The sequence below is a fragment of the Entelurus aequoreus genome, linkage group LG04, assembly GCF_033978785.1.
Source record: "Entelurus aequoreus isolate RoL-2023_Sb linkage group LG04, RoL_Eaeq_v1.1, whole genome shotgun sequence".
In the NCBI taxonomy this organism is placed as follows: Eukaryota; Metazoa; Chordata; class Actinopteri; order Syngnathiformes; family Syngnathidae; genus Entelurus; species Entelurus aequoreus.
The window spans coordinates 79,555,483-79,621,510 of NC_084734.1; the positions used below are offsets into that span (position 1 = coordinate 79,555,483).

Below are 66,028 nucleotides of genomic sequence, written 5' to 3' on the forward strand. Positions count from 1 at the left end.
TTTGATTCTACAGATTTTCTAGATTTGCCAGAATATTTTTTTTTAATTTTAATGATAATAGGTTTGAAGAAATATTTCACAAATATTCTTCGTCGAAAAAACAGAAGCTAAAATGAAGAATTAAATTAAAATGTATTTATTATTCTTTACAATAAAAAAAAAAATGTTACTTGAACATTGATTTAAATTGTCAGGAAAGAAGACGAAGGAAATTAAAAGGTAAATAGGTATATGTGTTTAAAAATCCTAAAATCATTTTTAAGGTTGGATTTTTTCTCTAAAATTGTCTTTCTGAAAGTTATAAGAAGCAAAGTAAAAAAATTAATGAATTTATTTAAACAAGTGAAGACCAAGTCTTTAAAATATTTTCTTGGATTTTCAAATTCTATTTGAGTTTTGTCTCTCTTAGAATTAAAAATGTCGGGCAAAGTGAGACCAGATTGCTAGTCAATAAATAAAATTTTAAAAAATAGAGGCAGCTCACTGGTAAGTGCTGCTATTTGAGCTATTTTTAGAACAGGCCAGCGGGCTACTCATCTGGTCCTTACGGGCTACCTGGTGCCCGCGGGCACTGCGTTGGTGACCCCTGCTCTAGAGCCTCTGTGTCAAGTTCAAGGCTCACGGGCCAGATCCTGCCCATGAATGAATTATCTATGGCCCCCGGGATTGATCGATTGATTGAAACTTTTATTAGTAGATTGCACAGTAAAGTACATATTCCGTACAATTGACCACTAAATGGTAACACCCGAATAACTTTTTCAACTTGTTTAAGTCGGGGTCCACGTTAATCAATTCATGGTGATGATATTTGATTAGTATTAAATCCGGCCCGTAGGCCACTGTTTTGCACGCACCAACACTCCATCAGTGTTGGCGCTAGGAATTTTCAAAATGGGGTCCCAGGTACCCATCAACTCATAACAATGGGGTCCCATAGTAAATTTGTGGGGTCCCAATTTTTTGTAACCGTTTTGAAAACAAATGATAAATGTATGCATTATCCTGTTATATCTCACATTCTATATTGTGTTTTTGGAAAAAGGTTGTCATAAACGTTACTTAATTCATAAAAAATAAAAAAATACAAAAGAAAACCATTTTTAATGCATATGTAAATGTATTCTATTATAAACATTCATTCACTTTTTCCTTTCCTTCATGGATCTAAACTTTACTGCTGCCGGTATTTTTTTCTATATTTTTATTGTAATAATTTCAGAATGTTTTTGTTCCATTTTTGGCCAAAGTGAGACAAAGAAAATAATCTGAAGTTGTTTTTATTTTTTTGTTTTAATGCCATGATTTTTATAGTCCGGCCCGCGTGTGCACAGATTTTCCTCCACGCGGCCCCTGAGCTAAAATGAGTTTGACACCCCTGCTCTAGAGCCACGGGTTTCTGTGTTGAAATCGCCATGTAAAATTGCAAATGCTAAAAGTAGCATGTCTATGGCAAATCCAATTTAAATTAGCATCAAGCTAGCGCATTTTGGAAGGGTGGAGCCTTACTTTGCCTTCCATCGTTTTCTGCCAAGCAAACTTGCTTTGTTGGTGTTGGAAATTGCAACATTACTTAGAGCAGAGGTGTCCAAAGTGCGGCCCGTGGGCCATTTGTGGCCCGCAGGTCATTTTTTAACGGCCCCACGGCACATTGTAAAAATACGATTGAAAACAATTAAAAACATGATAAGTGGTATAAAAGAGCAAACAGGTGAAATGTAACAAGAAAATGTCGCAATGTATACTCTAATAACACAAAGCTGCCATGCAGGCTGTTTCATTCTTCAATATCATTATGAATTATTGACCTATTCAAGGCTCCAATTACGTCACATCTGAGATATTTTGGGGGAAAATGTTGCATATTTTGTGTTTGCCATATAAAAAACTGAGCTGTTTTTTATAAAGAAGGGCCTAAAACGAACAAACGAAAAACATAAACAACAATAAAACGTATAATTGACGGATAGATCTGAAGTTGATCTCGAGATTATTGTGTTAAAAGTAAACAGTAAAAAAAAAAATAGAATGTATTTCTTAACACTATAATTATTTGGATACCCAAAAATTTTAGTTTGATTTGTTTTTAAGTGTCATTGCTCAAAAAATAATAGTGAATTAAAATCAATGTTGTTATGAGTTATTGACCTTTTTAGAGCTCCAATTATTATATAATCTCAAATATTCCACTTAAAAATGTTATTGTGTGAAAATATTGCATATTTTGTATTTTTTCCATTAAAAAACTGGGTTTTCTTTGACAACAAGAGCATACAACTTAAATCTTTAAAACCGTTATATTGACAGATAGACCTAATGTTGATCTAGAGATTTAAAACTTGAATAATAATAAAAATAATAATACTGAATAATGACACATTTTTAATATTTTTTTGACCAAAACCCTTTGGGGTCCCCAGGATCAAGCCTGAGTGGAGGCTTAAATGTATATTTTGTATACATATATTGTATTGGTTTTTAAAATAAAAAATATCAAAATGGCCTCCGCTTACTTTGATTTTTCAGAATGCGGCCCTCAGTGGAAAAAGTTTGGACACCCCTGACTTAGAGGGAGTTTGGCTGAGTTTCCCCTGAGTGCTGCTTGAGTGCTTGTTTCCTTGAGCCAGTGATTAGTCTGCAACCGGACGTGACGTCATGTGCAACAAAGGTATGGAAATAGGGCACCGTTGGAATCTACACCGTGAATTGATACCCTGTAGTACCGAGAAAATGTTGTGCCTATAAACGTACAGAATTTGGTATCCATCCTTAATGTGAGCCACGGCAGTACAAGTAGTCCAATAATTACATTTATAAAAGTATGTTTCACTACCATCAAACTCTTATGAGGGGTTCAGCTGTAACTATCAAATGTATCAACCTTGGACAGAAAGACCCTTTGATGTCACAAATGGTCACTTTAAATAATTTGGCAACTCTAATAGGACCAGACAGATGTCCAACTGTCCAAACTTCAGTTTCGACAACCCTAGAAATAGATTTATGTCCAGAGACCTGCCACAGAAGATGTTGGTGCCCAGATTCAGGCCTCAAGGCCGCCATCATTTACTGCTCAAGTCCCGAAGTCTCTGTGCAAGACAAGAAGTCTGTTTAGTCTTCCCATCCTCCCTCGGCACATCGGACCACCACACAACATCCACGTTCGATGCTGCTGTTAAAAGTGCATGCTAAATAACATCCAACAGACACTCAGGTTTTGTATCATCCATGTGCTCCTAAATACCAACCAAAGACCAATAATGATTAAAAGCATGGAACGTGACTGACAGCAGCTTTATCGATATCAATGTTTTTGTTTCTTAACTTTGAGCCCTCAGAATGGTAAATAGGCCTATCTGCTTTCCACCTCAAAGACCACATTGAGATGGAGAGCAAATGTCTTATAGTATTTTACCAAGTACCTAGTAGGGCTCCGCAGATGATCTAAAGCCTCTGATATCACTTCATCTCATCTTGTCATCGGGTTGCTGTCACATGTCGTTGGGAGCACTCCACATTTCCTAAAGCCTCAGCAACAGCTGGGGGACAAAAACAAAAACTAAATGATATTCAGGATGCAGACAACCGGTGTTACATCTTTGACAATGACCTGAAGACGCACGATGGAATCAGTATAGAGCAGGGGGTCGGCAACCCTCAGCTCTAGAGGGGGCGGCATAGCTTGGTTGGTAGAGTGGCGGTTCCAGCAACTTGAGGGTTCCAGGTTCGATCCCCGCTTCCGCCATTCTAGTCACTGCTGTTGTGTCCTTGGGCAAGACACTTTACCCACTCCGATATTGGGTTTCACTATGTAAAAGTGCATTGAGTCACTAGAGAAAAGCGCTATATAAATATAATTCACTTCACTAGATCCACATGTGGCTCTTTACCGCCGTCCTAGTGGCTCCCTGGGGCTTTTTAAAAAATGTATGATAATGGAAAAAGATGGTGGAAAAAACCAATTGTTAGAAATCCCAATGTTTATATTAAACATGCTTCACTGATGAGAGTTTTTGGCGAGCACTGTTTTGTCCTAATAACTTTGGCGGTCCTTGAACTCACCATAGTTTGTTTACATGTACAACTTTCTCTGATGCAGCCACAGAAAGACGTGTTTTATGCCACTCCTTCTTTGTCCCATTTTGTCCACCAAATTTTTTATGCTGTGTGTGGATGCACAAAGGTGAGCTTTGTTGATGTAATTGACTTGTCGGAGTACTAATCAGGCATTTTTGATCACTGCATGACTGCAAACTAATCGATGTTAACATGCTTAGTTTAGTTAACCAGTTCAAACGTTAAAGGCCTACTGAAATTATTTGTTTTTACTTAAACGGGAATAGCAGATCCATTCTATGTGTCATACTTGATCATTTCGCGATATTGCCATATTTTTGCTGAAAGGATTTAGTAGAGAAAATCGACGATAAAGTTTGCAACTTTTGCCCGCTGATAAAAAAAAGCCTTGCCTGTACCGGAAGTAGCGTGACGTCACAGGAGCTAGTATTCCTCACAATTCCTCGTTGTTTACAATGGAGCGAGAGAGATTCGGAGCGACAAAGCGACGATTACCCCATTAATTTGAGCGAGGATGAAAGATTCGTGGATGAGGAACGTTAGAGTGAATGACTAGAGAGGCAGTGATGGACGTATCTTTTTTCGCTCTGACCGTAACTTAGGTACAAGCTGGCTCATTGGATTCCACACTCTCCTTTTTCTATTGTGGATCACGGATTTGTATTTTAAACCACCTCGGATACTATATCCTCTTGAAAATGAGAGTCGAGCACGCGAAATGGACATTTAAAGTGACTTTTATCTCCACGACAATACATCGGTGACACACTTAGCTACTGAGCTAACGTGATAACATCGGGCTCAAATGAAGATAGAAACAAAAGAAATAAACCCCTGACTGGAAGGATAGACAGAAGATCAACAATACTATTAAACCATGTACATGTAACTACACGGTTAAAAATTCTCAGCCTGGTAAGGCTTAACAATGCTGTTGCTAACGACGCTAAGGCTAATTTAGCAACTTAGCAACCGGACCTCACAGAACTATGATAAAAACATTAGCGCTCCACCTACGCCAGCCAGCCCTCATCTTCCCATCAACAGCCGTGCTCACCTGCATTCCAGCGATCGACGGCGCGACGAAAGACTTCATCCGTGGGTTTGGCAGCAAGCATCGGCTAGGCGTCTGCTAAGTAAGTAGTCCTTGTTGTGTTGCTGTAAGTATTGTACTTAGCCGCTAATACACTGATTGATCCCACCTACAACGTCCTTCTTTGCAGCCTCCATTGTTCATTAAACAAATTGCAAAAGATTCACCAACACAGATGTCCAGAATACTGTGGAATTTTGTCGAAGAAAACAAGAGGTTTTTGTATCGGGTCGATGGGGTCCAACCACTTATGTGGATTTTGTGACGTCACGCGCATAAATCATATCCAAAGGAGTTTTTCAACCGGAAGTGTGGCGGGAATTTTAAAATTGCACTTTATAAGTTAACCCGGCCGTATTGGCATGTGTTGCAATGTTAAGATTTCATCATTGATATATAAACTATCAGACTGCGTGGTCGGTAGTAGTGGCTTTCAGTAGGCCTTTAAGTATCTTGTCTTTGTAGTCTATTCAATTGAATACAGGTTAAAAAGGATTTGCAAATCACTGTATTCTGTTTTTATTTACATTTAATAACATGTTCGTGTATTTGTTTTCATTCATGATTAATTAATGCTTCAATCAAGGAATAATTAAATATGTATATCAGCTCTCTCACATGGTTTGACATACAAACGACAGCACCTTCCACATTCTTCTACATTTTCTGCAGAAACCACAGCTGCGTCCTGTAAATAGAGGTTTCATACACTGTCATAGTGCACTACATAAACGCAGTCACTCTGGACTGGATTACCATGAAAGGATATCATGTTCAGTGTTTAGAAGGCCATCACCACTTCATTGAGGACAGTAATGGAATGAAACCAGCTACACTTAACACCGCTATGTGGGTTAATCTGCTGGTGAATGAGAGACGGGAAAGGAGCTCCGCCAGTTGGACAAAGCATTTACCTTGACACCTGACTTTTTGGTTCAAACCTCTTCAAAGGCTCCTTTTCTGCCAGGCAGAGCCGAGCTTCTGCAGCTGGGCTGTGATGCCGCCATCCGTCCGAGAGCTAGTTTTATTCCTAAAAAAAAAAAAAAAAAAACTGGGGAAAGAAAACAACAGTGCAAGAGAGGTCGCACTGCTGAGAAAGACATTGCACTTGCGCAAATATGTTTTAGATGAGTGCTGGAATAAAAGCAAGCAACGTGTACAATCTTCACCTGCACACCGCCAAGGAGGAAATATTTAATATTTGGCAATGGTTTCTTCCATTTTACAAATTCAATTTGCTGAATGGCAGTTCTGAGAGTTCTTGCTGTCATTTGCTCACAAAGAAACTGCAAAAAAGTTACACTGTAAAGTCTTAACTAATGTCTAAAGTTAGCAACATTCAGAAGTATATACAAACCCTGTTTCCATATGAGTTGGGAAATTGTGTTAGATGTAAATATAAACGGAATACAATGATTTGCAAATCATTTTCAACCCATATTCAGTTGAATATGCTACAAAGACAACATATTTGATGTTCAAACTGATAAACTTTTTTTTTTGCAAATAGTCATTAACTTTAGAATTTGATGCCAGCAACACGTGACAAAGAATTTGGGAAATGTGGCAATAAATACTGATAAAGTTGAGGAATGCTAATCAAACACTTATTTGGAACATCCCACAGGTGAACAAGCAAATTGGGAACAGGTGGGTGCCATGATTGGGTATAAAAACAGCTTCCCAAAAAATGCTCAGTCTTTCACAAGAAAGGATGGGGCGAGGTACACCCCTTTGTCCACAACTGCGTGAGCAAATAGTCAAACCGTTTAAGAACAACATTTCTCAAAGTGCAATTGCAAGAAATTTAGGGATTTCAACATCTACGGTCCATAATATCATCAAAAGGTTCAGAGAATCTGGAGAAATCACTCCACGTAAGCGGCATGGCCGGAAACCAACATTGAATGACCGTGACCTTCGATCCCTCAGACGGTACTGTATTGAAAACCGATATCAATCTCTAAAGGATATCACCACATGGGCTCAGGAACACAGAAAACCACTGTCACTAAATACAGTTGGTCGCTACATCTGTAAGTGCAAGTTAAAGCTCTATTATGCAAAGCGAAAGCCATTTATCAACAACACCCAGAAACGCCGCTGGCTTCTCTGGGCCCAAGATCATCTAAGATGGACTCATGCAAAGTGGACAAGTGTTCTGTGGTCTGACGAGTCCACATTTCAAATTGTTTTTGGAAATATTCAACATTGTGTCATCCGGACCAAAGGGGAAGCGAACCATCCAGACTGTTATCGACGCAAAGTTCAAAAGCCAGCATGTGTGATGGTATGGGGGTGCATTAGGGCCCAAGACATGGGTAACTTACACATCTGTGGAGGCACCATTAATGCTGAAAGGTACATACAGGTTTTGGAACAACATATGCTGCCATCTAAGCGCCGTCTTTTTCATGGACGCCCCTGCTTATTTCAGCAAGACAATGCCAAGCCACATTCAGCACACGTTACAACAGCATGGCTTCGTAAAAAAAAGAGTGCGGGTACTTTCCTGGCCCGCCTGCAGTCCAGACCTGTCTCCCATCGAAAATGTGTGGCGCATTATGAAGCTTAAAATACCACAACGGAGACCCCAGGACTGTTGAACAACTTAAGTTGTACATCAAGCAAGAATAGGAAAGAATTCCACCTGAGAAGCTTCAAAAATGTGTCTCCTCAGTTCCCAAACATTTACTGAGTGTTGTTAAAAGGAAAGGCCATGTAACACAGTGGTGAACATGCCCTTTCCCAACTACTTTGGCACGTGTTGCAGCCATGAAATTCTAAGTTAATTATTATTTGCAAAAAAAAATAAAGTTTATGAGTTTGAACATCAAATATCTTGTCTTTGTAGTGCATTCAATTGAATATGGGTTGAAAAGGATTTGCAAATCATTGTATTCCATTTATATTTTCATCTAACACAATTTCCTAACTCATATGGAAACAGGGTTTGTAGTTATGGGCATAACTATTAAACACTGAGGTGTCCAAAGTGTGGCCCGGGGGCCATTAGCGGCCTGCAGCTCGTTTTTTTACTGGTCCACTACACATACAAAAGAAAAACCACCAGTTTTAGAACATTACCCAAAAAAAAAAAAAAAAAAAATTCGGCAGAAATTGAGTGCTAATGCTGAAATGTGCAAGCCGCCAAAATGTGCAAGTGGAACTTAAATACTAACGATAGCATGCTAACAGTTAGATTGCGTCAAATACCAAGTCATATGACTATGAAGCGTGTAATGTGAAGCATGGAAATCTAGCTAAAAAGGTTAGTGTGGAAGCCTCTTTTTCTTCCGGGTTCTTCGGACCACCAGTCAGTTACCGACATGACAGCAGCGTGCATGGATTGATACAAAGATTTATTTTTCAATAAATGTCTTTTGTCTGGCTTTTCAGCCATCGGGTTGTGTCAGTCTTCTCCTTCTCGCTCGAGCACATGAATGGTTTCTCCCAGTGTCGTCTGTCTTGTTCTCGTTTCTCACTCTTATTCGTGCCCGTGTGTCACCAACCGCCATCACCAACAACAACCACCCTTTCTCCTTCCCGACTGCTGCCTTTAACAGAGCGACAGGTGATCAGACAAACACTCACAGCTGTGTCATCTACGCACCTGCCGCTGATCTCGAAACCGATCCTAGCACACCCCGCTTCGCCGCAGGCCCGCAGGCCACGCCCCCCCACAGTTAGCATTTATCAAGTACAAAGTTATAAGAGTCTGAGGTGTTCGGCTGCAAAATTGGCTAAAAAACCGTTAGCATGCTAATGTTAGTCATGCTGCCAATCAGTGGGTGCGATACTGAACAGCGTGGTCTGATTGTTTTGGTCTTGCTTAGTGGCCAGGACTACTGTAATATCAGTATTTTTAGTTCATTTTGCCATTTTTGTGCGGGAAAATGCCTAATATATGGCAAAATTACATATAATATGCAAAGCCGTGATAGGGATTTTGTGTTCGGATAGTTTAGCAGATATTGAGTGACCCATATTGTATTGGTTTTAGTATCTTTAATGTACAAAATGTATCAAAGTTTTATTTATGTGGCTAAAACATTTTGATAGCTTTTTAAACGCCGTGTGTAATGTTCTATATTTTCAATGGAAGATATACAATTTCGGTGTTGTTTACTTGAGTCATATTGCAGTCTACACGTATCTCGTATGTGTGACTGCCATCTACAGGTCACACTTATCATTTCACCACGTACCACATAAAATAGCTTCGAGGTCGGTAAGCACAACCAAAATGATTCCGTACATAAGGCGCACCGGGTTGTAAGGCGCACTGTCGAGTTTTGAGAAAAAGAAAAGATTTTAAGTGCGCCTTATAGTCCGAAAAATACGGTACATTATTTCATGAAACTACTATAGTTGTTTGTATCAAATCAAATCAAATCAACTTTATTTATAAAGCACATTTAAAATTGACCACAGGGGTAGCCAAAGTGCTGTACAATGGGCAGGTTAAAAATAATACGAGAACCGAGCAAACACAACACAACACAAACAGAACACGATAAAAAATAAATAAATACAATACAAAAAACATAAAAACAGGTTCACAGCAGGTGTATTATGGGGCGCCATTGCAGGATGGGTATCACTCAGTGTTAAAAGCCATGGAATAAAAGTATGTTTTTAAGAGAGATTTAAAAACAGGAAGAGAGGAGGCTTGTCTAACACTCAGAGGTAGGTCGTTCCAGAGCTTGGGAGCAGCAGCAGCGAAAGCTCTGTCACCTCTAAGCATCCGCCTTGTGTCCGGGACCGTCAGTATTAGCTGATCGGCTGATCTTAGGGATCGGGTGGGGCAGTAAGGCTGAAGGAGGTCGGAGAGATATGTTGGCGCGAGGTTGTTTAGACATTTAAAAACAAATAAAAGGAGTTTAAAATTGATTCTGTAACGCACAGGGAGCCAGTGAAGGGACGCTAATATAGGGGTGATGTGCTCACGTCTGCGGGTCTGTGTTAGCAGACGAGCAGCAGAGTTCTGCACGAGCTGCAGGCGGGCGAGGGAGGCCTGGCTAATGCCTACATACATGGCATTGCAGTAGTCTAAACGAGTCGAGATAAAGGCGTGGATTAATTTCTCGAGATCGTGTCCTAATAAAAGCGGTTTCACTTTCGCTATTTGGCGTAATTGATAAAAGCTTTTTTGTACAACGCTGCTGATTTGTTTTTCGAATTTAAAATCTGAGTCGAACTTTACCCCCAGGTTTGTGACACAGTCGCTGAGATACGGGGTCAGAGTGCCGAGGTCAACGTTGAGGGAGGGGGAGCGACTTGGACCGAACAACATAACTTCTGTTTTGTCTTCATTTAGGCTCAGGAAGTTAGCTGAAAGCCAGGCTTTGATGTCGTGCAGGCAGTCAATAAGACGTTGAACCATACAATGTAGTACACAACATTGTATGGTTTTTCAAAATGATATTTCCAACATAAAAGTTTGTTTTTCTTTTTAAAAGGTATGTTACATGATAAAATTTAGTTTTTTTTGGGAGGGCCAAGGACAGTTTGAATTGATTGCAATAAATTTCTATGGGCGGGGCTGATTTGAGTCTTCGGTTTAGGAACGCAACGTGCTCCTAAGTCGAGGGTACCACTGTAAAATTGACCAAAGATTGTACAGTTTATTTCACGGATCATTACTCAGGCCATGGGAAAGGGCTTTTTGATTATTGCCATTTGTTATTATGGGATGTCTGGGACAAAGGTAGGAGAAAGCGAATTTCTACTTTGGTGCTCAAACTGCAAACGACTGGGAAGCTTTGTCGTCCACGAGGTACAGTCTACACTAATGTACCCCACAGGACTAATTACTGGACTCCAAAGTGAGTGTGTGTTCATAATTTCCCAGGGCCACAAAAGCTGCAACAATCAAGTGTTAAGGACACGAAAGCAGTACATTTGAGAGTACCATTGTACCCAAGCTATTGTACTACTAAATATAGCACGATGATGTATTTTCTTATACATTTTGCAGAGTACTGTATTTTCCGGACCATAGGGCGCACCGGATTATAAGGTGCACTGCCAATGAATGGTCTATTTTTGATCTTTTTTTCATATATAAAGTGCACCGGATTATAAGGCGTATTAAAGGAGTCATATATTTTATTATTATTTTTTCTAAATTGAAAACACTTTCTTGTGGTCTACATAACATGGATGCGCCGTTTTGTGGATGGTCTTATTTACGTGGCTCACCTTCTGCAGCGTCTTCTCCCCGTCATCTTTGTTGTAGTGGTGTAGCGTGCAAAGGCGCGAGTGGAAGAAGTGTCAAAAGATGGAGCTAACTGTTTTAATGACATTCAGACTTTACTTAAATCAATAACGAAGCAGCATCTCCTCATCCGGAAACAACGAGGCCAGAAATGTGTCCCGTGAAAAACCGTCCGACCGGAACTCTCTAATAACTAAAGTTCCTTGGGTGAATAATGTAAACTCACTACACCGGTATGTTTTAGCACTTTCATGACGGGTTTACTGACACTTTTAAGAACTTTACACTACTTTATAATGGAAATGGCAACAGTGGAGGATGAATGTCCCATAACAACAAAATAGAGAAAAAGAAGAAGCTTATCGACTACGTCTCCACGGACTACAAAGGCGGAGGCGCGCAATTTTTCAGGATTTATGCAGATCCCAAATACAGATCAGCAAGTACCGGAACGTAAGAAAAGTTTCTTTTGCATAATATTCCGAAACAAAACGGCATTTAATATGTCTTACCTCATATACCCTATCCAAGCTGGCGCCCTAGGCAAGATTTTAGGTGGCGCCCCCCCCACATCGGCAGTGAAGTGTATATAGTCACAAGAAACCGAATAGCTTTGTCTTTGACCTTTTTTTTTACTTAAAGAAAGCAAATTAACAATCAGAATAGTTAACAACATAAAAAAAAATATGGATAAATAAATGAATACAAAAAATAAAAAATGAATATATGAAATACAATATTTTTTACATACATAAACACAAAATAAAACGTGTCAACAAGTTGCACAAAATAAATTAAAAATACAATATAAATAAGGCACTGCACAAAACAAGATATCAAACCAGTATGACTTTAACAACTATATTACAAAAAAAGGGGATCCTACAGTTCTCTATTTGTGCTTTTTAATATTGCATTAACTAGAATGACTTACAAATTACTGTACACCAGGGAGTACTGTAATTACTTAACGTTACATTATTATTTTCCATAACAATTTAGCCCCCTCCACAATATTGACCCGACGTTAAAAAATAACTAGCTATTTATCGATTAGCAATTGCAGAATCATGTAACATTAGCTTAAAGCCAGGTTACTATCACTTTCTGTAACAGACAAATAATTTCATGTAGGCTAACGTTACCTACCTGCTACCTCTATCTTTTTCTCGTTTCTCCTCTTCTTTTCTCTTTTTTCTTCCCTGGGAACCTGACAGTTTTGGCCGTTTTGACATCTTGTGTTGATTTTTTTGTGGTGACGTCCAAAAAGAGTCATGGTACGGGAAGGGAGGGGGCGCACCTGTGGTCATTTTTGCAATGCAGTCAGCTGAGGGGGGGGCGTAATGTTGTAACAAATAATATTTCTATTAAATAGGCTTTACTTTGCATTTTAATTAACGTGGGATTATTTTATGTATTTAGAAATAATAGTACCAACTTTTTTTTTTTTTTTTTTTTCCCTCCAACATTTGTGGCACTGGCGTGGCGCCCCCTGATGGACGGCGCCCTTAGCATTTGCCTATACGGCCTATGCCACGGGCCGGCCCTGCTCATACACACACCATAATAATACTCGTATGTTTAATGCGCCGACAATCCATCAAACGGTGTGGCTTCATAGCTTACCAAAGTCGCACTAAAACATTTTGATAAATTTTTGAGCGCCTTGTGTAATGTTCTATATTTTCAATTGAACATATAAAATGGTGCTGTTTACTTGAGTCATATTGCCATCAGCAGTCTACATGTATCTCTTATGTTTGACTGCCATCTACTGGTCACACTTATCATTACACCATGTACCAAATAAAATTGCTTCGAGGTCGGTAAGCAAAACCAGAATTTTTCCGTACATTAGGCGCACCAGGTTATAAGGTGCACTGTCGAGTTTTGAGGGGAAACAAAGGATTTTAAGTGTGCCTTATAGTCCGGAAAATAGGATAGGTGTCTGAGTGCATATATAATGTGTGTCTCGAGCTGAAAGACATCAGTGGAACATAAAATACAGTCATTATCCCGAAGGACTGTCATCTCGCTTCACCCCTGCAGAGATAAGTCGAGCTTGGTAGCGGACTGCTAATATGATTGAGCCTTTCTCACAACTCAGACTTGAATCTGTTGCTGGGTAAAGTAGTCAGACGCACAAAGATAGAGTAATGTTCCTCCAGCGACGAAAAGTCCCTGGAGAGGAAGAGCCGAGACGACCACCGAAAGGCAACGGTCCAATGAGAACGCAGCAGAGGGCGAGTACACGAGGTGAGGTGATACTGCATGTACGCGCTCATTAGAGTTGGATCACGACCAAAAGCAACACAACCAGCTCTCTGTTTTGAAGACGGATGCTTGCAGAGAAACCACACTTTGTTCAAAGAGACGGGGGCTTGTTAGTCAAGTTTTTGTGCGCTGAGAAACAATAAAGTTATCCCAAAAAAAAATGTGGATAACAACATTTTATTTAGTTGCTTGTGTACACTTGCGCGTTTGGGTCTTTGGACCCATCAACCAGGTTCAAAATTACAAAACAGAGTGGCTTATATAATAAAATTTGTCATATGGCCCCATTCCTGAGTGGATCTCGCGTGAGAGGAAGGGACTGGGTCAATCATTTTTGCAATGCAGTCAGCTGAAAATGATGGAAAGCGCTACTCTATATAGCAACTGACGCTGTGGTCAAAGCTGTATTTTCCACAAAACACGTGTGAAGATAATCCATCAATCAAAGATTATTTATATAGCCCTAAATCACGAGTGTCTCAAATCAAATCAAATCAAATCAACTTTATTTATAAAGTAAATGATAAATGGGTTATACTTGTATAGCGCTTTTCTACCTTCAAGGTACTCAAAGCGCTTTGACAGTATTTCCACATTCACCCATTCACACGCTGATGGAGGGAGCTGCCATGCAAGGCGCTACCAGCACCCATCAGGAGCAAGGGTGAAGTGTCTTGCCCAAGGACACAACGAACGTGACTAGGATGGTAGAAGGTGGGGATTGAACCCCAGTAACCAGCAACCCCCCGATTGCTGGCACAGCCACTCTACCAACTTCGCCACGCCGTCCCGTACCACATTTAAAATTTACCACAGGGGTAGCCAAAGTGCTGTACTATGGGCAGGTCAAAAGATAATACGAGAACCGAGCAAACACAACACAACACAAACAGAACACGATAAAAAATAAATAAATAAAACATAAAAACATAAAAACAGGTTCACAGCAGGTGTATTATGGGGCGCCATTGCAGGATGGATATCACTCAGTGTTAAAAGCCATGGAATAAAAGTATGTTTTTAAGAGAGATTTAAAAACAGGAAGAGAGGAGGCTTGTCTAACACTAAGAGGTAGGTCGTTCCAGAGCTTGGGAGCAGCAGCGGCGAAAGCTCTGTCACCTCTAAGCTTCAGCATTGTGTCAGGGACTGTCAGTAGCAGCTGATCGGCTGATCTTAGGGATCGGGTGGGGCAGTAAGGCTGAAGGAGGTCGGAGAGATATGTTGGCGCGAGGTTCTTTTAGACATTTAAAAACAACAACGGGCTGCACAAGCCGCAACAAAATCCTTGGCTTAGATCCCACATCAGGGCAAGATGGGGCACCTCAATAGAAGCATTTAAGTCCCATCTTAAAACTCATTTGTATACTCTAGCCTTTAAATAGACCCCCTGTTAGACCAGTTGATCTGCCGTTTCTTTTCTTTTCTGCTCTGCCCCCCTCTCCCTTGTGGAAGGGGGGGCACAGGTCCGGTGGCCATGGATGAAGTGCTGGCTGTCCAGAGTCGGGACCCGGGGTGGACCGCTCGCCTGTGCATCAGTTGGGGACATCTCTGCGCTGCTGACCCGTCTCCGCTCGGGATGGTCTCCTGCTGGCCCCACTATGGACTGGACTCTCACTATTATGTTAGATCCACTATGGACTGGACTCTCACTATTATGTTAGATCCACTATAGACTGGACTCTCACTATTATGTTAGATCCACTATGGACTTGACTCTCACTATTATGTTAGATCCATTATGGACTGGACTTTCACAATATTATGCTAGACCCACTCGACGTCCATTGCATCCGGTCTCCTCTAGAGGGGGGGGGGGGGGGTGTCATACGACTCCCCTTCCTACTGTAAGTAAAATGTTTGTCCTGAGACATGACATTATAATTTACCTAAAATGGCACACTTTTCCATCCATGACATGGACAATATTTATTTTGTATTTTTTTAACGCAGGCAACAACAGGGAACCACTATCATGTCGTAGCAAGACACTAAGCAGCGCTGCATTGTGAAAACATGGCATTTGTCTCCTTTGAATTATTTGTAACCACATTGGGACATGTCTTAGTGAAGGTTTATTCATCAAAAAAACATTACATAAAGGCTCTCTATTTGACTCTCAAGAGCGGTTATGCTTTCTCACACAAAATGAAGGTATCCCAGAACGGGTGCTGTTTGTACTCAGCTGAAACCCTCTGAAAAATAACAAGGGATACCCTTTTGACCCGAGTGGCTTCACCCCATACCGGCATGGTGAGTTATTAAAGTTGGACTTTTTTAATTCTTACTATTTTACTCATATTGTCTTGGCCTAATACAATTAAATCCATCCATCCATTGTATTATAAAAAATTACTATTTTTGTTTATAATGCACTTTACAGTTTCAACAAATCTCAAAGTACATCAATGGGTGCATACTATTAAAAACAAGTTTAAAGTATAAAAGCAGGAAAGTGAGCCGTACAATATTAAAAACCAACTGAAAGCTGCTTAGTTGAAAAGGAAGCTTTTGACATGTTTTTTGAAGGATTCAACTATCTGTGGGGTTGTCAGGTTCAAACACTGATGACATCTATTAATCAGACAAGAATCAAGGAATCATGCAGAGACAGAGTTCAATTTAGCTCATGAGGAGAAGGCATGGAGCTGCACACTTAGTCACAGTCTCGCCCTACGCTCTAAGGTTCAGCTCCTGCGTCCCTCTATTTATTCAGGAGTTCCACAGTCAACAACACTAAGGCCGCCTCTAAAAGGAGTGGTCACATATATTATGCAAAGCAGGTCCAGGACGCACAATACGTGACGGAATGTGCAGGGGGCCTTGTGATTTCGCCTTGTCCCCGCTTCGTCTGCGTGATGTCATCTTATCTTCGTTGAGGTCCGTGAAGTCTCTGCTTCGTCTGCGTGCTGTCGTCTTATCTTCGTTGAGGTCGTTGAAGTCCTTGGCTGTTAGCGGGCTAAAACAAAGATAACATCTACGACTGAGGCCACCCCTCAGACAAGAAGTTTTGTCCTTGCATAGATTAGAAAAGTTTAACTTGAGTACAATAGCTAATAACTAAAGCAACGGACTTTAAGCATACTAAAGTTAGTGTGATAATATATACATAATTATTCTAACAGGGGTTTTGATGTGGTCTGGGAGAATGTTCCAGAGGCGGATGAACAGAAGTGCAAAGCTTGATTCTGAGTGTGAGGAGGCAGTCTGATTTGCTGGACCGGAGGTGTCCGGAACTGGTTTGGGGGGGTTAAAAGTTATTTCAGATAAGATGAGGCGTTGCCATGGATGCACTGTTGGGTAAGAAGGGAGATTTTATATTGGATTCTGTAATTGTATGGGGAGCCAGTGAAGGTCTTATTCTACAGCGGAAGACAGAGTACACCCTAGACAAATTGCCACCTCATCGCAGGACCCAACATAGACTGACAGACCATTTAGTGTTGCCAATCAACCTATGCCCAGGTGCATGTCTTCGGAGGTGGGAGGAAGCCGGAGAACCCACGCAGTCATGGGGAGAACATGCCAAACTCTGCAAAGAAAAGACCCCGACCCCGGGAATCGAACCCTGGACCTTCTCGCTGTGAGGATGAGCGTGTGATAAACAAAATTACAGAATGAAAAGGACCTATAACGTCCATGCAGATGGACAAAATTTCACTAACAAATTATTTGTGTCTATTTTTTGCTCCTAAAAATTAAACTGGCAGTCATTTCCCATAATATGAATTAGTTTGTGAGTAATCCGGTAGATAACTAACTGTACTTCTAAAGCCTCCTTTTCATAGCCAGACTCTTGGTGTGATGTCATCTACAGAGCTGGAGTCCATATTCCCGCACAGACAGTGTGAATGAAAACATTTAAAACTCTTATTTGCATCACTTAATTGAGTCCATGATTACTTCAAAACTGATATGGTTAAAATTATGAGCAAAAATAAACACAAAATTAAAGCTGCAAGCAGTGATGGACGGGACAGACTGAGGGCTCATAAAATCCAAACCGGAGCAGTAAATACAACTCTTTCATCAACTTTTAATCAGAATTGATTGATTTTGATTGATTGAGACTTTTCTTAGTAGGTTGCACAGTGAAGTACATATTCCGTACAATTGACCACTAAATGGTAACACCCGAATAAGTTTTTCAACTTGTTTAAGTCGGGGTCCACTTAAATTGATTCATGATACAGATATATACTATCATATATACTATCATCATAATACAGTCATCACACAAGATAATCACATTGAATTATTTACATTATTTACAATCAGGGGTGTGGAGGGGGGGGGGGGGGGTATGGACATCAAGTAGTGGACATAGAGAGAGAGAGAGAGAGAGAGAGAGAGAGAGAGAGAGAGAGAGAGAGAGAGAGAGAGAGAGAGAGAGAGAGAGAGAGATCAGAAGGCATAAAAAAAAGAAAAAGTATCTGCATTTGATTGTTTACATTTGATTATTAGCAATCCGGGGAGGGTGTTAGTTTAGGGTTGTAGCTGCCTGGAGGTGAACTTTTATTGCGGTTTTGAAGGAGGATAGAGATGCCCTTTCTTTTATACCTGTTGGGAGCGCATTCCACATTGATGTGGCATAGAAAGAGAATGAGTTAAGACCTTTGTTAGTTCGGAATCTGGGTTTAACGTGGTTAGTGGAGCTCCCCCTGGTGTTGTGGTTATGGCGGTCATTTACGTTAAGGAAGTAGTTTGACATGTACTTCGGTATCAGGGAGGTGTAGCGGATTTTATAGACTAGGCTCAGTGCAAGTTGTTTAACTCTGTCCTCCACCTTGAGCCAGCCCACTTTAGAGAAGTGGGTAGGAGTGAGGTGGGATCTGGGGTGGAGGTCTAGAAGTAACCTGACTAGCTTGTTCTGAGATGTTTGGAGTTTAGATTTGAGGGTTTTGGAGGTGCTAGGGTACCAGGAGGTGCATGCATAATCGAAAAAGGGTTGAACGAGAGTTCCCGCCAGAATCCTCAAGGTGCTTTTGTTGACCAGAGAGGAAATTCTGTAGAGAAATCTCGTTCGTTCGAAGAGTTCAATCTCTCTCCTGTGCTAATTTGAAGCCGACACTACAAACAAGCTCAGAGGAGATAATGTTTGAAAAAAAGTGACTGTTTTTACACAACTTTTGTTTTGAAGGGGGAATTGCACACTTCCTGTTGATTTTTGCTGAGGGTTGTCAGTGTATGAAATCTAGGTCTAAGTGAGACCTACATAGAGGTTTTTGTTTCATGTCTCTCCGACATTCCTACTGGGAGTTAGAGGCAGTTTTGTCTGTGTTTTCTTCCTAGGGGGCGCTAGAGCGCAATTTTAAGTTTTGGGGTTTGTTTTTTTGATTAGATCGCAATTTTCGTCAGTCCTGATGTGTGTGTCCAATTTGGTGAGTTTTGGAGCATGTTAAGGGGGTCAAATTACAGCTCAAAGAGGCGGCGGTATAATAATAAAACGCTAGAAATTCAATAGGGTCCTCTGTCCCAAAGGGACTCGATTCCTAATAATCGTCACGACCAGAATTCCCTGGTATTACATCTCCTCTTTCATAGACACCATAGCCTGTGTTTCCTCATACATCTCGAGGAAAACATCAGTAGAAAAGGACACAAAATAGAATACTAGAGTTTTACCCTCTTTTTTCTCTCGTCTCTGAGTGCCGGGTCTGATCCATCCTATGTTTTTCCGCAGGTTATAGCTTTGTTTTGCTCCTGATTTTTCAGGATTACATTTGGTTCGAGTGTTTTAAGTTGTTTGCATCCAAACTCCGAGCAAAATCCTTCCGCTTCAAAGTCAGGGTCATTAAAACGATCGTTGAAAATTACACTCCTCTCGCTTGGTCAGTATGCAGGTAGGAAGAAGGATTTATTTTCCATGAATCAGTCCATTATGCAAAAATGCAAGAAAACGCAAGCAAACACAAGAAAAGTGTGCCGATTGCAGGCAAAGCTAAGGAAAAAACTAAGCATAGAATCAGGAATCAAAGAGTATACCAACGTAACTTGTTCCATTGCGCAAACAAGACAGCCAGACTGAGTGTGGCGAAAAGCAGGAATAAATAGCTCTCTGATTAGTGCCCTGGAGCAGGTGAGCGTCCCGAACACTAATGAGAGGCAGGTGAAAGTAATCAGCACCCATGGCAACCAAGAAAACACAAACCCAGGGTTCTGAAACAGAACGAAGGGAGTCTTTAAACAAAACATGATCCGGGCAACTGCTCATGACATGGAGAGGTCCATACTTTGCTCATAGTGAAATCATTTGGAAATGTATGCCGACTGACCCCTTCTTTAGTTATGTTGCTACAACCTGCAACATAATTCCTTCAAATTCTGCACAAAATGAATTGTGAACCAGAATGCTACCAAAACAGTCAATATTAAAATTCCTCCAGTCTTTTGTAGGAGAGCAGGCTGATGCAGGCCCGCCCACATTTTGGAACTAAAAGTGTGACATCCAAAATGTGCTAAAACGTGTTTAAAAACAAGTCTAACAAGTCTTTTGGGGTAAATTATAGCTGCAGACATATTTTTGGGGTCCAGAACTATGCTACATTGTGAGCATTGGACTGACCCTTTCAAGAATAAAATAGTTACCGTATTTTCCGGACCATAGGGCGCACAGGATTGTAAGGCGCACTGCTTATGAATGGTCTATTTACGATCTTTTTTATTATGTAAGGCCGATTATAGGGCGCATTAAAGGAGTCATATTATTATTATTTGTTTTCTAAATGTAAAACACTTCCTTGTGGTCTACATAACATGTAATGGTGGTTCTTTGTTCAAAATGTTGCATTGATTATGTTTTACAGATCATCTTCAAGCCGCTTTCTGACAGTCGCTTCCGGGTGCGCCGTTTTGTGGGCGATCTTATTTACGAGGCTCACCTTCGGCAGCGTCTTCTCCCCGTCATCTTTGTTGCAGCGGTGTAGCGTGCAAGGACGGGAGTGGAAGAAGTGTCAAAAGATGGCGCTAACTGTTTTAATGACATTCAGACTTTACTTCAATCAATAACCGAGCAGCATCTCCTAATCCGAAAACAACAACAACGTGTCCCGTAAAAAAAAACGTTTAACCAGAACTCTCTAATAACTAAAGTTCCTTGGGTGAATAATGTAAACTCACTACACCGGTATGTTTTAGCGCTCTCATGGCGAGTTTACTGACAGATATAAGTAAGAACTTTACACTACTTTGTATTAGAAACGGCAACAGCGGTGGATGAATGTCCCATAACAAGAAGATAAAGAAAAAGAAGCTTATCGACTACGTCGTCGGCATGGACTACAAAGGCGGAGGCCCGCAATTTTTCAGGACTTATGCAGATCCCAAATACAGATCAGCAGGTACCAGAAGGTAAGGAAAGTTGCTTTTGCATAATATTGCGAAACAAAACGCCAGATAACATGTCTTACCTTATGCCTGGTTCACACCAACGGCGCTTGCCGCGCTTTAAAGCGGCGAGCAAAGCGCCGTCATTTTTGTCAATTTTTCCACGAATATCCCGATCTCCGAAGCAATGTTATGCTTTGATACGCTCTGATACTCTCTGATACGCTCTTATACGAATTAGTTGCCGCTTTGTTACCGTTCCTCACGATTTGATCCCGCTTTGATATGCTTTAAATCACGTTTTGATACGTTTTATTACGCTTTATTGAACTTTATTATGCTTTGATGCGATCATGGCGCTTTAAATCAGGCTCTGACACGATTATCAAGCTCTGTTGTGCATTGTTACAACAAAAATAAGAAAAAAATGAGGAAAAACTCAGTATACTGTTTTCCACACATTTTTTATATTCATATATTTTTTCGATTTCTCTTTTTTTTCCGTTATATTATGTTTTATATCTTAATTTCTTTTATTTATTTGTCATCTTAATAAATATCTATCTTTCATTTCTTATACTAGTTGACAATAAAAAAAAGGCATTTCTTTTATTTTTTATATTCATTTATTTTTTCCATTTCTATTTTTTTTCCGTTATATTATGTTTTATATCTTCATTTCTTTTATTTCTTTGTCATCTTAATAAATATCTATCTTTCATTTCTTATGCTAGTTGACAATAATAAAAGGCATTTCTTTTAAACGTAACATATTCTCTTTATTATTAACATTTTCATACAGAAAAATGATAGACAGTAATGTCAAACTGCAACATCAAACAGCAGAAGTACAGAAACAATGATCATCGTATAAAAAAGGCAATGATGCAAAAGAGAATGGATTTGTAATCCTGTGTTGGTTTTACATCAAGTTTCAATGTCACTAGTCAATATCACAGTCACTTCCTATTGCGCTTTGAACCAAGATCTGTTAAGCTTTCCTACGCTTTGAGTCAAGCTTTGCTGAGCTTTGTCAGGCTTTGTCACACTTTGATACGCTCTCAGCGCTTTATTCCATTCTTGACAGAGCGCAGAATTTTTTTAAACCGTTTAAAAAATGTTGGCGAACTTCACTACAAGCTTTCCCACGATCCATTGGGACCCTCACGCTTTCATCAGGCTTTGTTACGCTTTAACGCCGCTTTGCACGCCGCTTTAAAAGCACCTGGGTCGGACTCTTGAACTCTTGAACTCTTGGGGCCGGCCTCGGCCCATAAAGACAATCCAACATCTCACCCAAGTTAATTGGGCATACATGCACGCACATACCCCTCCCCAAATCAACGCCTTCACCACTGCTTTATTCCTCCGGGGTTGTGGGGGCTGAGCAGCGCTCAACAGCAGCTGCTGGCCTCCAAGGTCCTGTTGGATGACTCTGTTGCGAGTTGTTGTGATTAAATGTACCTTGTTTATGTGTGCCATGCTATGTGAGGTTTTTTTCCTCGGACTCAGTCTGGACCATTCCTGAGGGTCCAGCCTCAGACTGATATTTTTTTTTACTTCCCCCCTTCCCCAATGTCACCTTTTTTCCCACCTTTTTAAGGAGCGCCTAAGTGAGGCTGATCCGTTGGCGGTCCCGTCTTGTCTCCCTGTAACGTATGTCTGCTCTTAGCGGGATTGTGCCGAAAATGTAATTTCAGTTCTTATGTGTCTTGTACATGTAAGAATGGACAATAAAGCTGATTGATTGATTGATTGATTGATTAAAGCGCCGTCAAAGCGCCGTTGGTGTAAACCTAGCATTAATCACAAGCCATAAAAATACTCGTATGTTGAAGCGCAGTACAATCCATCATAGCTTACCAAAGTCCTACTAAAACATTTTGATAGATTTTTGAGCGCCGTGTGTAATGTTCTATATTTTCAATGGAACATGTAAAATGTTGGTGTTGTTTACTTGAGACATATTGCAGTCTACACGTATCTCGTATGTGTGACTGCCATCTACTGGTCACACTTTACCAAATAAAATAGCTTCGAGGTCAGTAAGCACATCCAAAATTATTCCGTACATTAGGCGCACCGGGTTGTAAGGCACACTGTCGAGTTTTGAGGGGAAAAAAAGATTTTAAAAGCCTACTGAAAGCCACTACTACCGACCACGCAGTCTGATAGTTTATATATCAATGATAAAATCTTAACATTGAAACACATGCCAATACGGCCGGGTTAACTTATAAAGTGCAATTTTAAAATTCCCGCCACACTTCCGGTTGAAAAACTCCTTTGGATATGATTTATGCGCGTGACGTCACAAAATCCACGGAAGTGGTTGGACCCCATCGACCCGATACAAAAACCTCTTGTTTTCTTCGACAAAATTCCACAGTATTCTGGACATCTGTGTTGGTGAATCTTTTGCAATTTGTTTAATGAACAATGGAGGCTGCAAAGAAGGACGTTGTAGGTGGGATCGATCGGTGTATTAGCGGCTAAGTACAATACTTACAGGACTACTTACTTAGCAGACGCCTAGCCGATGCTTGCCGCCAAACCCACGGATGAAGTCCTTCGTCGCGCCGTCGATCGCTGGAACGCAGGTGAGCACGGCTGTTGATGGGAAGATGAGGGCTGGCTGGCGTAGGTGGAGCGCTAATGTTTTTATCATAGTTCTGTGAGGTCCGGTTGCTAAGTTGCTAAATTAGCCTTAGCGTCGTTAGCAACAGCATTGTTAAGCCTTACCAGGCTGACAATTTTTAACCGTGTAGTTACATGTACATGGTTTAATAGTATTGTTGATCTTCTGTCTATCCTTCCAGTCAGGGTATTTCTTTTGTTTCTATCTTCATTTGAGAACGATGCTAGCACGTTAGCTCAGTAGCTAAGTGTGTCACCGATGTATTGTCGTGGAGATAAAAGTCACTTTAAATGTCCATTTCGCGTACTCGACTCTCATTTTCAAGAGGATATAGTATCCGAGGTGGTTTAAAATACAAATCCATGATCCACAATAGAAAAAGGAGAGTGTGGAATCCAATGAGCCAGCTTGTACCTAAGTTACGGTCAGAGCGAAAAAAGATACGTCCATCACTGCCTCTCTAGTCATTCACTGTAACGTTCCTCATCTACGAATCTTTCATCCTCGCTCAAATTAATGGGGTAATCGTCGCTTTCTCGGTCCGAATCTCTCTCGCTCCATTGTAAACAACGGGGAATTGTGAGGAATACTAGCTCCTGTGACGTCACGCTACTTCCGCTACAGGCAAGGCTTTTTTTTTTTATCAGCGAGCAAAAGTTGCGACCTTTATCGTCGATTTTCTCTACTAAATCCTTTCAGCAAAAATATGGCAATATCGCGAAATGATCAAGTATGACACATAGAATGGATCTGCCATTCCCGTTTAAATTAAAAAAAATTCATTTCAGTAGGCCTTTAAGTGTGCCTTATAGTCCGGAAAATACGGTAACAGTCGTTGCCTTTTTACTGTTAAGAGTCGCCAATGCAATACAATGAAGATATAGCATTATGTTTACACCGGATACTTTTCTTGAGGCAGCACTACATTGTAACTGTCCAAACGTAATGCAATTCTATATTTTCAATGGAACATGTAAAATGTTGGTGTTGTTTACTTGAGACATATTGCAGTCTACACGTATCTCTTATGTGTGACTGCCATCTACTGGTCACACTTTACCAAATAAAATAGCTTCGAGTGTGTTTGTGTTGTACACTGTGACTCAGGCCATGCAATTTGAATTTGGGTTCCATTAAAAGAAAACCAAACAGATGTTTAGTGCAGATTCATGGAAATCAGTGGTGGAACTAGAGCGTAATTTAACTAACCAACTAACGGATGAAAACAATACCGCTCGCCTCCACACCATCACGCTGGGCGAAAGTAATGAATTTAGCATGAGACGAGGGGGAAAAAAAATCCTCAAAAAAGAGGTAGTACGACATGATGTAACAGCCCGGGTAGAGGAGAACAAACCTTGTAAAACATGGCTGTCTCTCAGAGGATTTCAGAGCTGGTAGCACCAAAATAAATTATCTAATGGGGGGCTGTGCTGTGAGAGAGTAAGTAGATTAATTTGGAGGGGAAATCTAAAGCTCTGTGACAAAATGACATATCCACAATTTGAAAATTATAGATTCCATTAAACGTGCTCACGTGGGGTCTAAATTAAAACAGGTTTAGGAAAAGATATAATACACTGACTGATAGTAGCCAACATGTTTATAGAGTGCATGTTGAAAGATGCAAAGGATAACATGAGGGGGGAAGCTGCCACCTAGTGGTGGGGATGAAACCAAGTTCAGGCTTTTGGCATTTTTAATTCTGGTTGTTTTTTTTCCCCCACACATCCATTTTTATCAAAACATTTGCTCGTAGGTCACGATGCTGCATAGGAGCCCTCGTGGAAAAATGCTTTGGCTCTCGCCTAAACTCTCAGAGGATTATTTCTGGCATAACAATGCAAAGCAATAAAAATTAAAAAAACATTCTAAAATAGAATTTTTAAAAAATCTGTTCGAATAACTACTCGGCAGCAATGCTGGGTAGAATCTCAAGAGGCATTTTCCTTCCTGAGGGAGTAGTCGGATCAGTCATGCACATTTTACCTACTGTGAGAGCAAATACGCATGTGATTGGAGTGTGTATTGTGTGTTATAAATACACACACACTACTTGAGGTGCACCTACAGGTCAAATTATATTAATTACAAGAGGTGGATTGGAAATATAACAATGTTAATTTTTTTGTAGTGCTCTTGTACTATTGAAGTCCATTAAATGCAGTGGCGGGCCGTGCGTTTCCCACCTAGGCCTTCAGTGATGTCCGACTTCAATGATTACCTCTCAAAATACCATAATTGATGTCACCACATGACCATTGCTGGAGAAATACTACACAGGAACACATTTACGCACTACTGAGGATTGAACCACCTCAACAGTGTACAAAACGGGTTATTTTCTGGCGCAATTAAAAATCAATAAACCCGCATCAGCAATTAAAACATGTCTTATGTGGTAGTGTCAAAATTAAAATGGCAAAAAAAAAAACATATTAAACGTGGAAAAAATAAAGAAATCAAATATTTGAACTCACAATTTGTACACTGCAAAAACTGAAATCAAAGTAAGATTAAATATCTCAAATAAGGGTGATATTTGCTTATTTTCTGTCTGATAAGATCATTCTTCTCACTAAGCAGATTTTATGTTAGAGTGTTTTACTTGTTTTAAGTGTTTTAGTCCTAAATGATCGCAGTAAGATATTACAGCTTGTTGCTGAGATTTGATGACCTATATTGAGTAAAACATGCTTGGAACTAGAATATCAAGTGTTGCAAAGCTGTGTCATCAACACTCACAAGTATAAAACTACTTTTTTAAAGTAATACTTTTTTATTTCAAGCATGAAAAATAAATAATCATGACTGACACAATTGTGTCTCATAATTAAAACAGATGACAGCCAAATGGACTTTGCTGTTTCATTTTCAATGAAACAATAGAAAATATGTACTCATATAGTAGTACAGTTGGCACAGTACAGTAAACTGACAGTTAATATTTAAACATTTAACATGTGATATTTCTAACAATTTTGAACAGAGATAGTTCATGCACATTCAGATAAATTCCTCAAAATTACAATTTAAAAAATTTTGGCGGGGGGCGGAGCTGCATCACTTGGCACGATGATGTCATGTTGTCGATGGAAAAACGCATTTTTTAAACCATACGATTTGCCTGAGCGGCTAGGAGACCCAGAGAGGAACAAGCCGCTGCCTTGTTGCCTTTCCACTAGTTTTTAGTATAAGTTTGCTGGTTTCAAGAAATGTCATGCCGAGCGCATATCATTATGTCAAGATAATGGCACTAGCATTTACTTCATTTAAGAATATTTTTCAACATATTGAGCAAAAAGGTCTCTTTTCTTTTTTTTACCAAGAAAAGTGCACTTTTTATTAGTGAGAATATACTTATTTTAAGTAGGGATGTCCGATAATGGCTTTTTGCCGATATCCGATATTCCGATATTGTCCAACTCTTTAATTACCGATACCGATATCAACCGATATATGCAGTCGTGGAATTAACACATTATTATGCCTAATTTGGACAACCAGGTATGGTGAAGATAAGGTACTTTTTAAAAAAATTAGTAAAATAAGATAAATAAATTAAAAACATTTTCTTGAATAAAAAAGAAAGTACAACAATATAAAAACAGTTACATAGAAACTAGTAATGAATGAAAATGAGTAAAATTAACTGTTAAAGGTTAGTACTATTAGTGGAGCAGCAGCACGCACAATCATGTGTGCTTACGGACTGTATCCCTTGCAGACTGTATTGATATATATTGATATATAATGTAGGAACCAGAATATTAATAACAGAAAGAAACAACCCTTTTGTGTGAATGAGTGTGAATGGGGGAGGGAGGTTTTTTGGGTTGGTGCACTAATTGTAAGTGTATCTTGTGTTTTTTATGTTGATTTAATAAAAATAAAAAAAATAAAAAAATTTAAAAAACTATACCGATACCGATAATAAAAAAAACGATACCGATAATTTCCGATATTACATTTTAACGCATATATCGGCCGATAATATCGGCAGGCCGATATTATCGGACATCTCTAATTTTAAGGTATTTTTGGGTTCATTGAAGTTAGCTAATTTGACTTGTTTTGGAAAGTCTTGACAAGCCAATTTTTCTTGTTCTATTGGCAGATAATTTTGCTTAGTTCAAGTAAAATACCCCTCATTTTTGTTATTTTTTCTTGTTTTTGAACACTGACTTTTTGCAGTGTAGAACCCATTTGACACCGTATAAGCCAGTGGTACCGCTCGTAGTCGGCTGATTCGAGTGGAAATGGCGAGCATTTCCCCATTTCATCGCCGGTATCGTCTCACAAGATGTAGTTTCTCTTTAAATATCCTTCATGAAAATGGCCTTGCAAATATATATCAACGTTTTGTTCTCCTTCTTTGTGGGTCAACACTTCCGGCTTCCTGCTAAGTTGCAACTTGTGATTGGATACTCACTTTGGAGTGACAAGTGAGTATCCAATCACAGTCTCGTTAGCATCAGACTTCCTAGATAGGCTACCGTTAACAACTTGTGATCTGATTGGCTATCGCAACTGTCCCGGTGAGTATCCAATCACAGGACGCGTAAATGTCTTCTAGAAGGCCTTACTGACAACAACTCGTGATCTGATCGCAATTGTCTATCAACTGTATGTGCACGTTCACTGACAGTGCAAAGACGCCTGCAAATGTTGATTCTGAAAGGGACAAGCGGTAAAAAATGGATGGACGGATGGATAAGACGAGGTGGCGACTTGTCCAGGGGTGTACTCCGCCTTCCGCCCGAGTGCAGCTGAGATAGGCTCCAGCACCCCCACGACCCCGAAAGGGACAAACGGTAAAAAATGGATGGACGGATGGATAAGATGAGGTGGCGACTTGTCCAGGGTGTACCCGGCCTTCCGCCCGAGTGCAGCTGAGGTAGGCTCCAGCGCCGCCCTGCCACCCCGAGAGGGACAAGCGGTAGGAAATGGATGGATGGATGGATAAGATGAGGTGGCGACTTGTCCAGGGTGTACCCGGCCTTCCGCCCGAGTGCAGCTGAGGTAGGCTCCAGCACCGCCCTGCCACAAGCGGTAGGAAATGGGGTGGCGACTTGTCCAGGGTGTACGCCGCCTTCCACCCGAGTGCAGCTGGGATAGGCTCCAGCACTCCCCACGATCCCAAAAGGGACAAACGGTAAAAAATGGATAGATGGATGGATACGATGAGGTGGCGACTTGTCCAGGGTGTACCCGGCCTTCCGCCCGAGTGCAGCTGAGGTAGGCTCCAGCACCGCCCAAATGCATGGATAGGATGAGGTGGCGACTTGTCCAGGGTGTACCCTGCCTTCCGCCCGAGTGCAGCTGAGATAGGCTACAGTACCGCCCTGCCACCCCGAGAAGGACAAGCGGTAGGAAACGGATGGACGGATGGATAAGATGAGGTGGTGACTTGTCCAGGGTGTACACCGCCTTCCGCCCGAGTGCAGCTGGGATAGGCTCCAGCACCGCCCTGCCACCCCGAGAGGGACAAGCGGTAGAAAATGGATGGATGGACTTGCTCAAGGACACAACGGACATGACGAGGTTGGTAGAAGGTGGGGATCGAACCAGGAACCCTCAGGTTGCTGGCACGGCCACTCTCCCAACTGCGCCACGCCGTCCCCATAAACTACTAAATTATTAGAAAAAAAACATAAGATGAGGTGGCAACTTGTCCAGGGTGTACACGGCCTTCCGCCCGAGTGCAGCTGGAATAGGCTCAAGCATTCCCCGCGACCCCAAAAGGGACAAGCGGTAGAAAATGGATGGACGGATGGATAAGATGAGGTGGCGACTTGTCCAGGGTGTACCCGGCCTTCCGCCCGAGTGCAGCTGAGATAGGCTCCAGCACCGCCCTGCCACCCCGAGAGGGACAAGCGGTAGGAAATGGATGGACAGATGGATAAGATGAGGTGGCGACTTGTCCAGGGTGTACCCGGCCTTCCGCCCAAGTGCAGCTGGGATAAGCTCCAGCACCCCTCGCGATCCCGAAAGGGACAAGCGGTAGGAAATGGATGGACGGATGGATAAGATGAGGTGGCGACTTGTCCAGGGTGTACCCCGCCTTCCACCCTAGTGCAGCTGGCATAGGCTCCAGCACCCCCCACGATCCCAAAAGGGACAAGCGGCAAAAAAATGGATGGATGGATGGATAAGATGAGGTGGCTACTTGTCCAGGGTGTACCCCGCCTTCCACCCTAGTGCAGCTGGCATAGGCTCCAGCACCCCCACGACCCCGAAAGGGACAAACGGTAAAAAATGGATGGACGGATGGATAAGATGAGGTGGCGACTTGTCCAGGGTGTACCCGGCTGTCCACCCGAGTGCAGCTGGGATAGGCTCCAGCACCGCCCTGCCACCCCGAGAGGGACGAGCGGTAGAAAACTGGATGGACAGATGGATAAGATGTGGTGGTGACTTGTCCAGGGATGTACACGGCTTTCCACTCGAGTGCAGCTGGGATAGGCTCCAGCATACCCATGCCACCCCGAGAGGGACAAGCAGTAGAAAATGGATGGACGGATGGATAAGATGAGGTGGCGACTTGTCCAGGGTGTACCCGGCCTTCCGCCCGAGTGCAGCTGAGATAGGCTCCAGCACCGCCCTGCCACCCCGAGAGGGACAAGCGGTAGAAAATGGATGGACGGATGGATAAGATGAGGTGGCGACTTGTCCAGGGTGTACCCGGCCTTCCGCCCGAGTGCAGCTGAGATAGGCTCCAGCACCGCCCTGCCACCCCGAGAGGGACAAGCGGTAGGAAATGGATGGACAGATGGATAAGATGAGGTGGCGACTTGTCCAGGGTGTACCCCGTTTTCCGCCCAAGTGCAGCTGGGATAGGCTCCAGCACCCCTCGCGATCCCGAAAGGGACAAGCGGTAGGAAATGGATGGACGGATGGATAAGATGAGGTGGCGACTTGTCCAGGGTGTACCCCGCCTTCCACCCTAGTGCAGCTGGGATAGGCTCCAGCACCCCCCACGATCCCAAAAGGGACAAGCGGCAAAAAAATGGATGGATGGATAAGATGAGGTGGCTACTTGTCCAGGGTGTACCCGGCCTTTTGCCCGAGTTCAGCTGGGATAGGCTCCAGAACCCCCACGACCCCGAAAGGGGAAAGCGGTAAAAAATTGATGGACGGATGGATACGATGTTGTGGCGACTTGTCCAGGGAGTACCCCGTTTTCCACCCACGTGTAGCTGGGATAGGCTCCAGCACCCCTCGGCGCAACCCCGAAAGGGACAAGCGGTAGAAAATGGATGGATGGATGGATAAGATGAGGTGGCGACTTGTCCAGGGTGTACCCCGCCTTACGCCCGAGTGCAGCTGGGATAGGCTCCAGCACCGCCCTGCCACCCCGAGAGGGACAAGCGGTAGGAAATGGATGGACTTGTCCAGGGTGTCCCCGCCTTCCGCCCGAGTGCAGCTGGGATAGGCTCCAGTACCCCCCGCGACCCCAAAAGGGACAAGCGGTAAAAAATGGATGGACGGATGGATAAGATGTTGTGGCGACTTGTCCAGGGAGTACCCCGCCTTCCGCCCGAGTGCAGTTGGGATAGGCTCCAGCACCCCTCGGCGCAACCCCGAAAGGGACAAGCGGTAGAAAATGGATGTATGGATGTATAAGATGAGGTGGCGACTTGTCCAGGGTGTACCCCGCCTTACGCCCGAGTGCAGCTGGGATAGGCTCCAGCACCCCCACCCCGCAACCCTGAAAAGGACAAGCAGTAAAAAATGGATGGACGGATGGATAAGAGGAGATGGCGACTTGTCCAGGGTGTACCCCGCCTTCCGCCCGAGTGCATCTGGGATAGGCTCCAGCACCGCCCTGCCACCCCGAGAGGGACAAGCGGTAGGAAATGGATGGACTTGTCCAGGGTGTCCCCGCCTTCCGCCCGAGTGCAGCTGGGATAGGCTCCAGCACCCCCCGCGACCCCAAAAGGGACAAGCGGTAAAAAATGGATGGATGGATGGATAAGATGAGGTGGCGACTTATACTTGGTCTTCAACCCGAGTTCAGCTGGGATAGGCTCCAGCACCCCACCCCCACCCCGCAACCCCGAAAGGGACAAGCGGTAGGAAATGGATGGATGATTAAAATGAATTTTAAAAATGATCTCTTTGGCAGTTGATGACTCTGCTTCTTGATCCCCAAGATCTTAAAACCAGTCAAGGCTGTTCACTTGAATTAGTTATGAACTTTCATGAGTGAAGTTTAATTTATTAAAAAAAAAAAAAAAAAGTAAACAAGAACAAAAAAAATAAAAAAATAAAAAAATAATACTACATTAAAATAAAAAAAAATAAAAAATAAAAAACATTGCAAGTGAGGGGTTTTTTTTTCTTGTATAATTTTTTGTATTTGCATATGCGCTCCAAGTGTGTGCGCATGTTCTTGTGCGCAAACCAAACGACGCAACACGTCTGCGATTAAAACTTGAGCGGGCTTCATTATTCCCCGCCTTTGGAGCGCGCTGAAAGGCGACATTGTTGCTTTAAGATTGTTCTAGCAATCGCCGATGGCTCTGTCCATTGTCGGGGCGAGTTGGATTGATACCGCGGGGGCCGACAGGGTGCATATCATCAGCCGTGCAGCTGCAGAGCAGCACAGAAGCTGCACGTCCTTCGACGCAGACATGGGTGAGCTCGCAATTCACTTCTTTTGTTCTTAGTTGCTCCTTTTTTTAATCCTGTTTTCATGGAGCAAGTTTATTGTCTCACTTTACTTGTGTGTTTATACTATTTTTTCCCCCCCAACATAGACAACCTAAATTCCAATATATTGGCTGCAGTCAGGATGTTGGGGTGTAATTGGTTAATTGGAACAAGGTGCTGGTTGTCAAGTCTGTTCACCACTATTGGGGCCCTAACTACAGGTCACAATATTAGGTACGCCTGCACAGCCTTATCAACCAGTGGTTCTCAAACTGTTTCCACCAAGTTACATCTCAAACACTTGGCTCTCCAAGTAGTTTACTTTATTATTTATTCAGTCAGTGGTCAACAAAATAAACAAACAGTTGTACATTCGTAAATTGACAATTTTACAGACCGACTGAAGTTGAGCACTTATTTTGCCTAACCCGGGCTCTTTAGTGCCGCCCTAGTGGCTCCCTGGAGCATTTAAAAAAAAAAAAAAAAAAAGATTCCATCCATCCATTTTCTACCGCTTGTCCCTTTCGGGGTCGCAGGGGATGCTGGAGCCTATCTCAGCTGCATTCAGGCGGAAGGCGGGGTACACCCTGGACAAGTCGCCACCTCATCACAGGGCCAACACAGATAGACAGACAACATTCACACTCACATTTACACACTAGGGCCAATTTAGTGTTGCCAATCAACCTATCCACAGGTGCAGGTCTTTGGAAAAATATTTAAAAAATTATTAAAAATGGAAAAAATAGGGGGGAAAATCATTTTGTTTTAGTATGTTTTTTGTTTGAGGACAAACATGTCACAAACCTTCCCAATTGTTAGAAAGCCCACTGTTTAATACAGGGGTCGGCAACCCAAAATGTTGAAAGAGCCATATTGGACCAAAAATACAAAACCAAATCTGTCTGGAGCCGCAAAAAATTAAAAGCCATATTACATACAGATAGTGTACGTGTCATGAGATATAAATTGAATTAAGAGGACTTAAAGGAAACTAAATGACCTCAAATATACCTACTAATGAGGCATAATGATGCAATATGTACATATAGCTAGCCTAAATAGCATGTTAGCATCGGTTAGCTTGCAGTCATGCAGTGACCAAATATGTCTGATTAGCACTCCACACAAGTCAATAACATCAACAAAACTCACCTTTCATGCACAACCTTAAAAGTTTGGTGGACAAAATGAGACAGAAAAAGAAGTGGCATAAAACACGTCCTAGAAAGTCGGAGAAAGTTATACATGTAAACAAATTACGGTGAGTTCAAGGACCGCCAAAATTAGTAGGACAAAACGGCTCTCGCCAAATACTCGAATCAGTGAAGCATGTTTAATATAAACAGTGTGCTTTATAACAATTAGGGAGGTTTGTGTCATGTTTGTCCTCCTACAGAAACCATATTAAAACAAAAAATGTATTTTTTTCCCCTCGTCTTTTTCCATTTTTCATACATTTTTGAAAAAGCTCCAGAGAGCCACTAGGGCGGCGCTAAAGAGCTGCATGCGGCTCTAGAGCCGCGGGTTGCCGACCCCTGGTTTAATATGTTTGTGTGTATTCTTCACTGAATATCGTTTTGTCCTACCAATTTTGGCAGTTCTTGAACTCGCCCCAGTGTAAACAGTGTGTTTACATGTAAAATCGTCCACTCCTTTGTCTCATTTTGTCCACCACACGTTTTATGCTGTGCGTGAATGCACACAGGTGCACTTTGTTGATGTTATTGACTTGTTGGAGTGCAAGCTAATCAATGCTAACATGCTATTTAGGCTAGCTGTATGTACATATTGCATCATTATGCCTCATTTGTAGGTATATTTGAGCTCTTTTAATATCCTTTACTTTTATCCTCTTTGTGTATAATTTATATTTGCATGTCTCATGACACATTACCTGTATGTAACTGCATTTCAGATAGTTGTTTGTGTGCCATGTTGTTCCAGACCACAGCAAACATTACCTAGTTTGCCAAAGGTTGTAATAAATCTATTAAAAGAAGACAGCCTGCCGTTTACTTTAACTTGGACACACACATCTATACCTTTGGCCATTCTGAGTAGCCTCTGATTTACTAATGGTTTCTAATGTTGTAAAAATGTGTAGAATAATGATTACATTTCAACATTTCTGTCAACGAAGATTTGCTTCAGCCTGCGACACAGTCATTTTGATAGTAGGCTATTATAGCTAATATAGACACGTCATGTGTTGTCTTCATTATAACACTTATATATGGCTTTTAATTTTTTGCGGCTCCAGACGGATTTTTTTTTTGTATTTTTGGCCCAATATGGCTCTTTCAACGTTTTGGGTTTGATTTTGATTTGATTTTTATTAAGGATCCCCATTAGCTGGTAGCCACAACAACCCACTAGTCTTCCTGGGGTCCACAAACTCAATACGATTACAAGTAAAAGCATATAATTATAACTACAAAATACAGAAACAAATAAAAATCATCAACAAGCAAACAATTTACAGTCTCAGAATATTAATGACCATATAAATATAACGACACAATAAAAAAACTAACAAAAATCATCAACAAGCAAACTAATTTACAGACCCTTTTAAAAACCTGTTTACTTTGAATTTGAGGCAGGTTATTCCAGAGCGATACAGATCTAAAAATAAAAGATTTCCGCAATGCATTCTTCCTCGGACGAGGGAGTACAAAATGACCCTCACTAGACGCTCTGGTATTATGATTATGTATAGTGCTACTGTAAACTATTTGGGCAATAAGAAAAGGAGTTAATTTATTACCGATTACTAATTTGAACAATATTAGAGTATTAGCTGACAACCTGTTCTGCACTGTTAGCCAGGAAAAGGGTTGCCGACCCCTGGCCTAACCCTATAAACAATCTCAAATACAAGATCTAGTAAAAACCAGGAGACATCGGGCTCTGATCTTGAGCCTCATAGAAATGTGAAATGTCCTTTACACAACATATTATAAATACACTTTGTACACAACATAAACACTGTTCAAATATATACGCAGTAAAGGCATTGACAAACAGTTGTGAAATATCTCTGTACACGTGCTGGTACCACCATGATGACCAACATTGAACTACAGTAGCATAGTAGGCCTAAATATTCATTAAAAACAAGGCAGAGGTTTTATTTAACAAGTATACTCAATATTTTGGCCAATGTAAAAGTGTACACAGTTTGAACAGTAACACTGTATTTGAATATTTAATTAAGTGATTATTTGGCGTACCACTTGATGGAGCCCGTACCACTAAGGCAAACCTGGGCAAATTAATGCCCGGGGGCCACATGCGGCCCGTTGAGCTTTTCAATCTGGCCCGCCGGACATTCCCCCAAATTTTTTTTAGATTTTTAAGATGGAAACTGTAGCTGCCATTATGATGTGCAGTGATGTTTTCAAATGACTGTAAGTCTTCAACTATACAAAGTATTTCAATGGTTGGAATCTGCGCTTGTGGATGATATACCAGTTACTATGGTAATATAATTAATCACTATGGTCATATAATTAGTTACTATGGTTTTCTAATTAGTTACTATGGTAATCTACGTCACAGCAGCTCAGACGAGGCACCAAGCAGTGTGGGCGGGAAGCGTTTCCACAGACGCAGAAGGAGATTTTTCACAACAAAGTTCTAAAGCTTAGTGATATATAGAATAGAATAGAATAGAAAGTACTTTATTGATCCCTGGGGGAATTTCAGCAAATATCAGATGTATCAGATTGTAGGTGGGTTTATTTTGTACCCTTCGCGTTCATATTTCACTGTTTGTTGCATTTTTGTTGCGTTTCACTTGATTGTAAAATATGTCGATCGAAAGGGGGTGTGACATTCATATTGTGTCAATATTCAGTGTTTTATCGTTCATAGAAAATGTCGTTTTTTAAGGTGGTCTGTCATAACGTTTTTAGCATTCAATCAGACATTATTGTGAGGTTTTGTATTTAGTGTTCCTAAAAATAGATATACCGGCCCCCAGACACATTTTTTTCTCTAAATGTGGCCCCCGAGTCAAAATAATTGCCCAGGCCTGCACTCAGGGTACATTTAAAAATCACTGTTATAGACATTGTTAAAGGGGACTTACAATGAATTTAGGGTAAAAAAAAAATAAAAAAATGTTGCTATATTGTGGTTATTTTTCGCATTATTTTACATACAAGGAAACAAACCAAAAACGGTATAAACCTTGATTTACATAAAATGCATGGCTGGGTTTGTCTGTACTGTATGGTGACAGCATGAATGTCAACAGTAAGTATTTTGACAAGCTCATATATAAATGTTGCTAACAAACTACAAATGCACTTGTTTCATGAGCTATTTTGGACATTTTCTGAAAATGTCATCAAACCCTGTCCGTTACTTATGTTGCCGACTATCGGATTACGCCACCGGTTGCATTTTTTACGAAGCAGCAAATTTGTAAGGCCACCGGCTGTGTCGTGGCGTCACGGCAAAGTGGACATTTTATTTGGACATTAAGTAACGCGCTCGGCTATGAGAAAACACAAGAAATTCAATGTTTTCATATTATCTAACACGTAGTGTGACATAAATGCTGATCATAAAAGCATCTTTTTTTTATGCAGAGTCTGAATGGATCGACGAGTGTGCAGGTGTGCCTTATATTGTGACCAAGTGACTATATATAAAAACCTTTTTCACCGAGTACCACCTCAGAAAAAAATTGGCTCTCCAAGTACCACCATAAAGACCAATATTAAATTATAGTAGCGTTGTAGGCCTAAGTGTTCATTAAAAACAATGCAGAGGTTTTATTTAACAAGTATATTTAATATTTTTGGACAGTTACACTGTGTTTAGTAGATGTAGGAAAATAAAACACTGTACTTTAATCATGTGATTCTTTGGCGTACCACTAGATGGAGCCCGTGTGGTACTAGTTTTTTTTTTACAAACATTGGTGCACATTTTAAAAAGATAGATTCTGATACTTTTGGAGAGGGTGAGGCGTGGTTTTATTTGCTATCTACATGGAAGGCCTCCACAATTGAACATCTTGCACAAGGACTCAAAAAACGAGTTTTTAAAGTGACTGTGGAGCAAGTTTTCCACAACATTTACACCAAAGTATATTTAATACGTATTAACTGGAGCACAAGTTTTAAATGTATATAACTCAAAACCAGTGGAGTTGGCATGTTGTGTAATTCATAAATAAAAACAGAATACAATGATTTGCAAATCCTTTTCAACTTATATTCAATTGAATAGACTGCAAAGACAAGATATTTAATGTTCCAACTGAGAAACTTAATTTTTTTTTTTTTTCGCAAATAATCATTAACTTAGAATTTAACGGCAGCAACACATTGCAAAAAAGTTGGCACATGGGCATTTTTACCACTGTGTTACATGGCCTTTCCTTTTAACAACACTCAGTAAACGTTTGGGAACTGAGAGACACATTTTTGAACCTTTTCAGGTGGAATTTTTTCCCATTCTTGCTTGATGTACAGCTTAAGTTGTACGGGTTCTCCATTGTCGCCTAGAACAATCCGGATGGTTCTTTTCCTCTTTGTTCCGGAGGACACTATGTGCACCGTTTCCAAAAACAATTTCAAATGTGGACTCGTCAAACCACAGAACACTTTTACACTTTGCATCAGTCCATCTTAGATGAGCTCGGGCCCAGCGAAGCCGGCGGCGTTTCTGGGTGTTGTTGATAAATGGCTTTCGCTCTGCATAGTGGAGTTTTAACTTGCACTTACAGATGTAGGGACCAACTGTAGTTACTGACAGTGTTCCTGAGCCCATGTGGTGTTATCCTTTACACACTGATGTCACTTTTTGATGCAGTACCGCCTGAGGGATCGAATGTCAGGGGCATTCAATGTTACGTGCAGTGATTTCTCCAGATTCTCTGAACCTTTTGATGATATTACAGACCTTAGATGGTGAAATACCTAAATTCCTTGCAATAGCTCGTTGACAAATGTTGTTCTTAAACTGTTCGACAATTTGCTCACGCATTTGTTCACAAAGTGGTGACCCTCGCCCCATCCTTGTTTGTGAATGACTGAACATTTCATGGAAGCTGCTTTCATACCCAATCATGGCACCCACCTGTTCCCAATTAGCCTGTTCATCTGTGGGATTTTCCAAATAAGTGTTTGATGAGCATTCCTCATTATTCGCAGTGTTTTTTGCCACTTGAAACATGTTGCAGGCATCAAATTCCAAATGAGCTAATATTTGCAAAAAATAACAAAGTTAGCTCTGTAAAAATCTCATCAGATATGATTGAAATTAGTGTTTCAATAAACTTTGTTCTCTCGGTTCCAGACAAAATTGTGGATCTGCATGAAATTATGATCTAACTTTGTTTTTCACTCTTTGATTTTGGAGGAGAAAAGTTGCAAAAACCACAACATGGAAGTCTACCTTTTCACTCTAGTGCAGTGGTTCTTAACCTGGGTTCGATCGAACCCTAGGGGTTCGGTGAGTCGGCCTCAGGGGTTCGGCGGAGGTCAAGACACACCCGACTCATCGTGTAAATAAAAACTTCTCCCTATCGGCGTATTACGGATACGGCAACAGCAGAAGTCAGACTGATTTGCAGGTGTGTAATTTGTTGTGAGTTTAGACACTGTTTTGGTTTTGTTCTTTGAACAAGGTGATGTTCATGCACGGTTCATTTTGTGCACCAGTAAAAAAACATGGTAACACTTTAGTATGGGGAACATATTCACCATTAATTAGTTGCTGATTAACATGCAAATTAGTAACATATTGGCTCTTAACTAGTCATTATTATGTATTTATTAATGCATTATTTGGCATGGCCTTATTATAACCCTAACCCTTTAACCCTAACCAAATAACTCTAAATTAAGTCTTTGTTACTTAGAATATGTTCCCCATACTAAAGTGTTACCAAAAACATATAACTTTGTCTTGAATTTGAAAAAAAACAACAATTTATTTTTCACTAAAGAAGGGTTGGGTGAATGCGCATATGAAACTGGTGGGGTTCGGTACCTCCAACAAGGTTAAGAACCACTGCTCTAGTGACTTTTTTTCCCTTTGCATCAAATTCCAAATGAGCTAATATTTGCAAAAAATAAAGTTTTCCAGTTCGAATGTTAGTATGTATGTTAGTAATGTTAGTAAGTATATTGTCTTTAGAGCAGGGGTGTCCAAACTTTAACCGGCGAGGGCCACATTCAGTACAACCGAAGGCTGCGGGGGCCATTTTTGACTAATTTTGTTCGCTAAAGATGCTAAAAGCCAACCAGTGTATGTCAATATATGCTAAGCTAGCTGAACAAAACATCCCTGTTAGCTTTGTGTTGTAGGTGACAAAGAAAATAAGTGTAATCTAACAACAAGGGCAGTCAAAAATAACGAGTTACTTCATGCGATCAATCACAAAAAACATTGCATTAATCATGTAAATACGCAGATTAATGACACATATTTTGCTCCTTTACCGTAAACCAGTGGTCCCCAACCTTTTTGTAGCTGCGGACCGGTCAACGCATGAAAATTTGTCCCACGGACCGGTGGGGGGGGGTGGATACAGTCCGTAAGCACACATGATTGTATTAATTTATGTAAAAAAAAAATTCTTTATTTTTTTTTACATAAATTAATACAATCATGTGTGCTTACGGACTGTATCCCTGCAGACTGTATTGATCTATATTGATATATAATGTATATATTGTGTTTTTTATGTTGATTTCATTAAAAAAAAAAATATATATATATATATATATATATTATTTATTCATTTATTTTTTTATTTCTTGTGCGGCCCGGTACCAATCGGTCCGCGGACCGGTACCGGGCCGCGGGCCGGTGGTTGGGGACCACTGCCGTAAACGGACTCTAACAATTAAATTACATTTGTGACCAAGTATTAAAGCCTTTTTAATTGAATTTAAATTTGAAATTGAATGAAATCATGCAAGCGAGTAAAAGTTGTGATTAATCCAACTTTAAAAGTGTGATTAATCTGATTTTAAAAGTGTATCATTTGACAGCATTACTGATAACGTCTCGATAATAATGAACTCATTCAATTTTTACTACCTGCCGAGGGCCAATAGAAAACAAGCCAAAACTGGCCCCCGGGCCGCACTTTGGACACCCCTGCTTTAGAGTCTATTCAATTGAATATAGGTTGAAAATAATTTGCAAATCATTGTATTCTGTTTTTATTATTATTATTATTATTATTTCCGATTTACACAATGTGCCAACTTCAATGGTTTTGGGGTTTGTAGATTCAAATCATCATAGGTCTCCATGGTGTAAACAAAATATGAGCAATATTACCCAAAGTAATAACCTGGTACCTCTCCCAAATTGTAAATACTGAGCTTGTATGTTCTCACCTGCCTCCCAATGGGGTGGCTGGTGGCCATGTTGGGTGTTTTGCTTGCAAAGGTGTGAAATAACTGCGAATGCAATCTCTTCCTGTCTGGTTTTCTGGGATATTTTGCTTGCAACTCTTTCAGCCTGACACCCAATAGCGGTGAAGTTGAACGGTTGGTTGAGTGCTGTTTTCTTTGGAAAATATAAATAGTTTACTTCCCTATTGTAGTCACTTTGTAAAGTGGGCCTTAATGAGCAAAGCACGCACTTAGGCCCGAACAGAAATGCCCTTTAAGCCTAAGAGCCTTAGTGTATACACTTGGCAGCACTGTAATGGTACCAATCACAGTCTGTCATCGTGTGTGTTTACATACAGTTATCTTGCATTGGCATGCATTCACACTGCTTCTCTATCCTCACCACCATTGCACTTTCTCCTCTGAAGGAAGTCAATGAATGTGTGCATCTAAGTTCCAAGCATAGAGGTGCCACTGGCTTTTGTTTGTGGGACATTGGTGGCCTTTGTGCCCCGCCCCACAAGGCAGCGGGGGGGGGGGGGGGGGGGACAAAGGCTGTTGTCTTTGCAGTCACAAAAGCAACGTCTCTCCTCCGCAACCTCGCCCTTTTTCTCACAGTCTGCCTGCATGAATGGAGACGCACGGCACGGCCTTGACCGCGGCGTCCATTCAGACAGCACGTATGCAGCTTTAGAAAGTGCAGGGACGTTGGCAGCAGATGGCTCCATAGTGATAAGGTTTTATATGAAAGGGATCAAGAAAGTCCACTGAGTAAATGTTGTGTCCATGCAATCCCAAAAGGCCTTGCTTTGTGGTACTCACACTAGGCCAATAGTATCGTGTCTAAGAAAAGTCTGGTAAGTTTTACTCGTGTGGGCACAGATGTGTTCCTTTCTTTTATTGTAACTGGATTTGCGTATGTTCTGTAACTGCAATTGCTTTTTGCCGATATCCGATATTCCGATATTGTCCAACTCTTTAATTACCGATACCGATATCAACCGATACCGATACCGATATATACAGTCGTGGAATTAATACATTATTATGCCTAATTTGGACAACCAGGTATGGTGAAGATAAGGTCCTTTTTAAAAAAAATAAAATAAGATAAATAAATTAAAAGCATTTTCTTGAATAAAAAAGAAAGTACAACAATATAAAAACAGTTACATAGAAACTAGTAATGAATGAAAATGAGTAAAATTAACTGTTAAAGGTTAGTACTATTAGTGGATCAGCAGCACGCACAATCATGTGTGCTTACGGACTGTATCCCTTGCAGACTGTATTGATATATATTGATATATATAATGTAGGAACCAGAATATTAATAACAGAAAGAAACAACCCTTTTGTGTGAATGAGTGTGAATGGGGGAGGGAGGTTTTTTGGGTTGGTGCACTAATTGTAAGTGTATCTTGTGTTTTTTATGTTGATTTAATAAAAAATTTAAAAAAATTTAAAAAAAACGATACCGATAATTAAAAAAAACGATACCGATAATTTCCGATATCACGTTTTAAATCATTTATCGGCCGATAATATCGGACATCTCTAATTGCAATACTTACACGTTTTCTTGACTAAATAAATACTTTCAATTTTTTTTTGAAAGTATACAGTCGCCCATTGCTACGTTACACTTTACATATCATGGCTTCACTACAAAACAAAAACAAAAAAACGGTAACACTTTAGTATGGGGAACACATATTCACCATTAATTAGTTGCTTATTAACATGGAAATTAGCAACATATTGGCTCTTAATTAGTCATTATTAAGTACTTATTAATGCCTTATTCTGCATGGCCTTATTATACAATCATTAAGCCATTAACTTAGAGTCTTCCCCTAATAACCTCAGAATTATTGCTTATTAGTAACTTATTAGTAATATCAGCATGCCGATATTATCGGCCGATAAATGCTTTAAAATTATCGGAAATTATCGGTATTGTTTTTTTTAATTATCGGTATCAGGTTTTTTAATTTATTTTTTTATTAAATCAACATAAAAAACACAAGATACACTTACAATTAGTGCACCAACCCAAAAAACCTCCCTCCCCCATTTACACTCATTCACACAAAAGGGTTTTTTCTTTCTGTTATTAATATTCTGGTTCCTACATTATATATCAATATATATCAATACAGTCTGCAGGGATACAGTCCGTAAGCACACATGATTGTGCATGCTGCTGGTCCGCTAATAGTACTAACCTTTAACAGTTAATTTTACTCATTCTCATTAATTACTCGTTTCTATGTAACTGTTTTTATATTGTTTTACTTTCTTTTTTATTCAAGAAAATGTTTTTAACTTATTTATCTTTTTTTTTTTTTTTTTAAAAGGACCTTATCTTCACCATACCTGGTTGTCCAAATTAGGCATAATAATGTGTTAATTCCACGACTGTATATATCCGTATCGGTTGATATCGGTATCGGTAATTAAGAGTTGGACAATATCGGAATATCAGATATGGGCAAAAAAGCCATTATCGGACATCCCTATTAGTAACCCTAACCCTAACATGTTACCCTTGAGGCGGTATAGCTCGGTTGCAGGTTCGACCCCCGCTTCCGCCATCCTAGTCACTGCCGTTGTGCCCTTGGGCAAGACACTTTACCCACCTGCTCCCAGTGCCACTCACACTGGTTTAAATGTAACTTAGATATTGGGTTTCACTATGTAAAAGCGCCTTGAGTCACTAGAGAAAAGCGCTATATAAATATAATTCACTTCACTTCACCCTATTGTCCAAATAACTCTAAATTAAATCTTTGCTACTTTAATAAGCAACTAATTAATGGTGAATATGTTCCCCATACTAAAGTGTTACCGAAAAACCCTTTCATTTTTAATGTAACTTTTTAAGCATATTGTCCATGTTTTTGGCCTAAACTAAGTGTTACTTTAAGTTTTATTTATGTGTTGTATGTATTACAGCGCAGTATTTCGTCTTATTTTCTATTATTATGTTGTAGCGAACGATAAACCTATTGACCCAGCGGGGCTTCTGTTTCCGGGTTAAGGGTGAACTCTACTAAACACCGACACACGCGGCTAATATTGACTAAGTTGACCAGTTTTTGGCAGAACCACTTTTTTGATGGACTGCAACAACCAATCAATCAATTTCCTTTATTTAACCAGGTAAAGACTCGTTGGGATTAAAATCTCTTTTTCAAGAGCGACCCAACAACTTCAACTCCTGCCTCATCAATAACACACCTTCACATTCATGAGACATTGGGGCAAGGGACACGAAAAGACAACAGCGGGACGTAGCATCAGCAACTAAGGCTAAGGGTTAAATAACCAAAAATGATTCCCGGGCGTGGCCACCGCTGCTGCTCACTGCTCCCAGATCTGGATCTGTGCTCCCCCTTGCCGTTTGGAGTTTATTTGGTGTAATAATGCTCATTGTCATTTCTGTATTATTATTTATTTCACTAACTGCTATCTTTGCTACTTTGCTATCACTTTTACCATCATATTTGTACATATCCTATTTGCTGATGTTGCTCTATTGTTGTTGTTGTTGTTTTCGTCCCTCTGTCTTATCCCCCTCTTGTCCCCACAATTTCCCCCTCTGTCTTCCTTTTGTTCTCTTTCTATCCCCTCCTGCTTCGGCCCGGCTGCACCAAATGATCATTTAAATTCATTTACAAACCCCGTTTCCATATGAGTTGGGAAATTGTGTTAGATGTAAATATAAACGGAATACAATGATTTGCAAATCATTTTCAACCCATATTCAGTTGAATATGCTACAAAGACAACATATTTGATGTTGAAACTGATAAATTTTTTGCAAATAATCATTAACTTTAGAATTTGATGCCAGCAACACATGACGAAGAAGTTGGGAAAGGTGGCAATAAATACTGATAAAGTTGAGGAATGTTCATCAAACACTTATTTGGAACATCCCACAGGTGAACAGGCAAATTGGGAACAGGTGGGTGCCATGATTGGGTATAAAAGTAGATTCCATGAAATGCTCAGTCATTCACAAACAAGGATGGGGCGAGGGTCACCACTTTGTCATCAAATGCGTGAGCAAATTGTTGAACAGTTTAGGAAAAAGCTTTCTCAACCAGCTATTGCAAGGAATTTAGGGATTTCACCATCTACGCTCCGTAATATCATCAAAGGGTTCAGAGAATCTGGAGAAATCACTGCACGTAAGCAGCTAAGCCTGTGATCTTCGATCCCTCAGGCTGTACTGCATCAACAAGCGACATCAGCATGTAAAGGATATCACCACATGGGCTCAGGAACACTTCAGAAACCCACTGTCAGTAACTACAGTTGGTGGCTACATCTGTAAGTGCAAGTTAAAACTCTCCTATGCAAGGCGAAAACCGTTTATCAACAACACCCAGAAACGCCGTCGGCTTTGCTGGGCCTGAGCTCATCTAAGATGGACTGATACAGAGTGGAAAAGTGTTCTGTGGTCTGACGAGTCCACATTTCAAATTGTTTTTGGAAACTGTGGACGTCGTGTCCTCCGGACCAAAGAGGAAAAGAACCCTCCGGATTGTTATAGGCGCAAAGTGTAAAAGCCAGCATCTGTGATGGTATGGGGGTGTATTAGTGCCCAAGACATGGGTAACTTACACGTCTGTGAAGGCGCCATTAATGCTGAAAGGTACATACAGGTTTTGGAGCAACATATGTTGCCATCCGAGCAACGTTACCATGGACGCCCCTGCTTATTTGAGCAAGACAATGCCAAGCCACCTGTTACATCAACGTGGCTTCATAGTAAAAGAGTGCAGGTACTACACTGGCCTGCCTGTAGTCCAGACCTGTCTCCCATTGAAAATGTGTGGCACATTATGAAGCCTAAAATAGCACAAGGGAGACCCCCGGACTGTTGAACAACTTAAGCTGTACATCAAGCAAGAATGGGAAAGAATTCCACCTGAGAAGCTTCAAAAATGTGTCTCCTCAGTTCCCAAACGTTTACTGAGTGTTGTTAAAAGGAAAGGCCATGTAACACAGTGGTGAACATGCCCTTTCCCAACTACTTTGGCACGTGTTGCAGCCATGAAATTCTAAGTTAATTATTATTTGTTTGCAAAAAAAATAAAGTTTATGAGTTTGAACATCAAATATGTTGTCTTTGTAGTGCATTCAACTGAATATGGGTTGAAAAGGATTTGCAAATCATTGTATTCCGTTTATATTTACATCTAACATAATTTCCGAACTCACATGGAAATGGGGTTTGTAAATAAAGTCAAATACAAATAAGGCAACAAGAGAAGTATCCCACACTTCTCTTTTGTAAAGTAAATTTGTACAGCTGATACGGGCATCTACATCAACTATATGATTTGCCTGAGAAGCTGGACAGGACAAAAAAAAAAAAAAAGTTTATTTGGCGGCCCAGGTAGGGAAGTGGGTGCATCCCTGTTACTCCACATGCATTGTATACGTCAATAATGTGTTCTGCCTGGGTGCTTGCAGGTTGCTATGAGTGCTGTATGCGTTGCCTGGGCGGGATTCCCTACTGCTCACTGGCCGCCACGCTGCTGTGCTTCTCCGGCATCGCCCTCTTCTGTGGATGCGGACACCAGGCGCTCACAGAGAGCGAAAGACTCATCGAGATTTACTTCGCCCGTAACCTGCAGGATTACGTCACCCTCGCTTACGTGTACGTGCTACGGTCGACTGTTAAATGTAACAGCTGGGCAAAATTAATCATTACGCTTTTTTTTTTTTAATATAAATTTTAAAAGAATGTGTGACTCTCTATGAAAGTTCTTTACTCCTGTTTCAATGCCAGTGCTAGTATTGCCAGCAGGAGTTTCCAGTAGTTATGGATGTATCACTATTTCCCAGACCAGATTATTCTTTTTAGTGTTGCTGATTTTAAGACAAAAATTATATTTTATTGATCGCGTAGACATACAATTTCTCAAAAAAAAAAGTTGTTTTATAGTTTATAGCAGCGGTTCTCAAGAATAGAATAGAATAGAAAGTACTTTATTGATCCCTGCGGGAAATTCAGCACCACAGTTTGCTCACAATAGACAAGAAATACTATACAGCATTATTCACATGTGAATAATATAAATATATTATACATATATTCTATTCAATTGTTAAACATTTAATTTATTGGTTCTCATTATTGAAAAACACTGCTTTAGACCAGGGGTGTCAAACTCATTTTAGCCCAGGGGCCGCTGGAGGAAAATCTGTGCACACCCAGGCCGGACTATTAAAATCATGGCATTAAAACAAAAAAATAAAGACAACTTCAGATTGTTTTCTTTGTCTTACTTTGGCCAAAAATAGAACAAACACATTCTGAAAATATTACAATAAAACTATTTTTTAAAAATACCGGCAGCGTTGAAGTTTAGATGCATGAAGGAAAGAAGAAAGTGAATGAATTTTTATAACTGAATAATGTTATATATGCATAAAAATGTGTTTTCTTTAGTATTATTTTTTTTAATGAATTAAGTAACGTTTATGACAACATTTCTCCAAAACACAATATAGAATGAGAGATATAACAGGATAATGCATACATTTATCATTTGTTTTCAAAACAGTTACAAAAAAGTGGGACCCCAAATATTGACTGTGGGACCCCATTTTTATGACTTGATGGGACCCCGTTTTGAAAATTACTAGCGCCAACGCTGATGGAGTATTGTTGCGTGCAAAACAGCAGCAGGCGGCTGTGGCCTGCGGGCCGGTTCTAATACTAATCAAATATCATCCCGGGGGCCACAGATAATTCATTGACTTTGACACTCCTGCTTTAGACCATCAACAGTGCCTCTCCTGGTTGAAGACAAGTACTTCCCTTCATCCATCATTAACACCATTAATCCAATCCAATCCAATCCACTTTATTTATATAGCACATTTAAACAACAAAAATGTTTCCAAAGTGCTGCACAACAATATTAAAAACAATATTCAAATATTATCCTTAGCTCCACCAATGACTGAATAAAACCAAAAAATAAATAAATATAAAACCAATATAAAAATAAATATGATTAAAAACGATTTTAAAGGGTAAAACCAATTAAAACAGTAAATAGAAATTAAAATGTTTAAAGAGGACAGAGGACCACACAACCCACGTAGTGTTAAAAGCCAAAGAATAAATAATACGCAATCAATAATACGCAATCAATTTCACACACTTTCCCTTCCCTGATTAAATGTATTTTTTTTTCTCAAGCCTGCATCTTACAAGTGGCTCTCTTCTTCCTTTTCAGCATTCAGTATTTCCAGTATTTCATCTACGGCTTGGCCTCTTTTTTCTTCCTCTACTGCATCATGCTGTTGGCAGAGGGCTTCTACACCACCAGCGCTGCCAAGCAAACCTTTGGAGAGTTCCGGAGCACCATGTGTGGCCGCTGCCTCAGCTCCACGGTGAGAGCGGGGGCCCCCACAGTGGGGACGGGTAATGGGGGGATTGGAGAGATTGGATGTGGATTAATACACATCGGTCCCGGTGGGTGCTTGTGTGGGAATTCCGCAAGCCTCTAAAAACCCTTTTGGGGATGATGAGCGTACAAAGTGTGTGGGTGTGGGTGTGTGATGGTGTGTGATGGTGTCGAGGGAGGAGACGCCACAAAGGCATATTAAAAGAAGGTAATCAGAGGAGAGGTAATAGTGGTCACTAAATGAGGCACATAAAAACACTAAGAAGGATTAACATGACACAGCCTGATGCTCAGCCTGCTTTCTCGTCTAGTTTATCGTGATGACGTACGTGCTGGCTCTGCTGTGGCTGTTGGTGTTGGCGCTGTCGGCGCTGCCAGTCTACTTCTTCTACAACATGGCCGCCACCTGCCACACCATCGACGTTCTGACTGAGACGCCGGCGAGCATCAACCAGCTGTGTGTCGACGCACGGCAATACGGTACGAAAACAAGTCAGTGTGTAGCCGCTGCAGTATCTCGTTCCACTAATTGGGCCCCATTCAGCAATAAGTTCCTAACTTTTTCCTCTTATCTTTCTTCCTAAGTGATTTCCTCAGAGGAGTCCATTCAAATTCATGACGTGTTCTTAAATGGTCAAATTGTTCCCACCTGCTGTTCTTAAGTTGCCGAATGCCAAATGGTTAGCGCGTGCGTGTCTATCATAATTTGCATATAAACACGCCCTAAATTCTGTAATTTGCATAGGTAAACGCCCTTAATTCCCCATATAAGGGCACAATTCCGACGGAAAAGTCAAACATCAAACACACGGAGAAAACACAAACTATCTCATTCCACTAATTGGGCCCCATTCAGCAATAAGTTCCTAACTTTTTCCTCTTATCTTTCTTCCCAAGTGATTTCCTAAGAGGAGTCCATTCAAATTCATGACGTGTTCTTAAACGGCCAAATTGTTCCCACCTGCTGTTCTTAAATTGCTGAATGCCAAATGGTTAGCGCGTGCGTGTCTATCATAATTTGCATATAAACACGCCCTAAATTCTGTAATTTGCATAGGTAAACGCCCTTAATTCCCCATATAAGGGCACAATTCCGACGGAAAAGTCAAACATCAAACACATGGAGAAAACACAAATCATTTCATTCCACTAATTGGGCCCCATTCAGCAATAAGTTCCTAACTTTTTCCTCTTATCTTTCTTCCTAAGTGATTTCCTCAGAGGAGTCCATTCAAATTCATGACGTGTTCTTAAATGGTCAAATTGTTCCCACCTACTGTTCTTAAGTTGCCGAATGCCAAATGGTTAGGGCGTGCGTGTCTATCATAATTTGCATATAAACACGCCCTAAATTGTGTAATTTGCATAGGTAAACGCCCTTAATTCCCCATATAAGGGCACAATTCCGACGGAAAAGTCAAACATCAAACACACGGAGAAAACACAAACTGTCTCATTCCACTAATTGGGCCCCATTCAGCAATAAGTTCCTAACTTTTTCCTCTTATCTTTCTTCCTAAGTGATTTCCTCAGAGGAGTCCATTCAAATTCATGACGTGTTCTTAAACGGTCAAATTGTTCCCACCTGCTGTTCTTAAGTTGCCGAATGCCAAATGGTTAGCGCGTGGGTGTCTATCATAATTTGCATATAAACACGCCCTAAATTCTGTAATTTGTTTAGGTAAACGCCCTTAATTCCCCATATAAGGACACAATTCCGACGGAAAAGTCAAACATCAAACACACAGAGAAAACACAAACTATCTCATTCCACTAATTGGGCCCCATTCAGCAATAAGTTCCTAACTTTTTCCTCTTATCTTTCTTCCCAAGTGATTTCCTAAGAGGAGTCCATTCAAATTCATGACGTGTTCTTAAACGGTCAAATTGTTCCCACCTGCTGTTCTTAAGTTGCTGAATGCCAAATGGTTTGCGTGTGTGTGTCTATCATAATTTGCATATAACCACGCCCTAAATTCTGTAATTTGCTTAGGTAAACGCCCTTAATTCCCCATATAATGGCACAATTCCGGCGGAAAAGCCAAACATCAAACACACGGAGAAAACACAAATTATCTCATTCCACTAATTGGGCCCCATTCAGAAACAAGTTCCTAACTTTTTCCTCTTGTCTTTTAGCCTAAGTGATTTCATAAGAGTCCATTCAAATTCATGACGTGTTCTTAAACGGACAAATTATTCCCACCTGCTGTTCTTAAGTTGCTGAATGCCAAATGGTTAGCGCGTATCACAATTTGCATATAAACACGGCCTTATTTCCCCATTATGCATATGTAAACACCCTTAATTCCGTAATTTACCTGTTCAAGTATTTATGATTGGTACAATTGGGAAAAATAAATAAATATTTTTTTATTTAGAAAAATTAGATATGTTGACAGTGGAGAAAATTACTCATATTTTATTTGAAGGAAGACCAGTATAGAAAAGATGGCTGAGTTGACAATTTATTCCGGAAAAATATTATGATACCTACTTGTTTGGTAGAGAAGCACCCTTTTGATGATAAGGAACCTACTAGAAGGAATTACAAAATGCAATTACATTTCTTTCTTTCTCTGATATTAATTATGAATGAAATAATGATATCTTGAATGGTGCTTTCTCACTATTGTCTCAAAGCGCTTTACTTTGGGAAATATTTTCATAGATCGTCAATTAAAAAAAATTCTAGCCTTATGAGAGTCCTCTAGACAAGAAATAACATATATTAACATGTATATTCACTTTTACACCCTTTTAATCCAATATAATAATGCAGCCTGAGGCTGAGCCAATCAGTGGCCACGATACTGAACAGCATGTTTTGATTGGTTTAGTATCCTCTAATGGCCAATAGATATTAATGTAGTATTGGTATTTTTAATTTTTTTTAGCCATGTATATGCTTGAAAATGCTTAATTTAAACCAAAAAAATATTTTAAAAAAATATGTTAAATGTGATTATATCCGAAAAAATCTATACGATGTGCTGAAGGCGCAATATTTGAACCGTGACGTGGCAAGGGACGACTGTATTTCAACTAAGATATCTTTATATTATAGTTTTAAGTGTTTGTATATGTTTTTCCCTCTGAAAAATGTCAGAGAAATTAAGTTAAAAGAAAAATGTTATATGCTGAATTGTGTTTGTTTCAAATTTAGTGGTATTAGTTTAAAGGGTAACTGCACTTTTATTTAAATTTTGTCTATCATTCACAATCATTATGAAAGACATGGCGAAAGGTGGGTTTGTTAAACTCGTAAATTAACGTAAATAAAATTAACGTAAATAAACGTCTGCCTACAACGGAGCCAATGGGAGGTCCTCTATTCCGCCCATTATACTATAAAAAAATATCCAAAAACCGCCAACAATACTCCATTTACATTTTGTGACTTGAATATCAACCAAGTATTGGTGATATTGTTATTATAAGCGCTAACGCAGACGAACTACTGTGTGTGCCAATGTTGTCTGTATCGACTGGTCAGCTGTTTCCTCGCTTCCCTGCCCATGGAAGTTTATTTTAGATCATAAATCATGCCTCTCACCTGGATAGCAGAAGGATGAGGATGTAATCCGACAAGTTGGTACACTTTGACAGCCAATTCAAACCCGGAAATGGCGAGAACGACACAGAGACACTTTGCTCCACCTCCCTTTTCTTCGCTAGTATTATGAGTCATTTTTCATCTAAGCGGGAATATTTAAAAGATCTTATCAGTCGTCGTCGTAATGACAGTAGACATTGTACAGTAAGTGATGTTCTATTATGTTTGTTGGCTCTCATGAAATCTGCAGTGAGTAGAAAAACAAAGCAAACATTGTGGTGCGATTTTGAAAATAATTTGCTTAAAATTTGAAAAATACGTAAATATTACATTTTATTATAAACGTACCCGTTACTACATTATATATAATTAATTTTTCATTATTTTTTTATTTATTTATCTCCTTCATTGATGTGCATTTTTGATCAATAGACAATTAAACTTTAGCAACTAAACACATATTTACACACCTGTACTTACAGCATGTATATAAAACCTTAATGGAGGTGTTTGTCAGAATAGAGTGACTCCATCGACTTTTGATAGCATTTATTTAATATTTAGAATGCATAAATGTAAGAAAACATGTTTTCTTATCTTGCATAAGGATTGTGAATTATAGGCAATAATTTAAAAAAAAAAAGTGCATTTGCCCCTTTAACATTTTTAGTCATCTGTAACTTTGTCAAATCTCATCAGATATGATTGAAATTAGTGTTTCAATAAACTTTGTTCTCTCGGTTCCAGACAAAATTGTGGATCTGCATGAAATTATGATCTAACTCCGTTTTTCACTCATTGATTTTGGAGGAGAAAAGTTTCAAAAACCACAACACGGAAGTCGTGTGGACTCGTCAGACCACAGAACACTTTTCCACTTTGCATGAGTCCATCTTAGATGAGCTCGGGCCCAGCCAAGCCGGCGGCGTTTCTGGGTGTTGTTGATAAATGGCGTTCGCTTTGCATAGTAGAGCTTTAACTTGCACTTACAGATGTAGCAACCAACTGTAGTTACTGACAGTGGTTTTCCAAAGTGTTCCTGAGCCCATGTGGTGATATCCTTTACACACTGATGTCGCTTTTTGGTGCAGTACCGCCTGAGGGATGGAAGGTCCGTAATATCATCGCCTACGTGCAGTGATTTCTCCAGATTCTCTGAACCTTTTGATGATATTACGGACCGTAGATGGGGAAATCCCTAAATTCCTTGCAATAGCTCGTTGAGAAATGTACTTAAACTGTTGGACAATTTGCTCATGCAAAGTGGTGACCCTCGCCCCGTCCTTGTTTGTGAATGACTGAGCATTTCGTGGAAGCTGCTTTTATACCCAATCATGGCACCCACCTGTTCCCAATGAGTCTGTTCACCTGTGGGATGTTCCAAATAAGTGTTTGATGAGCATTCCTCAACTTTCTCAGTCTTTTTTTTGCCACTCTCATTCCAAATGAGCTAGTATTTGCAAAAAATAACAAAGTTAGCTTTGTAAAAAATCTTGGTTCCAGACGAATTTGTGTATCTACATGATATTATGATCCAACTTCGTTTTTCACTCATTGATTTTGGAGGAGAAAAGTTGCAAAAACCACAACATGGAAGTCTACCTTTTCACTCCAGTGACTTGTTCCAGCCTATCCTTGCTATCTAATGAACAGGAAGCAAAAAAATGTAAAAATCCCAATCCTGGTGTTGTTTTCTTCCCCACACACACACATCATTAGACTTTGGACCGAGGCCTGGGTGGTGTTCCGGGCGGGTAATTTATGGAGTCTGCGGTGTGATAACAGGATTGGGACTCTTCAATTTGATCTGTGATGAATGCATCCGATTGATTAGATCCGACTTGACGTCAACAGGGCTGCTGCCGTGGAACGCGGTGCCAGGAAAAGCTTGCGGGATAACTTTGTCCACCATCTGCAAGACCAGAGAGGTGAGAAGAAGCGTCCGCATAAAGCAGGGGTGTCCAAACTTTTTCCACACGGAAAAATTAAAGCCTGCGGTGGCCATTTTGGTATGTTTAATATTCAAACCATAACAAAATATATGGATTTTTATTTTATTTTTTACCTTTAGGGCTCCCAGGGACCATAAAGGGTCTAAGTCATTGAAATGTTAAAAACAAGTCAAATTATTTTTATTTTATTTATTTTTTTCACGCTTACATTAAATCTTTACAGAATATTAACTTTAGGTTGATATAAAGTTTTAAAAAAACAAAAAGGTTTTATGCCTTTTCTGTCAAAGACAACTTTGTTTTTTATAATAAAACTGAAATATGCAATATTTCCCCCACTGCCCAAAACATGCAGAAAGCAATGTTTGATGTGAAGTAATTAGTGCCTTAAAAAGATCAATAATGCAGGACACCATTGATTTTAATTAATTTTTATGTTTGAGTAATCACAGTGAAAAGATCAATAAAATCCCATTAAATATATTTGGGATCCAAAAGGTGCCCCACTCATAAAGTGATTCATTTTTATTAGTTGTTTTTTTTACTTTCAACACTTAAGTTACGAGATCAACTTCGGATATATCCGTCGATTTTACGTTTTGAACTATAATAGTGTTTGTTTTATGCTCTTTTGTCAAATAAAACGTTGATATTTTTGTATGGCAACCACACAATATATGCAATATTTTCCACATCAAACATTTTAAAGTGAAATAATTGGAGCCTTGAATAGGTCAATAATTCATTATAACATTGATTTTATTTTTATTTTTTTGGAGCAATGGCAAAAAAAAAAATTAAAAGAAAGATTGACAAAAGAAAGAAAAAAACAGCCTGCATGGCAGCTTTTGTGTCAACCATACTTGCCAACCCTCCCGATTTTCCCGGGAGACTCTCGGAAATCTCCCGGGGCAACCATTCTCCCAAATTTCTCCCGATTTCCACCCGGACAACAATTTAGCGTCCTCTCTCACCTGAAAAGGAGACTATTATATACCGTATTTTTCGGAGTATAAGTCGCTCCGGCCGAAAATGCAAGATAAAGAAGGAAAAAAACATATATAAGTCGCACTGGAGTGTAAGTCGCATTTTTGGGGGAAATTTATTTGATAAAACCCAACACCAAGAATAGACATTTGAAAGGTAATTTAAAATAAATAAAGAATAGTTAACAACAGGCTGAATAAGTGTACGTTATATGACGCATAAATAACCAACTTAAACCGTGCCTGGCATGTTAACGTAACATATTATGGTAAGAGTCATTCAAATAACTATAACATATAGAACATGCTATACGTTTACCAAACAATCTGTCACTCCTAATCGCTAAATCCCATGAAATCTTATACGTCTAGTCTCTTACGTGAATGAGCGAAATAATATTATTTGATATTTTACGGTAATGTGTTAATAATTTCACACATAAGTCGCTCCTGAGTATAAGTCGCACCCCCGGCAACTATGAAAAAAACTGCGACTTATAGTCCGAAAAATACGGTATATATATATATAGATATATATATACTTGAAAATATATACACCCCCCGCAACCCTCCCCCCCCACCCCCCATCTCCCGAATTCAGGGGTCTCAAGGTTGGCAAGTATGGTGTCAACATTGCAACTTTTTCTAGTTAGATTTCCCATCATTCCACTTTTTTTTCTTTTTTTTTAATTTAGTTTTGCAATAGCATTTCCAGAATGTGTGGCGGTTCCGGTAAACAATTAGCTGCGGGCCGCAAATCAATCAAAGTCAATCAATCAAAGTTTACTTCCCGTATTTTTCGGAGTATAAGTCGCTCCAGGGTATAAGTCGCATCGGCCGAAAATGCATAATAAAGAAGGAAAAAAACATATATAAGTCGTACTGGAGTATAGAACATGCTATACGTTTACCAAACAATCTGTCACTCCTAATCGCCAAATCCGGTGAAATCTTATACGTCTAGTCTCTTACGTGAATGAGCTAAATAATATTATTTGATATTTTACGGTAATGTGTTAATAATTTCACACATAAGTCGCTCCTGAGTATAAGTCGCACCCTCGGCCAAACTATGAAAAAAACTGCGACTTATAGTCTGAAAAATACGGTATATAGCCCTAAATCACGAGAGTCTCAAAGGGCTGCACGTCTCATTTGGACACCCCTGGCATAAAAGGACATGGTTTATAGCCACTAATGCAAATCCTCTCCTATCAGTACCAAATGACCTACGACCTCTACATCGCTGCCTTCGTCGGCGCGGGCATCACTCTCATGGCTCTGGTGAGTGATTATCCCCTCCATCGGGGTCATTTTGAAAGTATTTATGGCTCATGTGACGCTCCGAGCGGAGGCGGCGAGGCATCTCAGGCCCGCATGACTGATGACTTTTTAGACTGTCGCTCTCTGTTCCTTATTCTCAGCTGACACAAACATCATCGTAGTCGCTGTAATGTCTGCCGCCGCCGTCCCCGGCCAGGCGGCCATTATACTCCCATGCCCCATTACATAGGCTATTACACGGGCGGGATCCAATTAATGTCCCCGGCAGTTAATCATCGTGTCTTTGTTTTGTCGTCTAATGACTCCTGTGTCTGCTGTTCTCTTCTTCTAGCTGACCTATACTGCGTCCACCACCTATAACTTTGCCGTCCTGCGCTATCTGGGGAGGAAGGGCATAGGTGCACGGTGTTAGGCTGGCCTGCTTCCTGAGATTTAAAGGGACGGCAGCCATTTTTTTCTTCCTTTCCATCACTTGTGCCTGACACGGACTCCTCTTCCTTTTTTCTTTGTTGAAAAATTGTATTGTTTTACTGTTTTTTTTTTTTATTTATTTATTTTTATATAGGGGTGGTGACCAATGTTCCCTCTAAGGTGCGCGCCTGTGCAATTGCGCACTGCTCAAGCGTCCTCTGCGCACGGCAAATCTATGCCACGCAAAAAATCCAAAAAAAAATCAAGCGCATAACAATTTTCGACACACGGACACGACAGAGAAAACAGTTTTCGTCATCATTGTTCAAATATTGTAACGTCTGTCGAGGCGCTTTGAGGACATGAATTCCATCCATCACTTTACTGAGCAAATTCTTTATTGTCGGCCATAAACACATCACCAAAACATTAGTAAAAAAAAAAGATATCTAGCAAAAGTGGTCATTTTCTGCAGTACAAACCAGACCAAAAGCAACTTTGTCATATCAACAGCACCCGCTCGCTCTTTCTCACTTGCGCCAACACATGCACATATGGCACTTAGCCAGTGATGCGTTTACAGCCACACAAAAAGTCGGACAACTCCAACACCACACATAAAGTGTAATTCCAGGTCGTTACACTATGATTTACCAATCAAATGTGTGCTTATTCTAGTGTCATTTATTAGGAATCTTCATTTATAAATATTAATCATGAAATGCTGTTAAGTATATTAAATAAATACTAATAAAAATATATTTTTTACAAACAGGAATTTGCAGGAATGTACACATGATCCCCTGCTTACATCTCATTGTGCAACATGTGAATGTTTTAATGGGAACTAAATGCAATGTCTGAAAGGGGTACAAATTATTTCCAAAGCAGGACCTCCACCCAGACAAACTATACAAGTACACAGTTCATGAAAAACAATATTTGTTGTTATTGTCATTGTAAGTGGGCCTAAACACTTATATTAGAAATGGAAATGACTGCTGTCATTTGATTATAATAATAAGAGAATGTTGTCTGTCTATCTGTGTTGGCCCTGCGTTGAGGTGGGGACTTGTCCAGGGTGTACCCCGCCTTCTGGCCGAATGCAGCTGAGATTGGCTCCAGCACCCCCTGCGACCCCGAAAGGGACAAGCGGTAGAAAATGGATGGATGGATGGAGATTGAACCTGTTATTTAGTCAGGTTTGGGACAGGTGTGCTGCTGGTGTAGCCACAGTGTGCACGTGTGATGTTGCTCACATGGCCTCCACTGAATGCTCAGGGAGTTTTTGCGTTTGCTCACACACATGAACAATTAGAGGGAACATTGGTGGTGACAAATGTTTATTTGTTAGTTTTTTTTTAATCACCTTTCATTCCAGTGCTGGAGGTCAGTATTTAAAAATTAATTTTTTACTTCCCACAGTGCTCGAAAAGCAGTAATTAACATGAACTAATAACACATGCGCAGCTCACAATAGGGATTGTAGGTAACCACGGTTACCGTTCATCACATCTGGTTGCCATGGTGGCAGACAAGCACGCATTTGCAGCCTCATAGCCGACCCCTGGACTTTTCTCACGGGCAACAATTGTGCCATGCTTTTTTTTTTTATGTCTTGAGGGGGGGGGAGGGGTACCTGCACGAGACGGCTCGGCCGGGGGTCATGTGACATGTCAAGGGAAAGGGCCCTGCAGACAAAGACGAATACGACCTCTTTAAAGGTTAAATGGTGCTCCTCTGGGACCGCAACCCTGCCCCCTGAATAGTGGAAATGATGGATCGTGAGCAAAAGGGAGGGCTAAAGGAATTTTAGATTTGATTATTGTTTCTTTTTTTTTTTCCCCTTAAGTCGGATCGAGTACGGTCTGGAATTGTTTGTCATGCTTGTGAGATGACAAAGGTGCTTGCTTATCAAGTAGCCTGTGCTTAGCTCTTAAAGCAACAGTAGAGAATTTTCACTTAAGGGCCACTTTAAAGGATACTCTTAATATTCTAATGAGATCTGATGCAAGAGCTGTATTTATAAGCCTTCTCGACACTGTCAGTTTATCATTTATAATTGTTATTATTGCTCGGTAATTGCAATATAATGTAACCTATGTAATGGATGTACAAAATACAAAACCGGTGAAGTTAGCACAATGTGTAAATCGTAAATAAAGACAGAATACAATGATCTGCAAATTATTTTCAACTTATATTCAATTGAATAGACTGCAAAGACAAGATATTTAATATTCGAACTGAGAAACTTTTTTTTTTTTTTGCAAATAATCATTAACTTACAATTTAATGGCAGCAACACATTGCAAAAAAGTTGGCACAGGAATCTTTACCACTGTGTTACATGGCCTTTCCTTTTAACAACACTCTGTAAACGTTTGTGAACTGTGGAGACAAATTTTTCTAGTACTATGAAGCCACGCTGTTGTAACACGTGGCTTGGCATTGTCTTGCTGAAATAAGCAGGGGCGTCCATGATTACGTTGCTTGGATGGCAACATATGTTGCTCCAAAACCTGTATGTACCTTTCATTATTACTGGTGCATACACAGGTGTGTAAGTTACCCATGCCTCGGGCGCTAATACACCCCCATACCATCACAGATGCTGGCTTATGAACTTTGCGCCTAAAACAGTTCCGGATGGTTCTTTTCCTCTTTGTTCCGGAGGACACAACGACCACAGTTTCCAAAAACAATTTGAAATGTGGACTCGTCAGACCACAGAACACTTTTCCACTGGTCTATCTTACATGAGCTCGGGCCCAGCGAAGCCGGGCGGCGTTTCTGGGTGTTGTTGATAAATGGCTTTGGCTTTGCATAGTAGAGTTTTAACTTGCACTTACATATGTAGCGACAAACTGCAGTTACTGACAGTGGTTTTCTGAAGTGTCCCTGAGCCCATGTGGTGATATCCTTTACACACTGATGTCACTTTTTGATGCAGTACCGCCGGAGGGATCGAAGGTCCGTAATATCATCGTCTACGTGCAGTGATTTCTCCAGATTCTCTAAACCTTTTGATATTATGGACCGTAGATGGTGAACTCCCTAAATTCCTTGCAATAGCTCGTTGAGAAATGTTGTTCTTAAACTGTTCGACAATTTGTTCACAGATTTGTTGACAAAGTGGTGACCCTCGCCCCATCCTTGTTTGTGAATGACTGAGCATTTCATGGAAGCTGCTTTTATACCCAATCATGGCACCCACCTGTTCCCAATTAGCCTGTTCACCCGTGGGATGTTCCAAATAAGTGTTTCATGAGCATTCCTCAACGTCCTCGGTCTTTTTTGCCACTTGTGCCAGCTTTTTTGAAACACGTTGCAGGCATCCAATTCCAAATGGGCTAATAATTGCAAAAAATAACAAAAGTTTTCCAGTTCGAACGTTAAATATCTTGTCTTTGCAGTCTATTCAATTGAATGTAAGTTGAAAAGGATTTGCAAATCATTGTATTCTGTTTTTTTCATTCACGATTTACACAACGTGCCAACTTCACTGCTATTGGGCTTTGTAAATGGCGAAAATGTTACAAGTTTTTCTCAATTGCATGAGTGAGGTTCTTTAACAGGCGGGGCTTTTTGTCTCTCATTCTTAAGGAATTGTGTTGTAGTTATTGTATAACATCTTTGACTTACTGACCTAACGTATAGATGAGTTGTTTTTAGCCTTTTTTTTTTTCTTTTTTTTTAACAAACAACAAGTTTATGTGTTTGTTGAAAGCGTTATGTGGCTGTGAGTAATGCATTTCTTTATATTTCTTTCCCCTTTTTGGTGATGTTTGATGATAAAAAGCATTATTATAGTTTCTGTGCAGAGGCCCTGCAAAATGTATTTGTACTGCTTAAAATTCTCCTGACACATTGGAGGTAGGGAGGGGGCACGCGGGGTGTCTTTTTTCTTTTTTTTTTCTTTTTTTTTTTCCAGGCGTTTTGTATTCTCTCCTATTTTGTTTGCAGGTGCACTCCTCCGTGCAGTTGGCAGTAAACCAGAAGAACCTGAGGAGGTGCAGGAACAAGAAGGGAGGCTATGACCTATATGGCCAGCTGCTGCGGGACAGAGGCGGGATGGTGTGTTCTCCCTACCCTGCAATTATATCCGACAGCTCTTAATTTGTTATAATTGAGACTGCCTTCATTCTGTTACGTTGTCGGAGGAAGTTGGCAATTTTGTGTTTGCAGAAGGATCCCGCTCGGTTTGTCGTTTTTGTAGTTTTTTTTTTCTGTAAAAGTATGCAGTGCCAATTTCTTATGATGGTTCTATCAATATTTAGTTGATCCCTCTCATATGCATATAAGAGTGGGTTTGTTGTATTTGTGATATGCTTTGTAATAAAGGGAGAATACATTTGCAATTATGTAGCAAGCAAAACAGCACTGTATTGCGTCAATATTGGACACCTTTCTATAGCCTAACACAAGTTCTGGTCTTGTCATCCTCGTCCGGCTTTGCTAAACAAAAAGTTGCTTTATCACAAGCCAGTGTCATTAAAACAGGACTGCAGTACCTGGAGGAGGTCAGGTCAAATATGAAGGACTCCTGACTTGGAGAAGCCAAACCATCCATCCATCCTAGGGGTGTAACGGTACACAAAAATGTCGGTTCGGTTCATTTTCGGTACAGTAAGAAAACAACAAAATATAAATTTTTTGGTTATTTATTTACCAAATTTGTAAACAATGGCATAACATACATATACACACAGGGTCCATTGCCAGGGTTAATGTGGTCAACATATATAAAATAAAAACTAAATAAGATAAGGCTCAGAATGGTTTCTTAACAAAACCTTTCTACATATAAAGTACTTTTTTTGATTGATTGATTGAGACTTTTATTAGTAGATTGCACAGTACAGTACATATGCCGTACAATTGACCACTGAATGGTAACACCCCAGTAAGTTTTTCAACTTGTTTAAGTCGGGGTCCACGCTAATCAACATTAAACTGCCTCAAGTTGTTGCTCAGATTAAATAAAATGACAAAATTTTTCTTCTACATATAAAAAGTGCAACATTAAACAGTTTCAAGTCAACTCGGCCTTAGATTAACTTTTCTTTTACCCCCCCAACCTGGCTAATTTGGCAGTAAGAGGATATATGGGCTCATTGTTCTTCCACCATAGAAGCGGGTCAAAATCTAGGTTTTAATGCAATATGGATTTATATCTGCTGCTATAAAAACATTTGTTATTGCTTTAGCCCTGCCTGACTCGCCGAGGAGAGGCTGCTTGAATGCGGTGGTGACGCTTCAAATGGGTTAGCATGTGTTATGAGAGTGTTTTGTTGGATTGGCTGCATGTGTGCAAGACCTCAATGAAGCCCCGATTTGCAACCAATCGCCCGACTCGTCATTTACCCTGGAGTCCGGAGCTGTGGAGACCCACTGCCGGGTAGAGTGAAGGGTGTTGCCCCCGAGAATACATCGGCCCTGGAGCAGTGTCTCCCCTGCGCTCCTCGACTACAGTCCGGGAGCCGGAAGCAGGAAAGGTGCAACACATGTTTGACGTGTTGTCAGAAGCAGCTGCTGAACAATGTCGGCAAACCTCTGTCCTCCATTGTTGTATCGCGAAGCCAAAGTGTTCCCAAACGGGAGATCTTAACGAGGCAGGAGGGTCTTCCAGCTCTGGCTTTTACATGTTGTCCTAGCCCGGTCGCTGCTAGCATGTGTACTTGTTCGGTACACCTCCGAACCGAACCGAAACCCCCGTACCGAAACGCTTCAATACAAATACACGTACCGTTACACTCCTAATCCATCCATCTTCAACCGCTTATCCGGAATTGGGACAACAGCTCCAGCAGAGACCCCCAGACTTCACTCTCCAGAGCAACATTAGCAATTTCTTCCTGGGGAATCCCGAAGCGTTCCCAGGCCAGAGAGTAGATGTAATCCCCACCCATCTGGTCCTTGGCCTGCCGCGGGGTCTCCTCCCAGTGGGACATGCGACGAGGACCTCCCTAGGGAGACGCTCGTGAGGTATCCGCACGAGATGCCCGAACCACCTAAACTGGCTCCTTTCCAAGCGAAGGAGCAGCGGCTCTACTCCGAGTCTCTCTCGGGTGACTGAACTTCTCACCCTATCTCTTAAGGGAGATGCCAGCCACCCTTCTGAGGAAGCTCATTTCGGCCGCTTGCATCCGCGATCTTATTCTTTCGGTCATGACCAGAGGTGGGTAGAGTAGCCAGAAATTGTACTCAAGTAAGAGTACTGTTACTTTAGAGATTTATTACTCAAGTAAAAGTAAGGAGTAGTCACCCAAATATTTACTTGAGTAAAAGTAAGAAGTATGTTGTGAAAAAACTACTCAAGTACTGAGTAACTGATGAGTAACCTGTTCGTTTAATGATGACGGCAACAAATAATGCACAAAAACATAAAAATAGCAATGAGCAAATTCAGAGCCAGGAATATCTCTTAAGCAACTAAAACAATAATATATATTAAATAATAATACATTAACATAAAAAAAATTAAGGCAAATTGAGCCACAATAACTTAACAGCACCATAAACTCAGTAGGCAGAGATTACAAAGGAAAATAACAAGTTAGCCTTTACGCAAACCATAAACTCTGATAGGTGTGGGCTGCACCTGGGATGGTGTTTCTATGCATGCGTATGTGTGTGTGTGTGTGTGTGTGTGTGTGTGTGTGTGTGTGTGTGTGTGTGTGTGTGTGTGTGTGTGTGTGTGTGTGTGTGTGTGTGTGTGTGTGTGTGTGTGTGTCTATGAGGCTGCAGTGCGTTAATAAATGTCCCCACACGATGTACACTTGACAGTGATTCATAGCAGGGAAGCTAACATCAGCCTACGGTGACAGCTAAAATATCTACTAACGTTACTTACCGCCATGTGCTTCCTCAAATTTGACGTTGAGTTCATGTAAGCTTAAGCTTGTTGTAGTTTGCCGCTGAAACTTTATGTGCAGTTAATCACGTGACCGCCTGGCTCTGTTTGATTGGTGAAACGGAGTCAAACGTCACCAATGACTGCATTTGATTGGTGAAACGCAGGCATGCTATAGATCCTACTTTGAAGGTCTGTCTGACAAACCAAAACAAACAAAGCGTGCATTAACAGATCGATAAAAATCAGTAGCGAGAAGCGAGCTGAATGTAGATAAATGGAGCGGAGTAAAAGTAGCGTTTCTTTTCTATAAATATACTCAAGTAAAAGTATGTTGCATTAAAACTACTCTTAGAAGTACAATTTATTCCAAAAGTTACTCAAGTAGATGTAACGGAGTAAATGTAGCGTGTTACTACCCACCTCTGGTCATGACCCACCCTTAATGACCATAGGTGAGAGTAGGAATGTAGATAGCTCGGGGAGACCGAGAGCTTTGCCTTCTGGCTCAGCTCTCGTTTCGTCACAACAGTGCGGCAGAGAGACTGCAATACTGCCCCAGCCAAACCATCAGTTTTATATTCCTACCCCCTGTCTGTGTGCATGTGTGCTGGGTCAGGAGCGTGCATCCTGACCATAAAGGTGGGGGTTGTGTGTAAAAGTGACTGAAAAACAACAGATGCCGGTCTCAGCTTAGATGCTAAACATGTAGTCTCTTCTCACGGATAGGGCCATCACCTTTGCATACCAAGGTCCAATTGTATTGCCTTTGCTTCCAGAGAACTAATCCAATCCACACACCAATGTCAGTACTAAAGGGCCCCATGTTATTATGTGCCCCAAGTCAAATACCTACTCGTTAACCTGGTGGTTTGCGTTCTCCAAGTTGAATGTAAACATTCGCCATATGTAGAACATAATATGAGATAATTAATTCACTTCATTACAATTAATCATTTTTACAATTAACCGTGCAAAAACGTCACGGTTATTTAATCGCAAAAGTTTCAGTCCTCCTCACTCACTATAAGCAGACCTCATGCTGGTACGGTACTAGCGGTGCACGCCCTATCGAGAGACACGTTAATATGCTACCATGACCTTAAAAATGGCAGTAGGACAAATCAGGGAACTGTTCCCAGCCACAAAAAAAGCCATGAGAACATTTTTAGATACTTAAAAAAAAAAATGAGCGGGGAGTCAATGTAGACCAGGCCAGGGCAGTTATTTTGACTCAATCTGCTGTACAGTATGTGTGTTTGGGTCCTATTTTTAGGAACACTACTGTATTTTTCAGACTATAAATCGCTCCGGAGTATAAGTCGCAGAGGCCGAAAATGCATAATAAAGAAGGAAAAAAACATATATAAGTCGCACTGGAGTATAAGTCGCATTTTTTGGGGAAATGTATTTGATAAAACCCAACAACAAGAATAGACATTTGAAAGGCAATTTAAAATAAATAAAGAATAGTGAACAACAGGCTGAATAAGTGTACGTTATATGACGCATAAATAACCAACTGAGAACGTGCCTGGTATGTTAACGTAACATATTATGGTAAGAGTCATTCAAATAACTATAACATATAGAACATGCTATACGTTTACCAAACAATCTGTCACTCCTAATCGCTAAAATCCGATGAAATCTTATACGTCTAGTCTCTTACGTGAATGAGCTCAATAATATTATTTGATATTTTAAAGGCCTACTGAAATGATTTTTTTTTATTTAAACGGGAATAGCAGATCCATTCTATGTGTCATACTTGATCATTTCGCGATATTGCCATATTTTTGCTGAAAGGATTTAATAGAGAAAATCGACGATAAAGTTCGCAACTTTTGCTCGCTGATAAAAAAAAGCCTTGCCTGTAGCGGAAGTAGCGTGACGTCACAGGAGCTAGTATTCCTCACAATTCCCCATTGTTTACAATGGAGCGAGAGAGATTCGGACCGAGAAAGTGATGATTACACCATTAATTTGAGCGAGGATGAAAGATTCGTAGATGAGGAACGTTACAGTGAATGACTTGAGAGACAGTGATGGACGTATCCTTTTTCGCTTTGACCGTAACTTAGGTACAAGCTGGCTCATTGGATTCCACACTCTCCTTTTTCTATTGTAGATCACAGATTTGTATTTTAAACCACCTCGGATACTATATCCTCTTGAAAATGAGAGTCGAGAACGCGAAATGGACATTCAGTGCCTTTTATCTCCACGACAATAGATCGGCAAAATGCTTTAGCTACGAGCTAACGTGATAGCATCTTGCTTTAACTGCATATAGAAACAAAAGAAATAAACCCCTGACGGGAAGTATAGATAGAAAATCAACAATACTATTAAACCGTGGACATGTAAATACACGGTTAATGCTTTCCAGGCTGGCGAAGGTTAACAATGCTGTGCTAACGACGCCATTGAAGCTAACTTAGCAACTAGACTGCACAGAGCTATGCTAAAAACATTAGCTCTCCACCTACGCCAGCCAGCCCTCATTTGCTCATCAACACCCGTGCTCACCTGCGTTCCAGCGATCGGCAGAAGGACGAAGGACTTCACCCGATGCGTTTGGCAGCCCGGAGACGTAGGAAGTCAAGGTGAAGTCGGCGGCTAGCGCGCCAACAAAGTCCTCCTGGTTGTGTTGCTGTAGTCCGCTGCTAATACACTGATCCCACCTACAACTGTCTTCTTTGCAGCCTTCATTGTTCATTAAAAAAATTGCAAAAGATGTCCAGAATACTGTGGAATTATGAAATGAAAACAGAGCTTTTTGTGTAGGATTCTACGGGGTACCATAACTTCCGTTACTCGGACTTCGTCACGCGCATACGTCATCATACCGCGATGTTTCAGCCGGATATTTCCCGGGAATTTTAAAAT

At 40.5% G+C, this 66,028-nt stretch overlaps 1 protein-coding gene across 2 annotated transcripts; it reads left to right on the forward strand.

The window, feature by feature from the left end:
• The first annotated feature begins 32,010 nt into the window (after window positions 1–32,010).
• plp1a (proteolipid protein 1a) lies at window positions 32,011–60,660 on the forward strand. 2 transcript variants are annotated; one of them, XM_062045742.1, is made up of 7 exons: window positions 32,011–32,265; window positions 46,143–46,329; window positions 47,921–48,077; window positions 48,403–48,571; window positions 53,502–53,575; window positions 55,804–55,869; window positions 60,247–60,660. In XM_062045742.1, exons 1-7 carry the CDS (start codon window positions 32,145–32,147, stop codon window positions 60,397–60,399), a joined length of 927 nt encoding a protein of 308 aa, XP_061901726.1. In that variant the 5' UTR covers window positions 32,011–32,144; the 3' UTR covers window positions 60,400–60,660. The 2 variants fall into 2 exon arrangements, with proteins under 2 accessions (XP_061901726.1, XP_061901727.1); XM_062045743.1 differs by lacking the exon at window positions 60,247–60,660 and adding an exon at window positions 56,201–56,345.
• Window positions 60,661–66,028: the final 5,368 nt, after the last annotated feature.

Bases quoted from the DNA above. Each gene is read 5' to 3' on its own strand.
- plp1a (XM_062045742.1), top strand. From the start codon at position 32,145: ATGGCTCTGTCCATTGTCGGGGCGAGTTGGATTGATACCGCGGGGGCC. The intron at 32,266-46,142 runs GTGAGCTCGCAA...GGGTGCTTGCAG, and splicing joins GTCCTTCGACGCAGACATGG to GTTGCTATGAGTGCTGTATG. The intron at 48,572-53,501 runs GTACGAAAACAA...TGACGTCAACAG, and splicing joins TGTCGACGCACGGCAATACG to GGCTGCTGCCGTGGAACGCG.